The following is a 71,350-nucleotide window of genomic DNA, read 5'->3' as shown; positions in this document are numbered from 1 at the left end:
TCGTATTAATCCGGCACGTTGTTTTTCAGTAAGTACCAGCAGTCGACTGCTATGGAATTGCTCGCGTCTTGGTAACAGTTAAGTAATTTAACTAGCCATACCATAACCAACTTATTTAACAGTAATAACTGCAGTTCAATTTTTTTGACCTCTTGTTTACTGAATAAGTAAGTATCCATCCATGTGGAATTTCTTAAATTTAATTTTGGGGTACTAATTCGGTACATGTTGCTTACATCAGCTTTATGCCTTAAAAAATCACAAAACAGACCGTGGGGTTTCCAGCAGGGAGCATGACGTAAGCCAGTGCGCCCTTATGCCCGGTTCACATTAATCCAGTAAAATCGTGCCAGTAGCGATACATTGCGGGGTCACAATCCAAACGAGTTACACAAGATCGATCGAGTACCGCAGTGTCATGCTACTGGGACCATTTTACTGGAATAATCTGAACCGGGCATTAAGCCACTCCGCAGGGTGGCAACCGACTGTGGCCGCCTGCAGGGCACTACGAAACTCGAAACTCGAGGTTCGTATCATACCGTCCCTCTCCCTCACGTATTAAATCCTAGTATAAGTGTCAGAGGGACCGCACGACACGAACTTCGAGTTTAGAGTTTCGTAGTAGCCCTGCCGATATCACTTGCACAGACTCACAGCGTGAACGGAGAAGGATTTGGTGTACGATTTGGATTTGCTTACTTGAAAAGCGAGAGATTACTACTCGACCGCAACCGATTTCCGGACCCAACAGCCAAGTAACTGAACCTTTCTGAAAGGTAGGTAGGGGATTGAGGTTTAAGAAGGACGTTAAAGAAAGAGCAACGACAGGATGTGAACATTACAGCGATGACGAATTGGCAACCACTTTAGTACATTCACCAGCATTAATATCTGCCACAGCGGAGCGTGCAAAAATATCTGACATGTCCTTCCGGCCCTAGAAATAGAGTCGTATTAGATATTTACGCACGCTTGTTGTGTCAGATATTGGTGCTGGTGACTGTACCTACCTACTGTAATCTATTGGATGGTTATAGGTACACCGACAAACACACCAAATGAAACTGGTTATGGCTTTATGGCATACATTACACACCAATCCATTTTTAATTTTCTGCGTCCAAAGCTTAGCGTCGAATGAAAGTTCTGGAGAACTTCCTAATCCCACATCCGTATTACTATCACACGAAATCCAATGTATTTGTGAGTAGAACGCTACGAGAACAAAAGCGAAACGTAATAAAGGCTTCATTGTGTTGACGCTAGTCTGCCACTCTGAGTTTAACACCGACTGAAATGAGACCCGGCCTGATTGTGCTTTTATACACACTTGAATACGTAGGTAATGAAACTGGCAAAGATATAAATTTTCCTAACTTTGATTGAATTCCTGTCATCCAGCCCCGCGTGTGGCGATAGCATGTCATGTGGTTGCACCGAGTTGGTTCAAATATATTTAACTATCTAAGCGGCTTCAAGTTTACTAAGACGCTTTAATATTATGTTAGATTCACTCCTTACTATGTAATTATGTATGTATCCATTGAATTTTACAGCGCATTTGGTTGTATAACTTTAATGTTGTAATTTTTTTGTTGATAAATAAATAAATAATAAGTAAATATCTACTTATGTGTGTAAGCTACTCATGTTTGAGCTTGTTAGAATAGTCTTAGGGTGTATTTTTGACCAAAGGTAGGTTAATTACATGGTCTGAGGATAGAGCAGTAAAGTGGCTTCAATCAATACATGTACTCGTAACATCGTGTTTTTTTGTTTTTTAATTATTATTGCATGTAGATTTTTTTTTAGTGTCCTTTCTCGAAAATACAAACTGAGACATGGATGCACAGAATAACCAGAAAAAGAGACCTGCGCTGGGAATTGAACCCAGGTCCTCAGCAATCCGTGCTGCGTGCTATAACCCCTACACCACCGCTGGACAGGAATCTAGACACGATTTTTCCTGTGCATACATATCTCAGGTTGCTTTTTATCTACTACGCTACTTAAGCAGCAGCACTAGCGACATCTATGTTCCGCTCTCATCGAAAGACGTCACACTCTCTAAACCTTATTACTAAGACTCCGCTGTCTGTCTGTCTGTCTGTCTGTCCGTCTGTCTGTCACAGGGCTCTATCTCTTAAGGCTGAAAAGTTCTAAGCCTAAGGAACTTTGAGGTTGCATATGTGTTAGCGGTACTGGCCACTAAAAAGACCATTTAATAAAGAAATTTTTTAACAAAAAAGTAAAACCGATTCCAAAAAAATAACAAAAAATGGAACCGACTACCAAACCCTTAAAAATATTTTTCTAGGTACCTACTAGCTCGAAGTCGGTGCCTCAGCACGAGCCATCAGGAATGGAACAATATTCGTCTACCTCACCTACATACTATGGGTTTCAATCCATCCTGCTGGGTCGTGCTGAGTCACCGACTTTGAAGTAGTAGGTACCTAGAAAAATATTTTCAAAGGTTTTGTAGTCGGTTCCATTTTTTGTTATTTTTTTAATTTTTTGGAGTCTGTTTTACTTTTTTGTTAAAAATTTTCTTTTTTCTCACTTTTTAGTGATTTGTTGCCACGCTGACGACGATTCCATTAAGCCCAAACACGGCTTAGTTACGTTGATGGATAATATGAGTTCCGTTGCCTACCTTCCGGCTTCAGCATCAGATCAGTTTGAAAGAATCATTAACTTAAAGCTCCTTCTTAGTCGCTTATCTAGGTATATTAATCATTATGATCATAGACGAGCGAGCATTACTTAGCTTTGACGAGTTCCATTGGTCATCCACGGTCTTCGTCAGGTTCAGTTTACCAAATGATTTTTTCTGAATGTAAATGATTATCTTAATGCTAAAAATGCAAAATCGCCATAGGTGTGCCTATAAAATTTGAGGTTTGCCCTCGATTTCCCTAGGATCCCATCATTAGATTCGATTAATTGAAAATATTTTGAAAATCGGTCTACAATTGACTGAGTAATCGGTGAACATACCTACATAAAAAAATACAAACATTGGAACATAGAACCTTCTCCTTTTTTTGAAGTCGCTTAAAAAGTAAACAATTAAAAGAAATAAATGTCGCGTTTCTTTTATTACATCTCGAGATATCCGGCGATAAAGGTAATTACTTATGTCATATATATTTATATTAGTCATTATAAAGGTTATTATCATTATGTGTGTATCATTATCAACGCATATCACGAAAAAATTGACGGCTGAAAATTGCACAAAAGCGAGTTGACTTTCGAAGCGAATAGCAATTTACCAATTATATTTTTTTCTCTTGTTGCACAAATAACTATTGTTAAGTGTTGTTCGAACAAGGAAAGTTCAAATTGCACCTAAAATTACCTTGTGAGTGACAAGTAAACTAAACAAGAAACTGACTTAGATCGACTAAAGGCACTCGTGGCGTAGTATTCAACTGAATAATGGGCAGGTAAAATGATAAATCATGCAGGTGCCATTACGTTGGAAATCGACTGGAGCACGTAGGTATAGCAACGTGAAATGAATCTCTATGGAGACGTTTCAATACTACTTATATATACTATAATACTAGTTACGAAGCACTTAAGTAACTGGTTCATAGTTTCGTACAAGATTATGTTAATGAAGTTTATAAAGAATACTGGACAAAACGCTTAGGTACATATTTTTGATGTAACTATATTAATTACCTACACGAAGTTATTTGACTCTTTTATCTACAGATTGCTTTAAGTTTGTTACTCTAACTTTATTTCATGTACTCGTATAAATAATTATTGTCAAGTTAACAATCTGAGAAAATGGCACAGTGACAGACAGACGGGCAACAAAGTGAAACCTAAAAAAACTTGAATTGTTCAAACAGCCATCTTCGGAATCGGAACAGATTTTAAAGATTTTCCGTATTTTATGTGAGCGTCCAAAATGGCAGATTGCGATTTATATGTGTTCAGTGATAACCCCCAACTGAAAGCTCATCGCCGGGGCCACCCATTGCAACACATCTGTACTCTTAGTGTAAGTTTTCGGTTACAAAATACGTCTCGATCGCGTTCGCGTATAAAATCTCAATTTATATGGAAACACGAACAGCGCCCCTAGCGGAACGCTTGCGATGTTCGTGTTTCCATACAAATTGAGATTTTAACGCAAACGCGATCGAGACGTATTTTGTAACCGAAAACTTACACTAAGGGCACTGGTATTGTACTGAAGTTACAGACCTCCAAAACTTTGATGGATATAATTTGCATCATCATTTTTAGTACTACTTCAGAAACATTTAATAACGGTCAAACAGTTGCTAAACGATATATTTTATCAACCTACTCATTTTATATCCCCAAACAATATAATCCCTCACGAACTTTCCCTTTTTCCGCTAAAATATAGGATATTATTTCAAACCCTATTAAATACATCAGGTCACGATTACGGTCTCGGTCCCCTGTTCTGTAAAGTTAATATGACCTTACCTTCACGTGCACGTATATAATATAGATTATATCCTGCTGTATGTATATATACTTAATATAATATCCTGCTATGTTGATTTGTTGATTGACGTTTATAATTAGCTTCGGCAAACCAAACTGAAATGTACTAAATTCAGTTTGATTTGGCATGCAATAACGGAGCTTGTGGTATTGAATACGTATAAGTCTGGAAGATTTGTCGATTATTATATGCTTCGTAATATACCAACAGCCGTTGCCACAAACAAGTGCAATATGATCATGAATGATCATGATGATGAATCATTTAAGAGTTTGTTATGAGGGTTTCTCTTGAGGGTATAGGTGATAGTTCACATACCCTCAAGCTGGATATTTGAGGATTTTTTGCCTGTAGGTATTTAAAGATTCAATTAAATAAAATCAACACAAACTTAGCTTCTTGTTAGCTTTAATAAAACCTTAAAAGCTATTATAACATTAAGAAAGGATACTACGAGTACACACATTTTTTAAAGTTACAATACAATAGGTACAATAACTCTTTCCTGAACACCACGATCGAGTGAGCAGTACAAAAAACAGAGGTACATAGAGTAAAACTTTCAAAGTAATTGTTACGTAAGGTACCGTAAAAAAAATATCTTTCCTATGGGCTCGTCACACTCACGCCAAAGAATCGTTAATAAAGCATGTCGCGTGAATACCGCGCCGTCGTTCGTACTACTACCTATCTAAACTTTTTCTTTGTTAACGGCTCGATCATAAACTTTAGAGCTGAGGTTCCCAAAGTAGTCCCGGTAGACCCCAGGGGTCCACAGGAGACCGGTCGGGGGTCCACGTTGGCGTGAAAAGAAATAGGGGTCTTGGAAAAGTAGTAGAAGTGTAGCAGCAAAGCAAGCGGTCTAAAGAAAGTCGTTCACGAGAAAGAAAAAAGTTTGGGAACCTCTGCTTTAGGGTTAACTTCGATCCTTTTTGTGAAAGTAACAGGTAGAGAATGCGTTTAAAATTGTTTTATTTTTGGTTCTAAAAACATGTACCTATGTAGCTAAACCTGAGTGAATCACGCAAGAAAAATTAAGAAGCTGAAGTCTATTTCTAAATAGGTATATAAATCTACGTTTGTCAACAGGTATTCAAATTCTTCAACACGGAAGAACAGTACTGTAAAAATTTTGAATATTAGGTATGTTTAACTTGAAACTTTCGTTTTCTTGCATGAACAGCTTTATTAAATTTTACTTGTTAAACATTTTTAGTCGCGCGATATTTAATATCTGGCATTATTAACAGCGGAAACTTCTAGAGAACTCATAATAAGAGGGATATAAATGTTATATTGTATTATGATGTTGTTAATGCAGACGTCTTTTGTATTTTTACAGGTTTTATACTCCGGATACTCTGCAGTGGAATGTGATTCGCTATAACTTCAACAATAGCCCATTCTTGTGCTTGAATTGAATATTTTGAACTTTGTTACGAAATGAACAGAAAACTAAATATACTCGTATGACTTTTTAGCTCTTTAGGCACCCTGCGTTTCTAACCCGTGTTATATTTGTATTCCTCATAGTGTAAGTTATGTGCATGCAAAGAGGTACTTTATATCTTTGTGAGAAAGATGGCATGGTATTTATAAAAAGCACATCAAAAATAAGCTCAAATGATTTCTTTTACTTTAGTTTGAAATTATAAATTCCAAAAAAAACATATACCTAACACAATAATAATATTTACAATTGTAAAAGGTTATGGTATCCCATGATTTTCCTTTGAGGAATAGTAATAGGTACGTAACGTAACCCACGCGAATCAATGTGCGCTCAGTACAAAATACGTCTCGATCGCGTTCGCGTTAATAAAATCTCAGGTTGTATGGAAACACACGGACAGCCGGCTCTAGCGGAAAGTTTGCACAACAACTTTTGTGAGTGTAGGTTTGCTACGTAAACTATTTCGTCCGCGTATCGTAACGAAAACGGTGCCCTTAGTGTATGTTTTCGGTTACAAAATACGTCTCGATCGCGTTCGCGTTAAAATCTCAATTTGTATGGAAACACGAACATCGCAAACGTTCCGCTAGAGGCGCTGTTCGTGTTTGCATTGAAAACTTACACTAAGGGCACAGCTCACCCTCTGTTCTTAGCTTCTTGGTAAATCTCATGACCAGTGCCGATGACTTCAATACCTCCTAAGCCATGTTTCTAAAACTTTGAGTATTTACCTAGATAAAAAACAAAAAAAAAACGTAATAATAAACTATCCAAAAATTAAAGTAAAGTTTCTCGACACAATAAAACGATCCAACACAATGTCGAACAATGCACATCTTGGAAGCTGCAAATGTACAAAGCCCAAAGGAAATAACATTTTACACATTTTACTTAGGAAGCACACAATAACTTACAATGACTTTGCATCCCTTCCGAATAGCACTGCTGGTACCCTTGGGATGAACATAGGAGCCACAGAACATCGCTTTAAACGCTAAACACGACCATGATGAGGCCTAAGATTTTCATGTTGGCTATAAAAGTTATTTTTATCACTTGGGTAATATTGCCACAGATCCTCCTCTAAATGATGGCTTCCTAGTGTCACCAGAGGCTTATATATGAGAATAATAACGTGAATGTCGGGTGACAAATGAGGAAACTTTACGGTCACAGAGTATTGAATAGGCCAGATACCGTGAACGGACTTAACTTTTCATTGTGTTGTTTGTACACCTACCATAAATCAAATTCTCGCCATGGACTGGAAACTCCATGCATCAAAATCTTATAAACAACAAATCATCTCAGAACAACGGTCTCCCAATGAAAGCAGCGACATTTGTGAAATGTGATTTGTGTTGAACTAGTTTACATATATATTCGTGCAAAATTACAGCTTTCTAGTATTGATAGTCTCTGCGCAAAGCCGTGGACGGTCAGACAGACGGACATGGCGAAACTATAAGGGTTCCGTTTTTGCCATTTCGGCTACGGAACCCTAAAAAGGGAGGACAAAAGTTTCCGAAAGACAAAACTGTCTCAAAACACAGACATTCACTGCCCCGTAACGCATAATTGCCATAATTAATTTCAGTACCGCTACCATGAGTTTACAGTGACCGCTACTCGACAGCAACGGCGTAAATTATTTGTATGGAGAATTGCAGCGCCTCTACAAATAATTTACGCCGTCGCTATCGAGTACGGTCACTGTAAACTCATGGTAATGGTACTTGTAATGCAAAATATTCTTACGTAACTTTTGAGAAATACTCATTTATATGAAATATTGTGATGTTGTATTTAGGCGCTCACTGGATCGCAATATGATCTACTGTGCGTGCATAGTATTATACAGACGTTGAAACGCTTTTTCGTTTCAACTTTGAACTCGCCGTGGCTGTAGGACTTACGCTGCTTCAAAAGACGGGAACAAAGTTGCTCGTGCCTACTTATCGGGTTTTCCGTGGGTTTTCCAGTGATTACGAAGCTATTTATTTGATCGTTGCCACTGAATACGCTTGCGTAAATAGCATATTACGAATACATAGAAAAGCTTTCCCTATTAGTAGGATAAGTGATTCCAGGCCGATATTCAACCTAAGATATTTATTCTAAAACTAGCTTTCCGTCCGCGACTTCGCCCTATTTCAATTCATATATAAGCTTAAGCTTATATAATATATACTGTGACTTAGTTCACAAATCTAGCTAACTATAGATAGATATAACTATTACATTGCAATCTTTTGGTATCCCGTTACTGGATAACGTACAGATTCATAATAACGTAGTATCACTGAATTACCGAGTATCACCGGTAAGCCAAGGTTCGCCCTACTAGAAATTAGACATTATCATCAAAATAACAGTATTAATTACTGCTTAGAAGTGAGTAATTACTGGCTTGTTGCGTTATTAATCATTCAGCAGCAAGTATTAGCCGAAAACTCGCAACAAAACAACAAACAGAACCATTAATTTAGCAAAAGGACACCGTCGCGCGGTCCGATACGTACCTAAGCGTTGAATTAACAATTTTAATTATTTAAAATTTGTTTACTAACTTCTGATTCGAGGGTTTTGTAAATCTGTGATGTTTCCGAAGTCATCCTGATGATAATTTAGCCAATCTGTCGTAACCTCAAACCTCAAACAATGTAATATCGATTCAAAATACCTATAACTACATATATAGGTTACTTCGTCGTTGTTGTCGGTAACGTTTTACTGTTGACATAGTGATTTAAGTAACTAAAACACTTGAGTAAATCCCAAAATTCCCTCTTGGGTAAGGAAGGATCCTTACCTTATATACTTCATTTTTAAAACGAATCACTCTTTGGATGTTACAAGGTTAGTAAAATTAGGTTAAATTAAGATTACAATACAAACAACCCATTGATAACTGAACAATACGAATTGAATCGAAAATTTTAGTTCATTGAACGGACAGACAGGCAGACAGCGGAGTCTCAGTAATAAGGTTCCGTTGGCATGGCACCCTTTGGGTACGGAACCCTAAAAATACTTATTTCATTAGAGAAACACGGCCTGGAAGTGGTCGGTTCCACCAGGAGTGGACAGGCGATCTACGAACATGTCCGAAACAAACAATTGATTAATTAAATCAAAATCAGGAACAATGGAATCCACGCACGAATAGAACTACTTAATATTGTTATTAATGTGCATACCACTAACAACCCGCGCTGGCTACACACGGGTGCAATAAAGCAGTCAGCAACAAATCACTAGAACTAGGCAACAAACCAAACAAACCAAAATATATAGGTAATTATTACAGAATGTATATAAATAATTGTAATTACCTTTAATGAGCTCCCGATATTTCAATGAAGGATTTGGATGGGCGTTTTCAAAAATAGTGTAGGTACTTACCTTTTCTTTCAAAATGTATTTAATTTTTTATACTTTTATGTTATGAGTCTGTTATCTGACGCCCATACCGAGTGTATGAAAAAAACACCACAAAACTGACAGTTTTGTTAGCCAGGGACGTTTTTAGGGTTCCATAGCCAAAATGGCAAAAACGGAACCCTTATAGTTTCGCCATGTCTGTCTGTCTGTCCGTCCGCGGCTTTGCTCAGGGACTATCAATGCTAGAAAGCTGTAATTTTGCACGAATATATATGTAAACTATGCCGACAAAATGGTACAATAAAAAAATGCAAAAAAATGCTTAGAGTAATGGTTTTAAGAGACCTATCCAACAATACCCCACACTACAAGATTGGATGAGAAAAAAAAATCACCCCCACATTACGTCTATGCGAGGTACTTTTGTCGGCATAGTTTACATATATCATCATCATCATCCCAGTCTATATACGTCCCACTGTTGGGCACAGGCCTCCTCTCAGAACAAGAGGGCTTGGGCCTAAGTTCCCACGCGGGCCCAGTGCGGATTGGGAACTTCACACACACCATTGAATTGCTTCGCAGGTTTGTGCAGGTTTCCTCACGATGTTTTCCTTCACCGCAAAGCTCGTGGTAAATTTCAAATGTAACTCCGCACATGAATTTCGAAAAACTCAGAGGTGCGAGCCGGGGTTTGAACCCACGACCCTCTGCTTGAGAGGCGATAGGTCAAACCACTAGGCCACCACGGCTTCCATACATATTTACATATATATTCGTGCAAAAATACAGCTTTCTAGCATTGATAGTCCCTGAGCAAAGCCGCGGACGGACAGACAGACAGACAGGCAGACAAACATGGCGAAATTATAAGGGTTCCGTTTTTGCCATTTTGGCTCCGAAACCCTAAAAAAAGAAACAAAAATACAATTGACGAAACTTTGAGATGCTTGTGCAAAGGCGGACTTATCCCTTCAAGGGATCTCTACCAGTCAACCTTTGAGCGGATGAGAGGAGCCATCGATTAGGGATCAACAAAGAGTGAATTTAAGAATCAAAAATAGTGAAACTGTATTGTATTGTAATACAGAGCTTTAAACAATTTAATACATGAACTATTGTATTTCAACTTCAACTTCAACTTTTTGCTTAATGGCAACCGGTCGCTTTAGGTTAGCAACCATTACTGCCAATGACACCTGACAGCAGCAAAGTATATATGTGTCTGACCTGTTAAACTATTCTATTTTTCACCTATGATGAGTTCTATGACACTTGAAAATTTTCCGAATTACGCATAGGTACTATGTGCGCAAAATATATTTTTTTAATAATTTCTATTTTGAAGCAAAATAATCAAAAAAAATTAAAACTCTACTTTTAAAACATATATAGCAATATCAGTAAACGATAGAAAAATATCTATATTGTTAAATGAGTAAAACGAAATAGAGTAGTGACGTGACACAACATTATCGACTAAGATATTTTAAATTTTTAAACAGAACTTGCAAGATTTTTGTAAACGCGGCTATTCGGAACGCGGCCGCAGTCATCTTGTGGCCAAGTGCATGTCAGTATCACTGTCCAGTACTTTAAACGGAACTTGCAAGATTTTTTAAACGCGGCTATTCGGAACGCGGCCGCAGTCATCTTGTGGCCAAGTGCATGTCAGTATCACTGTCCAGTACTTTAAACAGAACTTGCAAGATTTTGTAAACTCGGCTATTCGGAACGCGGCCGCAGTCATCTTGTGGGCAAGTGCATGTCAGTATCACTGTCCAGTACGAGTGCGTCTGCCTTGTATACGAGTTGTTTCCGTTGCATTTTGTTTGCATTGTATTTTGTTATTGTTCATTTCTGTTAATTTATTGTTGTTGACTTTTGTTACTGTTTCTCGTTAAGTTTGTTGTTATTTTTTGGCAAAGTTCCGAAACGGTCTAAAAAGACTGTTTTGAACTCCCAGAGTCGGAAATTTGTAATTCGTTTGAGGGATTATTTCGCGAGAACGAGAAAACAGTGGCCTGGTGGCCGGAAAACTGAAAGAATATTTTTATTTAAAATATAATACATCTTTCCAAAAAATAGGCACTAATAACTCTTAGAAAAATCGATAGTTCACTCGATAAATAGCACATCTCTAAAACTATCAAACTCGAAACGTCACAGAACTCATCATAGGTGAAAAATAATATACATATACATACAAATTAATAAATAAACTACTATATATATATAACCAAGCTACATAAAACATGAGTATAATAACCATAGGAATGTTCTCAAATGTATATATTTTTTGTATTGGTACATATAATTTAGTAAATTCTGTAACACAGAAAAGGTTTCCGTCCGTTTCATTAGACCAGCGCGCCTCTTTCAATATGCTGAATAAAATTGAACGCCCATGTTGTACTTAATCAGATGATAATTTTCCATGAGTTAGCAAAGATAGAAAAATGTAAAAAAGCCAATTAGAACACAGCGGGTACAGTTCAGTGGAAATGGGATTGAAAATCCAATCAAACAATCGCACTGTTCTTTTGTTTCCCGCAGAAACATGCACCAAAATGCAAATGGGTACATCCGTTACAAAGATAATGCTAGCTAGTGCAGCGCAGTAAATAAAGAGGATAAAACGTGTTGGTATGCTGCAAATTGAATATTAATTCGACGAATGTTTGTAATGTACAGGTACTTTGTTAATAAAGGGTACCTAGCTACCTACTTAAGTAGGTATAAACGTAGAGTTAGCATAATAATGTCGATTCTTGGACTAATTAGTACCTACACTTTGGACTAATTAGTACCAGGGTGTGAGAGCATAAAACACTGGAAAACATTAAACAATTATACAAATAGAATGATTTTTATTTTTATTTGAAAGGCTAGAAAGCAGGAAAATTAAACATTCGTTCTTTCAGCAATGAAGATGCCGACGAAGAAGAAGAGTTAGAGCGTGTAGATGTAGAGTTAGAAGCTTAGCTCTACATGTGGTCTGATAACTATTTGATAATGCGAGCCATATGGTCTCGTCTTGGCAACATTTTACCTAATGTTTTTGGTGGGATTTCACTTCTTTTTATTGTAAGTTCCTTATGACAATATTTTTTATCCTAATTTAATAAAACCGGCCAAGTGCGAGTCGGACTCGCGCACGAAGGGTTCCGTGCCATTATCTATACAACATTAGACATTACCAAAAAAACGGCAAAAAAAACACGTTTGTGTCACGGGAGCCCCCTTAAATATTTATTTTATTTTAATTTAATTGTTTATTTTTTCATGTGAATACCTACAGCTAAATATTCTGTAAATATTTCAAGCGTCTACTATAACATGATCTGTGAAAATTTCAACTATCTAGCTATCATGGTTCATGAGATACAGCCTGGTGACAGACAGACAGACAGATCGGACTCGTGCACCGAGGGTTCCGTACAAATTTGTAGGAATTTATGAATATCCAGTGCGTGTTAGCAGAGCTCTTTTCCTAAAGCAAAATGTACGTAAATAATCATCATCATGTCAGCTCAAGGCTCTCCACTCAGACCGGTCTTGTGATTTCCGCATCCACCGCGATCCGCGCGATCTTAACCAGGTCGTCGCTCCATCTTGTTGGAGGCCTACCGACAGCTCGTCTCCCGGTCCGCGGATATTCGAGAAACTTCTGACCCATCGGCCATCAGTCCTGCGAGCAATGTGCCCCGCCCACTGCCACTTCAGTTTCGCAATTCTTCGAGCTATGTCGGTAACCTTAGTTTCTACTGCGGACGTAAATAATTTGGGATCATTTTAGATTGATAAGGTAAGGTACATAGACAGCCAACGAACTGAAAGAATTACTTTCCTCACCCGCGAAATGAAAAGCCACACATGAGGTTTAGGCACGAGAGATCCGTTACTTAAAACATCTAAATCCTAAACGATCCATTTTCTGCAATATTCAAATCCCATAATATCTATAATAACCAGTAGACACGTTTTCAATAATAACCAAATTCTAGAAGATCCGTTTCCTAAGATATCCAAATCAGAGACGATACATGCGTTTCCCACACCATCCAAATTAAAGTAGTATTATTTTTTGGGAAGTAACTAGATGTTATAGAATATGGATGTTGTGGTACATGGGTGTCTTAGGAACGAGATGTTTTAAATCCAACGGATATTATGATAGGTACCTACATAATTATCATATGTGGCCGCTTTTTTTTAAGTAATAATTACGTTTTGATAAAGTATTTAAAATATCATTTAATAATCATAATAATATTTCACATAGGCACAGAATAGATAATAGTACCTACATAGATAGGTAACTGAACATTAAGTCAAGACAATCACGCACGGCGTGCTTACCTACAGCAGTCACAGTTGTTCATTTAAACAGCTGAACATTCCATTCAGCTGTATCACTTCGCGGTAACTCGATGCGAAATTTAATGGCCGACCAAACTGCAGGGCTACTACGAGACTCGAAACTCGAAGTTCGTGTCGTGCGGTTCCTCTCGCTCTCATATTAAATAGTATAAGTGTCAGAGGGATCGCAAGACACGAACTTCGAGTTTCGTAGTGGCCCTGATGATTGTAACCCGGCCAAATAGACTCGCTGTTTGCACAGACGACCATGCGCACAGCGAGGGCTATACGATGATGCAATACCGGTCGCCGATGACAGAATATAATACTGCAAAATTGTAAAAACCGACGTTCGGTGTTTTTTCTCTCTCGATCTCACCATATTTTGTATACTTCTTCACCTTTACAAATTTGGCAGCCAGCTTCCTATTTAAAACACCTCACCGTTCTATGGAAACAGTCAGGACATTGTCGCTCAATATTTTATGCAGTGTCGAGTCATTACACGTCTTAACAAACGAATTATATGGTTCAGAATGCAAACTGCAAACAAACGCGCACGTGGAAAAAGCGTGTTACTGGGTCATTCGAAACAAACTAGATCAGGTCGTTTGTTTCTCTCTAGTGGTGTTGTGCGAAAGGAACGCAATAAAAAGTCGACGTCAGATTTCGATTACACGTAGAAAAGAAGTTATACACAAGTGTGTTCATCAGAGTGCCAGCTGGAAAACAAAATATTAACTCACCATGTTAGTTGACGTAGACGTCCCGCCACCGGTGGCCGGTATTTCGACGCTGTAATAGATTAGCTGAAATCTCGTGTTATCCCAGGTAGGACTACCATTATTTCATTTCTGTATTAAATAAATTTTTAAATAAATAACATTATTGTGAGAAATGTTTTTACTGGACATATTTTATGTCAGATACCTAACCTTGAGTCGTGTCAAATTGGTCAGCGTAAGCTCTTGGAATTATAATTAAATTAACTCTTTTTTTTATGGAAATCAAAACGCCAATTCCAATTGAGAAAAACTTATGCCCATGAATAAAATAATATATTTACATTTTCAGAAAATCAACATGTGCGGGATTTGGGCAGTATTTGGGGCCGTAGATGGCGTAAACCTGACTTGCATCAAGTGCTTTGCAACCATCACACACCGTGGACCGGACGCGTGGCGCGTGGAACAGGATGCGCGCGAGCCCGGTGCACTGCTCGGGTTCCGTCGTCTCGCCATCGTCGACGGCCTCCACGGGATGCAGCCGATGCGTCTCCACCGGTACCCCCGCACCACGCTCATCTGCAACGGCGAAATCTTCAACTGGAAGCTACTCCAGAATCAATACGACTTCCCCTACGAAACCAACTGCGACGTCGAAGCTGTCATTCACTCATACCACAACTTCGGCATCGCGGAGACTGTGAGAAAACTTGACGCCGAATGTGTCTTCTGCCTAGTCGATGGTGAGCAAAAGAAAATTTACATTGCAAGGGACCCGTACGGTGTTCGCCCGCTGTTCAGATTATATGACGAGGAGAATGGCTTTCTAGGAGTTTGCTCAGAAGCTAAAGGACTTATAGGACTTAAACAGAATGCCAGTGAAAAGGCAACCCTAGAACCTTTCCCCCCAGGGCACTTCCAAATTTGGAGCATGCTTAGTGATGGAAAAGTAAAACTGGATCATACGGAACAATACTTTAAGCCCGGAATGTCTTTAGCTTTTAAACCCTACGTTCCTGAGACGGACTTGTTAAAAATGAATGTTTACGAAAAGACGGCGCATTTATTAGAAGCTGCATGCCGTAAGAGATTGATGTCGGATAGAAGGGTTGGGTGCTTTCTTAGTGGTGGTCTTGATTCGTCGCTAGTCACTGCTTTAGTAGTCAGACTTGCAAAGGAGCACAAACTGCCTTACAACATACAAACATTTGCTATTGGCATGGGAGATTCTCCCGATTTGGTCGCAGCTCGCATTGTAGCCGAGCACTTAGGCACTGAACATCATGAGGTACAATTTGATGAAAACGACGTCAGAGAAGCTTTAGACAAGGTTATTTACCATTTGGAAACATTTGACATTACCACAATTCGGGCTAGTATACCCATGTATCTTTTGTCAAAGTATATTAAGGAGAAGACTGACACGACAGTAGTGTTCAGTGGTGAAGGTGCTGATGAAGTAGCTCAGGGTTACATTTACTTCAGGGACGCTCCGTCGGCGGAGGCTGGCCATGAAGAAAGTTTGCGTTTACTATCCGACATATACTTGTATGATGGCTTGAGAGCAGATCGCACTACCAGTGCATTCAGCTTGGAACTTAGAGTACCCTTCTTAGATATCGAATTCACCCATCATTACTTAGGAACAGACTCAAAATTGCGTCAACCCCAAGATGGAGTGGAGAAGCATTTGTTGAGAAGTAGTTTGGCAAAGAGTGGTTTATTGCCAGATTCAATACTCTGGAGGCATAAAGAAGCATTTTCGGACGGAGTTGCCTCTGTAAAGAAATCGCTATTTACAACGATAGCAGAAATTATAGAGGATCGATATAAAGATGAACCCACAAAGTATAAAGGTGTCCAACCTACTACGGTAGAGTCAAAATACTATCGACACGTATTCGAGAAGTCGTTCCCTGGTCAAGACAATTTTACTCCTTATTATTGGATGCCAAAGTGGGTTCAAGTTTCCGACCCTTCTGCTCGATTTATAAAACATTACGCAGCTAAATAAATAAAATGATTGTTTGAAGAAATTTCAAATTATTTATATGCAATGCAAATAAAAATGATGCCGAAATTTTACTAAGTGCTTATTTATTGTTGATATTGGTAGATAAATCTTTATATAACATCGCGTAGGTAGGTACAACCTATAAGTGTGTTACTAACTCAAGGTAACCCAACAGTATCTCTATAGGTTAAACTTAAAGGGTTCGTATCAATTCGTCTAAAAAGCAGCTCGTCAGTCTCCGTTCAGGAGTATGAACCAAAAGCGGAGCTCCTATTCCGCGTGGCTGAAGTGCTTCGCGCCTTAACGCAACTCTAACCTAACCTAACCTATGCTTTTTAAAGTCTCCAACACGAACAGGTTAGGACAAAGTTGCTTTTTAGACCAGCTGCTTTAAAGACGATGTGCTACTAAATCAACTTAAAAGAGGCTCTTTTCTACTGCGTGTACCTAAGCGCGCGTGTACCTATAGAAAAACTTGTGAGATTCATGTTAAAATTTGTTCACGACGAATCTAGTCTTGAATGTCTAAATTTCTATACGAAAAACATACTACACGCAATTTAAGAATTCATTTCCTTAAGTTTTTTACCTACAATGTAAAGCCTATAAAACCGTTGGTATAATACTAACATAGGCAGCATAGATAACACATAACACATTTTTAAGAAGCTTTAAAACCCTATTATAGGAGGTCTAATAGATTCAATAAACTTCTCAAGGCACGTACAGTTTGGTTTAATGAGTGGTGGTCGATATGGCGGCAAAAGCAGCTCCTCTTGACAAATACCCGAAAACGTTACTCTAGTTCGATTTGTTCTACGGCATGACGATGGCGGAGCCTCCACTGAAGATTCGCTAGAGGTCAAGTCTTTGTATGCCCTCGATACAAGGTTACTGATTGTTGAAGTGGATTTTTCCACAATTTTCACTTCACTTCCTATCGACTTGTGGCAAGTGATCATTGTGATCGTTTCAGATCCTTCATCTTTTACAATCCTTGTGACTCCTGTGTGGAGGGTATGCAATGCAACGGCGGTGCATTTGGGACATACTTGTTCTGTGCTTGGCTGGGAGGTAGCACGCTGCACGTACACTTCGCTCAAAACACTACTAGGAGTAACTTGGATGAATCTGTCCGAAAATATTTTTCTACGATTACTTTGGATTCCTCTGTGGGTCTTGACTAGTATAGTGTCCTGTATTCCTTGGAGTGGTTTGAATCGTTGGCAGGTGTAGCATTTGCACTTAAGATTTGCAAGTTGGAATTTTAGATCCCGTAGCTCATCTGGCTCTAAATCCCAGCCCCAATTGCTCTTCTTTGGCCGCAACTTGACTGGCTTGAACATCATTGTTGGCATCGTGGTACGTCACAGGTATTTCTGACTACAAATATTACCCGACTACGATGTAGGTGCAGTTTGATTTATGATGAAAACATTGGATATTTGAATACTTGGGTATTGGATACTAGGGTTTGATAGTATCGTAGCCGGATAAATTTTCATCAGTTAGCTCAGCTTAAACATTTTGTAAGTCCATAATTTTGAGCCATATTGAAAGTGAAAAATGGGAAATTTATGAAATAATTGTGATTGTACAGAAAAACTGCATCTTTCAGTTTGACTTTCTCTATAGGTACTAAAACTCTTTGAGTTTGACAGATGTCTAAAATTTGTAAAGAAATCCTGTAAAAAAAACTATGAAAAAAACGAAAAACCTTTGTATATTTACCTACCTATATACCTATGAGAATGTTTGTTCTGCTATAAGGTTCAAAAAAATTATCAAATACACATTCAAAAAATACACTTTAACTTCGTATTGGACTTCTTTGTCTAAGCCTTCGTACGTTTTTCTCGCTTTCTTTAAACCAAGTTTGAAGCTGTGTTTGAAGCACATGTCAAACCACTCCAAGATGTTGAGACCGAGTACCTAATAATAATGAAATACACTTGCAATAAATGAGCAACAATGCAACCTATCACATACAATTAACTATTAACAACCATTTAAGATACTCAAAACACAAGTGGGCATACAAAATGACCAGCATCCATCAAATACGAAAGCACGATTGTTTGAATAAGAAGCTAGTAAGTATTATGTACCTATCTTTTCTGAAGTAAACTGCACCTTCTGTATTGTCATAGTTAGCACCAGTGCAGGACTTCGTTCACCTTCAATTTTATTTTAGCCATGCTGCACTTGCAAGCCTTGCCCTTGCACGGATTGTCCAGATGTATCGAAAAAGTCGACCATGCCAAAGAGTTGCGATCTTGCTATCAAAGCTTCACTATGCTCAGCCAGAAAGATACCGGCATCTTGTTCTAAAACATGCACTACAACTTTACCTCAAGAGCCCAGTCGGAAACCAAGTATATTGAATGTTCTGAATGATGATCGGGACTGCAACTGTGGACTCGTTGCGCGCGCTGTTCGCACTGATTGTTACCGATTTTTAGGCATGAGGGACATACACGACGCAAAAAGGAACAAGCAACCTCCTTGCAAAGATTAAAACTACGACATAATTAATTTTCATTTGATTTTATTAAACATAGGTTCGATACATTCGTACATATTATGACAAATGAATTGAAACGTAAAATCCACACTGCTGTTTATAATGGCATGTATTGGATCCGATTGATCAAAAACGTTCGTCGTCATAGAATTAAAATTAAAATATGCTTATTTTTAAGTATGTTGCTGTTTTTATCAGTGATTTTTTACTCTATTTACCAATACAAAAGCACAGACGGGGACTCGAACTTTTTTTTCATAGTAACTCTGAACTACCTAATGTTATTCAAATTGTTCGTTCTACTTTCTCAGGGTCCTCCTTAGCAGCTAGTTCATCTCGGGCTTTCCTGAATTTTTCACAGACATAGTTCCAGTATTTGCTTCTAATTTTGTCATATTTAGTAGCAAGATCTTCACAAAGTGAGACACCTCTGGTGGGGTTGTGAAATACACCGATTTCCTCTTTCTTGATGGCTTCATCACAGATGTCTAAGATGAAAGCGAGTAGGAACGGAGATCGGCATTGATTTTTGTACAGTTCTTCGCAAAATCCTGTAACTACACAATTACCGCTGAGTCCTCTTTTGTCGTGGAGTAACAAACCTCTCAAATAATTCCAGGCACTTTCATTATTTTTCACAAATTTGATTTTTTCCATAGTGTAGCAGATCTCTTTCTGTATGTTCATGTCGGACCAGCCGAGATGATTGTTCATTACAAAGTAGCGCTGATTCCAAGCCGAATTGTTGCGAACATCGAGATTAATAAGGTTGTCCACGAAATCCATTTCATGTTCGTACAGTCTGTAAACAAGGGTAGATCAAAATATTTACTTTACTAGGTACTAATTAACTTCAATGGACAGAAATATTAGGATTAGGAAAAACAAAAACAACAAGATTAATTTAGTTTAAAGTATGTAGAAGTTCATTATGAGTTTAATAATTTCTTGTTAATGGAAGTGTAATGAGGGTTTCTCAGAGAGGCTAGTTGGCGCTAGTATCTTGAAGTCCGACTAACAACTTGCACTTTCTACAAACGAACAAATCGCAAGCAATTCCGTAACGTCAAACGGGTCTCTCGGTAATAAAGCCTTCTGGCGATAATCGCTGTCAACACACGCACCTTGACTAAATGACTCATTGCATTATCTAATGCAAACCCACCTTTACGCAACGGCAATATGCATGTCACATATATGTTGAGTTTGTTGAATAAATAAGTCAATCTGTACCTACGAGTCCTTGCCTGCTACACCAGCACTGCTTGGACATTTTTATCTAAGTCAATTTTAGAAACATAAACTAGGTATATAACTAATATTATAATGCGAAAGTTTGCGAGTGCATGCGTGCGTGTTTTTTAAATCCTAAACGCTAAAACGGCTGGTCGGACTTGGACGCGATATGGTGTGTAGGTACCGCCTTCGGACACATTAGCGAAACATTTATAATTTGAACAAATATGGAAAATGGCTCATTAAAAACTGTACAAATTTGCACTGGCAATGCATTTGTACAAATATGGAAATTGTACGAATGTGTCCGAAGGCCCCAACCGCTAGAGACATGAGATTTTGCACAGGTGTTCGTCATACAGCGTAAATGAAGATCATGATTTAATTCTTGGGGATTTCAAAAGGAATTTTGTAAAATCCAAGAAACTCAATTTGACTGCCAGATATAACAGTTTAGGCGAGCAAATGCCAGCCAGTATATTGTACCACACTTTGCATTCGATATTGTGACATTGACTCACTATTTCAACTCGTACTATTTATAATTCTAGAGTAATAAAATTCTAAATGGATGAATACGGTAGTTGACACCATAAAACAATAACCCCAAGATGCGTATCTAGTAAAAAAAAAAGACTTTATTTTAGCCCTTAAAACCACTGATTTTTTTATTTTTTTTATTCGACTGGATGGCAAACGAGCAAGTGGGTCTTCTGATGGTAAGAGATCACCACCGCCCATAAACATCTGCAGATGCGTTGCCAACCTAGAGGCCTAAGATGGGATACCTCAAGTGCCAGTAATTTCACCGGTTGTCTTACTCTCCACGCCGAAACAGAAAGGTGTAAGCACTGCTGTTTCAATTAATTGCAAAATTAGACTTTTATTTCCTTTAATAGTCGAATAAAAATAGGTTCAGGCAAGAAATACGAACAGTACATTTTTAATTATATAATTATTTGCTCTGTGGTCAAACTGAATACTACTCTGTCATATTACCTAAGCCTATCTATTGGTTATTTGATATAAGGCCACAGAGTCTAAAATTAACAACTTACCCGAATGTCTTTATGGCCCATTGCCTGTGTTGCCAGGCATGATAATTCTTGGGATCTAGTATGAGGGCATCTGCAGTCAGATCCAGTTCCTCAGAGGGATCTTGCAGCCATTCTACAAGTACTCTTCTGTGGTGCCATACCTGGAATTTGCAGAAACATACAATACAATACAATATACTTCTCTTTATTACAACACACCTAATAGTATAGCAATAAAGAAAACAGGTAGATAGAGAAAATTTCGGCCAAGCGCGAATCGGACTCGCGCACTGAGGGTAGTGCCACCAGAGTTGAAATCATGCGTGATTTTGGCTGGAAAGAATAAAAAATAAAAGGTAAGCAACTGGCTGTGTGCACGACATCAGCGCCACCTAGCGTCCGCAACTTTATTGGCTCTGGGCTCTGACGTTTTGAAAGAACCCCGCACAAAATGATAGGCTGATATTTTGTGAAAATAAAGCTTCTAATGCTCCGATTAACTGTGTGAAGTTGAAACTTTAATTAATGACTAGTTTTTTAAATATGAATATTTTTATGTTCAATATTTTTTACTCACATATAATTCTTATTAGTCAACGTACACTAGCAACCTGGCTTATTATTATTTCCGCGGCAATATCGGGATAAAAAACATCATTTGAAGGTTCAAACTATCTTCACATCGAATTTCGTCCAGTTCCGTCCTCCTAACGTGAGCATGGATAATTAACAAACTCGTTAGTATGTAGGTACTATTACGATGCTAAACTGTACTAGTTATAAATAATTGATATCTGATTGGTTTTACAAGGCTACCCTAATGATGGATACTTCACATTCTCTTTGTATCAAGCAAAACCTAAAAACCATAAGATTGCTGTAACATGACCCCATGTACCTGCCAAGGGTTCTTGCTCCACTATTACACGTGCAATAATACGGTATTTGACTATTTTGTATATGTTTTATAAATTAAAACTACACAATGCCTGTTATTGAATAGAAAAACAATTTTTAAGCAACCTTTACAAATAACAAAGTTATGAGGGTTTGAAATTCAAGATTAGACAGAGAAAGACATACTGGCATGTGACGTCACACGCCAGTACCGCCATACTTGCTGCATAGAGAAAAGCGTTTGAGAAAGAGACAGGTATATAGATTTTTCAAAAAATCACTTTAAATCCAATTTTCAACCGATTTATATTTTCTCTTCGCTAAACACTATCTGTTTATCTATATTTTCATAATAATATTAAGATATGGCAAAATCAGGAGTTGTCAAATACCGTATAGTCTAAGATTCGATCTTAACCTCTCCCTCTCCCGTTATTATTTTCTTCATCAAATGCAATCCACACAATTTTATTTTAATTACCCTTATTTTAATGAATCCTGGCTCATTATCGTACCCCCACCTAGTACTTTGAACCCAGCGAATAGGCATATATAGCGAATAGGTATATGAATTGTTTAGTAGGTGCTTTTAAACATGTTTAAATTGAGAGCCTGATAAAAGAATTATTTTTTTAAATACATTTATATTAATCAATCTAACTTACTTGGTAATTCTTGGGTGAATGTGTAATAACTGATTCAACATACTCCAATTCTGGTTGTAAATCTGTCCCCAAAGCTTTGAGTATGTCTCTTCTGCAAAGACAAAATGATAATTGCAAAAAGACCCACAGCGCCCTACCCTAAAGTCGCTACTGATTACAACAGCTATTTTAAAATACTAAGGGGCTATTTCACCATCAATTGATTAGTTTTATTGACGGATAAATATGATGCCATCTCTGTCTATTCAAACAAAACAAACAGAGACGGCATCACATTTATCCGTCCAAATAAATTTAATCAATGGATGGTGAAACAGGGGGTAAATGTCTAATTCTTACATGTAAAGCACTAGACAGCATACAATTCAACAATTTACTTATTAAATTGTATTTTTAAACAACTTCAGTGATATTATAATGTTTTAAACTTTCGTGATTTTCACTCATAGCCAAAATACCACCAGTGGGACTTATGACTGACTTGACACCCCACAATTCAGTCTACTTGTGACCACGGCCACTGCAATGTTGCCGAAACGTTGAGGTAAATAGTACTTGTGTGTTAGCATGATAAGTCACATTGGTGGTATTCAGTGATATTAACTACGTTTAATATATATAACTGATTTGGAAAAAATGTGGATGTTCATAAATTCATTTTTATGTTTCAATAGCTTATTTTTCGGTCAGTCACTCTGTTTGTGGCCTTGTACTACAAAGTTCTAAATTGAACTTTGTATCATGCCATCTCACTCACACCAATAGTATTTAATAAGAGACTGAAAGGGACAGTAAAATATTAACTTCAAATATCAGAGTAGGCCGCCAACATGGTCCCACTTTTAAAACATTGCCAACATGCATTTGTCTGTTACAGACCTATATTGCCAAACAGTGTAGTTTGCAGGATTGAGCTCAACAGCATCTTTTGTCAATTGCAAAGCTCTCTCTGATTTCTCATTGCTCTTGAGGACTGCTCTGAAGTAACCATAAACATCTTCAACTGAAAGTTTATAATGTCAGATTAAATTATATAATTAGTTCAAGGCAAGATCATAATGTACATAAATAATAAAAACTATTACTTTCACCATGTACAGACTAAGTGTAGCAACAAAATTGTTTTATTATTTACTCATCAAAGAATTACTTATGTAAATAATGATACATACATTTCTCAGAATGGGCAATAACCACAACGGGTTTAGGGCCATCATTTTCTGGCACAGGAGTCACGTCAATCCATTCCGGCCGCTGTTTGTAGGGCACCCAGGCCACATCGTTGTCCACGAACTCACTGTCAGACATATTCACTCAACTAAATCACTACAACTAGCCCAGCACTGCTTTTAACAATTACCCTTATCAATGAAAGTAAACGTAGTTCTTGAACGTGATCAAACAACACGAGCAATTTATGCAGCGGCAGACTCCCGAGTTAAGCTACCGGAATCTTTATTTATATACGGTTTTAACACAGATAATTTTATTTGAACAACTACTAGGCAATGAAAGTGGAATTAAACTGAAAAGTTGTCTGCCGACTGAAGTACTGAGTACTGAACAAAATCTATTGAAATTAAATGTAATGTCAATCTGTCAGTACATGTCAAGGCACGGCCACATGAAAGTCGCTCGACGCTCGTTTCAGCGTCAAATCTGGTCACGTGACATTGTGATAAAGCTGAATATGTTGAATGCAGCCACGACTGCTATACTAAATGAGATTTAAGAAATCAGCTTTCAAGACAAAGATCATTCCTGCAAGCAGCCATCTTGACGCTGCCGCTCGACGCGGCGACTTGATGCTATTTTTTTGTCGTGGGAAATTCAAAATCATATTCCAGATGGGGTCACGTGACCAGATTTAACGCTGCAAACAAGCGACTGCATGTGGCCGCACCTTTGATGCGATGCGATTACTTCATCTCTGTCAGTCATGACATTTACAAAATGTTGCTACTACGAAAATAAATCAAATGTTTGTTTAAAATCCTCTGAGGTTTGACTCAAGTTTGCCTTCATTTTCATTATGCGAAGCGAACATGCAGCACCCGCTTAACTACTAACCAGGTATTTATAAAATTTTCTTAGAAAGAAAATGACGCTACTCTCCTTTTATTAATTTCGTACTACCCGGTGGGCCCTGTAACAGGAGAAAAAAATTAAAACACAGGTTCTGCTACGCTACCCAAATGGAACTACTTTAGTTCTGGAACTTTCAAAAATTATGTTATTTTATCATTGTTTATCTATTCCAAACAAATTAAATGGTATTTTCAATATACGGCATCCAATAGCCTAAATTACATCGCCGGTCACGTAAAAAAATGCCGGATTTTGCAATACATTGCTTGTCCAATTAAACTTTAAACCCTAATAAAAACCATAATACAAGTTATTTTCAAAAGTTGTAGAACTAAATTAGCTCAAGATTAAGACTGGAAGTTGTGGTTTAATTTTTTGCTCCTGTTACAGCAAAGCTACTACGAAACTCGTACCGTCCCTCTCGCTCTCGTATTAAATAGTATAAATGTCAGAGGGACCGCACGACACGAACTTCGAGTTTCGGGTTTCGTAGTAGCCCTGCTGGACCCACCTTGTATAGCGATATTCAATATACTTCTAGATGAGCTTCTTTCCGGGTTCTTCTCAACAGAAATTTTCCCGAACTTTTTTTTTTGATATTCAACAGTGCTTGTTTTAATTAAAATTAAACTGATAAAGTAATTGGTAATGGTTTATTAAATAATAATTCTCATATTATAGCTACAAGGTAACAAATTAAGAGGAATCTTTGAGTTTTCTTACAGCTAAAAGAAATCACGCAAAACAGTACATAACATAATTCGGCAATGGGTTAACCCAATGTTCTATCTACCAAGCGTAAGCTAGGCCGAGTCCATTGGTATAAGTCATATGGGACACGGCCGGGGCAGCTGAGTATGCTACGCCGAGAAGTCCACCTGTAGCCACCTGTAAAAAGTAGTTTTTAAACGTAAATAAAAACAAAACTTTCATATAGAATAATAATACATTTCACTCGGAATATCGGTGGATGGATGTGTAGTACACAGTAGATACACAGCGGTAAAATTATTAGCACCAGAATATACCTATCTTACAACTAAATTACCTACTTGACCCTTTTGACGAGAACATACGTAACGAACAAAGTTACGTAACGAAGTTAATGTACCTAACCTACCTACCTATTTGACGACCGGATACCCAAGTGGTTAGAGAGCTTGACTATAAAACTTGAGGTCCCGGTTCGATTCCCGGACGAGACAGATATTTATAAGTATGACTAATACGAATGTTTGTTCTCGAGTCTTGGACGTTCCGAAAGATAAATGTATCCGAAGAATGAACTTACTTTAGCAACGGGAGCACCGTAAGGAGAGACACCGACGTGGGATACTAAAGGTGCAGCCACACCGTGGTAGGCTGGGGCTAGCGGTGCCGCCAGACCATGGTACGCTGGCGCGAACCCACCGATAGCCACGCCGGGGTTGCTCACGCGCACGTCGGACTTACGCACGCTCGAGAACGGAGTGTCTATTGCCTTGGAATATGTCGATATCTGAAATGGAGAGGCGATAAATTAGCAGAAAAAATGTTATAACAGTTTTTTTATTAATAGTTTAAATGGAAGTCCATTATTAGGTACACTTTAATTTAAAATAGCAAATAACACCAAAGTAATGTCATCCAGATGCAGAGAAACAAATCAGAATTATTTTCTGTTTTACCAACTAATTCGTAGATAGCTAAGTAGGACATCATTTAAAGATACTAAGTAAGGAGCGAAACCTTGTCTGTAAAGTAGTAAATTGTACACTTATTGATGGTATCGACATTTTATAATAGATACAAAATGTCAATACCTACTGTATAATAATATGTACTGGCTCCTAATATTAGATACCTACAGGCCTTGATACTTTAATTGCTACGGAACTACTGCCGCACCTAATTTGAAATATTCCTCTTCCTTTCCATTCTCCTCCAACACCACATCTCAAAGGCTTCTAGCCTTTCTCTGCCCCTTTGAGTCATTGTCTCATTTTCCACGTCTCACTTCCATGTAATCAATGCTCCAGATGTATACTTTCATAAGACGTTTTTTTAGCATTTGTGGATATTTTGGCTTTAAGTTTATGTCTGCTGCAAGGAAAAGTAGAAGGAAGACGAAGTAGAGGCGAAGATCAAGATTTGCCTATTTTAACCAGGTGAAGGAAAGGGTGGGTGTCTTGTCGTATCAGGAAGTCAAACAGTTGGCCAAAGACCGTGCAGAGTGGCGATTACTTCACCGAAAAGAGCATAGGTACCTCTTAAATTTAATAAGAAGAAGAGGACCCTCTTAATATTCATACAATACCATGGATTGGAGTGCTGAGGCAATAAATAACAGACTTTACAGGAGGATATAGTTATTCTAGGGTTTCTAGACACACTAGCCGTACGAAACCAGCAAGCCATCAGGCACATCGAGGGCACTCATGCCAGAAGTACTTACCTCTTAACTCAGCTGGTCGACGCAACCTTAGATTTTTTTAGCGCTGTGAGGAAATAGCACTGGCCCGCGTGGGAACTACGGCCTAAGCCCTCTCATTCTGAGAGGAGGCCTGTGCCCGTGTTACGTATATAGGCTGGGATGATGGTGAGAAAATAGCGTTCTGTGCAGTATAGTTCTTGTTTGAGTTTCACGCGCTATAATCTTAGTCGCACGCCGGAACTAACAAGCTGCCGGTCGGGTAGGTATCTAAGAAGTACCATTTAACTTACCTGGCCGAGGTTGAAAGGCGACCTGAGGATGTTGGAGTGTTGTGAGGCAATAGCGGGTTGTGCAGGATAGTTGTTGTAGGGGTTCCAGGCGCCATAGCCGTACGCAGGAGCCAGCAAGCCACCAGCCTGGCACACTGAGGCCACACACGCCAGGAGTACTACCTGGAGACAATATGGACGCAAAAAGCTCAAAGTTAAAGTTGTCTAGTACAGTCGAGGTCAAAGATATCTTTATACTACTTTAGTAACTTGTCAATGTATGCCATCTCACAATTTTAAATGGGTACAAAAGTTCAAACATGAAGAACCTAACAGCGTCAAGGTGCGAAGTGTAAAGATATCTTTGATCTCAACTGTATCTACATTAGATAGTTAATAATATAAGGTTTGAAAAATTCGCAACCATTACATTAAGCTTAAACACGGCTGTAGGGCCATAGTTACATTGTTTTATAACAGAGTTCCGGTGCCCACCTTCCGGCTTCAGCATCAGATCAGTTCGAAAGAATCATTTACTAAAGCAATCGTTGATCGGAGACTAAAGCTTCTTCTTGTCGCTTATCTAGGTACATAATCGAGATCACTTTAGCCGCGCGAGCATTATTTAGCTTTGACGAGTTCCTTTAGCCATCTGCAGTCTTCATCATCAGGTTCAGTTCACCAAATGATATTTTCTGAATATAAATGCTTGATTTAGTATTTAAAAATGCAAAATCGCTAAAGGTGTATTTATAGAATTTGAGGGTAGGTAGCCCTCGATTTCCCTAGGATCCCATTATCAGATCCAGATTCGACTTGGTAACAAAGGAACCAACTCGGAAATATGCTCTTTAGAACTAAAAAATAATGAACATATAAGTAGGTACATATATAGAAAAACATAGTCGAACACAGAACTTTCTCCTTTTTTGATGTCGGTTAAATGTTAATAAACAGTGACCCCAGAGAGACCGCTTATAGAAGCTTGATGGGCCGCAAGCGGCCCACGGGCCGTAGCTTGAATATTAGCTGGTCTAATCTAGTATCATACACATAACAACCTTAACCAACCGCCCTATTTTTACTGAAAAATTTAATGCCTTACAATAAATTCAAATACTCACTTTTAAGAACATTTTTCTTTTTCACGTCGGACCCTTCAAAGCTCGGGTGCGATTGTGTAGTGTCAAACAAGCGACGAAAGCTTTTATAGTTCGCATGGGACAACACAGTGTTAGTGTGTAGGGCTGTGTATGTTTTATCGTGTCTTTAAAATACGAGCCTTCGTTGTGTGTGATTGTGATCGAGCTCTGCAAAAAGTACAGGCCCTGGGGTGTGGCAGTCTGACAAGGACGGTTGCAGAAACAGCTCTATCATTAAGTTTTTTTTAGTTTTTGAGGTAAAGCATGCTAATTAAAGTGAAATAGGGATCAACATGCATCCTAGCTTATCCTAGCAAGGATGATCAATTTGTGCATTAATTGTATCTGACTGTGTGTATGTCACTCAGCTTCTAAAATGACCCCACATTGCGTATCTTTTGCGTAGAAAAGGGTCTCTGCAAACACTGGATCGGTATTCATACCAACATAATTAATAAGTAGGTTTGATAAAATCATTTTTCAATTTAGGGTCCCGTTTCCCAAATATTAAGTTTTAAAGTACAATTTTTCGTTGAGTCCAGTGACCACAAAATTTTTACTATTGGCATGAAAAAAATTAAAACAATCAAGATAATAGTAGGTACTCGTATAGGTACACAGGGTTTCCCAAGACCATGCCGCATGGAGGGATAGTATCTAATATTGTATATGTTGTATATACTTAGATTAGACAATTTTACGGAAAGATTTTAAAAACAATTTTAACTGCTCATATATTTTTGAATAATCGCCTTTCTGAACCAGGAATCGAACCCGCTAATTGGTAAAAAGTATCCGTAATTTCCGGCACCGATCAAAAGGCTCAATCAAAAGGATTACTTTTTCCAAGTAACATAGCATTTTAAATGAAAGGAAGACCATGAAATTTCTCATTTACAATTTCAGGAAAATTAGCTTTTTCTTTGACTTTGCTGTGCTTCTAAGTACCTACTGATTTTATCATTTTTAGTATTACCAATAAGTAAGCACTTGACAAATTAGTACATATTAATTTCTACCTGCTTGAGCCTTATGATCGGTGTCGTAAAATTACGGGCGTTTATATTTTTACCATTTGGCAGGTTCGATTCCCGGTCCAGACAGGCGATTATTCAAAAGTCTTTGAATGCAATTAAAATTATTTTTAAAATCAAAATGCAGTCTCCTTTCAGTAAAATTATCTATCTACAATATTTAAGATACTTTCCCTCCATGTGGCATGGTCTTGGGACACCCTGTATAATAACGACAATAAAATAACGAATTTAAAAGAAAAACTATCGTAGCTTTGAAGGCTTTACTCACTGCTTTACTGTTTAATTTATCGTGTAAAAGTATGTATGTTGAAACTTATATTTATTTATTGTAGGTACATGCTTGCCGCGTGCCTGCCGCCGATTGAAATAAAACCTTTCCTTTTTAAAGATGAAAATACCTTTATTCTATCTTTTTATAGCGTATTCAATGTATGTCCTAGTTCTAGATTTGTAAGTACCTATATACTTACATGTAGGTACGTAACTCTACGAGATACAATTACGTATGATATTTATTTGTGCACTTATCAACTGTTAACATATTTTACAGGTATAACCACAGCGAAATTACCATATCCAATATGCCATTAAGTACCCACATATGGTACTATTAAAAGCTCATATACTTGTACTTTAAGTAGGTAAGTCACTAGAGCACCAAAACAAAATAATAAGCTATAATAAGCCAGATACGTAGGCACCTACATACAGTAGGTAGGTAGCTCCGGCAAAGGTTGGCCTTACGGGTATTTCGTTAACGAATCAGACATTTTCGATTTTTGCCTTTTCCAAGGGAACTATTAAACAGTGGACGTCTTACGGCTGAGATGACGATGATGATAATGATAACTAAATTCTATCTTTTGTTCTGTTTTGCCTGCTTCGCTTAATTGGCATTAGGTACATGAGAACGAATAACAGACTTATAAGTAGGTACTCAATTTATTTTAACATTTGAAAGTTAACGGTAAAATTTACACACGTTTTTAAATAAAACACGAAACCATTTAAAATTGTGTTAACTTCTATGATAAAAACAAAATAAATAGCGCTAATAAATGTATTTTTAGTCCATTTGTGTTCGGTATACCGAGAAACGTGCTATGTTACAATTTGACCGTTAATTCAAATCTAAATTAATCGGAGTATACATAGGTACAGAATAATATTCAATATTATGTCACAACATTAAATGTGGCCGCCGTAATGTGTGTAAGCCGTGTGGCAGAGTGGTTTGACCTATGGTCTCTCAAGCAGAGGTTCGTGGGTTCAAACCTCGGCTCGGCGCACCTCTGAGTTTTTTCGAAATTCATGTGCGGAATTATATTTGAAATTTACCACGAGCTTTACGGTGAAGGAAAACATCGTGAGAAACCTGCACAAACCTGCGAAGCAATTCAATGGTAAGTGTGAAGTTCCCAATCCGCACTGGGCCCGTGTGGGAACTACTGCCCAAGCCCTCTCATTCTGAGGGGAGGCCTGTGCCCTGCAGTGGGACATATATAGGCTGGGATGATGATGATGATGATTAAATGTGAAATTGATTCCGAAAAGGGTCTACCCCTGTTCTCGAGTCAGTTTCATCGACTGTATTATTTTTAATTTAAGTTAACTTTAAGGGAATATTCATCAAGTCAAATAGGTTTTTTATCCAAGATAGGTACTAGTGGCCCAACTTACTAACCTACTGTTTAAAAGATAATCAAGTATTAAAAAAAAATTATGCACGGTACTTTAAACAGCGTAAGGTAAAGGTTTTTATTTATGCCTTATTTTAAGTCCGTAACTAGAGAATTCTACAATTTAACTTTTTACAAAGAAAAAGAAAATCATTATAGGTACCAGGTAGTTTCTACCAATGAACTGAGGCGTCTATCGAAGTTAACGGAAATGAAGAAAAACGCGGTGTATAATATAGTGGTCAGTCCCGGACTCGGATTATGGACCGTATTAGGAGCTCCGCAGTCACTGAATAAATTGGATAGTCATTACCTACATATGTATACTAAGTAAGTAGAATGGAGCCTGAGATTTTCATTAAGTAGACAGGTAGGTACTTCTACTTACAATTAGTTAGGGGTACTTTACGAAGCACATTTTTTTCAATAATTTATTAAATCAGGCGTTACTTTGCAGACGTCTATATCAATGAACTATAAACAAATACTTTGCTCACCCGCGACCTTACGTTAGCTCTACGTCAATATTTTCGATCGATTTTGAGACCTCTCGTTATTCAACGGCTATTTTATACTTAATACTATTTTATTAATGTATCAATTTACAGCATTAGAAAGAAAGAAATCATTATTTTATTCGTGACAAATTACAAAATAACAAAAATAAATTAAATTTTAAAGTAGTTGTATTTATGTCACGAAACTCTACCTTGATTTGTAGCGTCCCCACACATCACATCACAAAGCAATTATTTACTCTAGCCGTTACCCGCGACTCCGTTCGCGTAGAATTCGGTTATCGCTATTCCGCGGGAACTATGCAATTTTCCGGGATAAAAACTATCCTATGTCCTTCTTCGGGACTCAAACTGCCTGTATACCGGATTTCATCTAAATCGGTTCAGCGGTTTAGACGTGATTGAGTAACAAACGTCCAAACATCTTCACAAACTTTTGCATTTATAATATAGTTATGTATGTGGGATACTATAAGTAGCTCTCTACCTGAAATACTTACTTAGTTATTGAAGGGAGAACCTCAAGATCCGTAACGAAGTTACGAAGTAGAGCAAGTTCGCCAAGTTATAATCGTTAGGCACATTAATCGGCTATCAGCTATTTATATGTGCAACTTTAACCGTGGGCTGTTAGCGATTTATTCTGTCCTAGTTTTACCTTGTTTTATTTTTATGACTCTGATAGGTATATGATTTCTTTACTAGTTTAGAAACTGAAATAAATCTATGTAATGTTCATAAGGGTACGGGCAATTTTTGTAAGTTTATTCATTTCGGGAATTTCGAACATATATAAGGCTTTGACGACTTTTTCGGGGGCTTGGACTTATTTTTAAGAAAACGCGTATTTTCGAGTTTAAGCCAGAGAGAACTCGGTTGCCCAGGTCGCCGAATGAAAAAAAAAGTGTGCCAGAAGTTATTGCGTTAAATGTAAAAGTTGTAAAATATTTTGTGCTATATAAAAATTAACGCATTATTCCAACGAATTATTACGAGTTATGAAGCTGTATGAGCATGAGAGTTACCTGCCTATGTCATAGAATAAATAATAATAAACCAGTACGACAGGACATTCCGATAAACAAAGTTATACCTTTACACAGTATTCCAGAAAGTTTCGTTCACTTAGAATGAAATTTTATTCGCGTTTGTTTGTTACTTAGTCTTAGTGAACAGCTAGAATCGAAATGAGCGACTTAACATACATTATTAACCCATTATTAGCTTCTACACAATGCAAACACGGCAATTAGATATTACGTGATTGCCCATTTCATGTTTTTCACCGGGGCACGTGTTAAATTGGCAGTAAGGGCGCGGGCGCTTGTCTCACCAGTTATTATTGCATTATTGCTAGACTCTAGTTCGAGTATGTGACCTAAACCCGTCACCGCATTAGCCAACATGTATGCCAACTCAATAAAATGACACGCAGCTGTTACATGTACCTGCACACGGCGGGAACCTATTTCTATCTAGTTAGTCTCTAAAATTGCCTGACCTTTAGATACACGTAGAATCTAGTACAATATTAACGCTATGTCTTTGTTGAATTGATTTCTGTTGGTGTACTAGATCTACGACTAAATGACACTCATTTATGCCGCGTTCATTGGATATGTAGAGCGAATAAACTAACCAGAACATTTTCTAGTCGTTTAATTACCTCCGTGTTGATGTCTCCATGGTATCTACGTAAGTGCATCGCCAGTGCAGCTTGGCTTACAACCCATGCCATACCTTGGACACATCGCGTGGAAAATAGTGCAATTTATTAAAAATGAATCATGCCAGATGTCGAATTTTAGTTCTGATTTCCATAGTCATAATCAGCGGTGGAGAAAAATGGTATCCCGCAACATTTATTGAGAACCGATCTCATTCGGGTCCTGACCCATTGATAATATTTCGGACAAATTACATTTCAGATGCAGAAGATCGGTATATGCCGTTATCTGCTTTGGGTCGAAGGAAAGAAAATGAATGGCAAGGTTTGAGACGTACAAACAACGACAATGTAAACACGTATTTATTTAACTCTTACAGTGCCAATCATAAGGACGGGAAACGAACTTACGATACTAATAAAATCACACCCTTTAATGCAACAAGCAGTTCCAATATTAATGTGACTGACACAGTTATAAGACATAAGCCTGCGTACAACTGCAGTTTCCAAAATAATACTCAGCTTAGAAGGAAAATTATTCGGAGACGATGTCCAGCCTCAATACCAAGGCAGAAGAAGCAACTGAGTGCCAAAGAAACAAAGACGAGGTTTCTAGAAATTTTCGAAGTGGTGGAGTTCGATCATGTTCCATGTACTTCCAGTAGTGGTTTGGAAGGCACGTGTCTCCATGAGTCTGACTGCCAAGGTATTGGTGGTGCTACCATGGGCACTTGTGCCGATGGATACGGAGCTTGCTGCGTGAGTAAGTATTCTGCCTTGCTTAGCTGAATAATTTTGTAGGTATTGTGTATTAGTGATCTCGTGTGTTAAAAATCATTTTGATGGCCCAGCAATGTATACGCGTCGTAGTAAAACAAGCGCGTTTTTATTCTAAGTCAATAATACTAGTTCTTGTTGTTGTTTCTTTAAAAAAATATGGCTCTGTCCATCGGAGGACAATTTTGCCAGTGTCTAGTAGTTTTTGCCGTTGTACGGTAAAAAAATCTAGAAAACGAAATATGTGAGGTGATGGTGGATGAACGATGACAGCGCCGCGAGAAAATAATTCTAGTTGATTTGTAACTCTACACTTATAAATTGTGTTTGTCAGTTGCGCTTTGACGTTCTTAGAAAAAGTTTAAACTGACAGCAAAATGCCCAGTATTCAATTGTCTAAATAGGTACTGCAGTATGCAACCTCGCTAAAACATTTAATTGTTGCATGTTGCATTTCTAACTTTTAGACTGGGCACTATAAAAAACCGGCCAAGAGCGTGTCGGACACGCCCAAAATAGGGTTCCGTAGCCATTACGAAAAAAATTAAGTAATATTTTTCTAAGGATTTCGTATTTTATACGGAATCTTCCAAGTTTAGGTATATTTTATACCTTAGGCTGCTATTTTTAAGAGTAAACTAACTACTAAAATTCTCAAGCAAACTTAGCCGTTATAGTTTTCCTTGAAAGTTTGATATACTTACTACCATCCTGATTTTTTCAAATTTTTCCACCCACCGGTTTAGATTTTAGAGGGGGGGGGGACGCTCGATTTTAATGAAAATTTGCACTTTAAAGTTGAATATTTTGCAAACAAATCACTGAATTTAGCAACCCCCTAATGATTTTAAAAGACCTATCCAACGATACCCCACACTACAAGGTTGGATGAGAAAAAAAAATCACCCCCACTTTACGTCCATGGGAGGAACACTAAAAAATAGTTTTTTGAAATTTTTATTGTAAGTATCATTTTGTCGGCATAGTTCACATACATATTCGTGCAAAATTACAGCTTTCTAGCATTGATAGTCCCTGAGAAAAGCCGCGGACGGACGGACGGACAGACAGACAGACAGACATGGCGAAACTATAAGGGTTCCGTTTTTGCCATTTTGGCTCCGGATCCCTAAAAAAGACATGATCATGGGTACATTAAACAATTTGTGAGCAATATATCTAATAGGATCAACCATGAATCATTAAAACAAATCACAAAGTATAGAGTGACAAGGTATACGACTGCGACTGTATATAATATTGCCTGCTCTACATAATAATATGTTGCCTGTGTATTGTATAGGTACCTTATATAGCGTGAATTCTTTAAAAAATACTTAAACCTGGCGCGATATTTCACTATGCATTAGTTACAACTTTTTTCAGTTCAATACTCTTGTGACGACACTTCTGCAGCGGCTGCGGGATGGTTCACCAACCCAGGGTTTCCTGAACCAAGCTCAGAGCGATTATCCTGTGCTGTCTCTATCAGTAAACAGTCCGAAGATGTGAAGCAGATTCGATTGGATTTTCTTAATTTTGAAGTAGGTATTCTAAATCTTGCAAGTTAATTTTGACCCATGAACTATACTAGTTAGGTAGTACCTACCTGTAAACAACAATTTTGCTATTTCGATTTCGAACAAGCGGGTGCATCAAGGTAAGGGGGAAGTTGAAAAAATTAGACAACCTGACGCCGGTAGTCAAAATTAGTATGAAAGTTTCCGTTGAAACACGTACACATTTTTGTGGAATTATCGTGTCACGATTCTTTTCTCAGTCAGTCGTGTTATATGGTTCTTCACCCGTAACTGATCATAGCTTCATTGAGATGGCCCTCTGCATAAACGTCTGATAATTAATCAATCAATTAATTTTGTCCCATATCCACTCTGATTTCTGTCTATGAAATAGAATTCATCTTCATGTTTTTAGTTATTGCCACCAACAGCAGGAACGTGCGAGCAAGATAGATTTGTAGTATCGGGACAGAACGTGAATAGCCTCATCCCCATTTTGTGTGGAGTGAACACCGGCCTTCATGGTAAGTTGCAGGTGTCCATGAGCGACGGTAATCGGTTACCATCAGGCGATCCGTTTGCTCGTTTACCCCCTATTCCATAAAAAAGTCGGTACCTAGATCGGTTTCAGACTAGTGTGCGCGTAGGTATTCGGTCGCTTTTGGCATACGTTTGGTTTACACGCGCGTGTACTCGTAGGTACGGGCTCATTCCTGCGTGTTCAACGCTCGAAGAAAACAGCAGGGCTACTACGAAATTCTAAAATCGAAGTTCGTATCGTACCGTCCCGCCGACACTTATTATTGTTTAATACTAGAGTGAGAGTGACGGTACGATACGAACTTCGATTTTCGAATTTCGTAGGTAGTTAGCCCTCCAGAACGGCACCCCCGGACAGAGGCGTACCTACCTACACGCGGTTCCAAAAATGAGATTATACGCGTAAATAAAACTCTAGTCTGAAACCGCATTAAGTCATAACATTCATTTAACTAAGGGACCCCATACATCCCTGTATTTCTTTTATTATTATTTTTTGTATTTTTTTTTCTTTAATTGTATAATATAGTTTTTAAGTATTTTATTTGTAATTATATATTTATGAAAAAATGACTCTGCCAAGTTTCTTGCGGCGCATTCTTCTTGGCAATGATGGTCTTTCCGAAAGCGCTGGTAGTTTAAAAAAATGACGTGGAAAAGTGCCCATTGCGGCCTATTTACTGAATAAATCATTTGAATTTGAATTAAAAAAAAAAATAGTCACCGTGAGAGTGTGTCACACTCAATTTTTTTTTTTTTTTTTTTTAATTAAATTATTGATTCCTTAAATTGTTTCAGTGTACGTCGAGGTTGGAGATGTGGATGGACCTATAAGTTTGTCTATTCAAACAGCTTCAGCGAATAATCGTCTGTTTGCTATTAAGGTAAAACTACAATCTACACTACATTTCGTTATTATTATTTGTAATTATTTTGTATTTATTATATGAGATTATTTTCCTGTTTTTTATGTACAGCGCATTGGTATATACTGTAATGCTGTAAATTTTCATTGGTTTATAAATAATATACTTACATAAATAAATAATATACTTATGATTATTTAGGTATAAGGTTGTAGGTAGGTAGGTACTGTTTTCTTGTGATTAACGAAAAGTGGTGTTTTGTTACACTTCTGTTAGTAGGTACATAAGTACCTACCAATCTGTAGTCTTGAGTTGTATTTTGTTTTTACTCACCTACAATTAGGTAGTTAGGTAGTAATAAAATTGATTGATCGAGTCTATCCAATATTCTATAGGTATTTCATAGATTTCCGCTTCCTTAGGTGACTCAACTACAGGCCGCGGATGACCTAGCGGCACCCACAGGGTGTCTTCAATACTTCAAAGGTTCACACGGTTACCTTCAGTCATTCAACTACCGCGATGTTTCTGATACGTCAATAGCTAAAGCGCCATCATATTTGGTAAGAAACCTCTCATTTCTGTACTAAGTAGGTACTTTTAATGCGCCATGGTGCGAAGGTCCTCAAATTTAGTTAGTGCCTACTGATTCCAATGTAGGTATTGCTATGGTGCCTAGAGTCCCTACAGCTACTATCATGTGCAGCTCGCTATAGCTTAGCAGTAATCTGCTGGGACCTTCTTGGCCTAAGATATAGAATATACTAATATTATAACAAGCTTTACAACACGATAACATTGAGTTTCATTTCATTGCCGTAGCAATAAATAAAATGCTAGGTATAAAAATAAATGTAAAGGCGTTACAGCTTTCGCTTACTTAGTGAAAGGCCTGTATCCTGGTAACGCTATTCTATATTGCAAAAAACATTTAATAAATCCTTATTTACGAGCATGAGGTTTATTAAAACCGACTTTCTGCATGTATAGGCGCAAATGCTACGAATATATTTTTACAGTAGGTATATCTTCTGCCCAGTTTCGTAAAATAACGAAATGAAGTGCTTTATTTAAATAAATTGATCGCTTTTTTTTCAGAATAACCTTAACTACGCCATGTGTATAGAACGAGCTCAAGACTCTTGTAGCATCACTTATACGAATGCGGGCCTCATGCAGATATTGAATTACGACTCAGGTGGGTTAGGTCAGAGGAGGCGGTGCAAGGCGTGGGCGACGTGGCCTAGCCCACGGCCTCGCGATCTGATAGTCAATTGAAATTCCGGGATTTTACAAAATTCCCCCGGGAATTCCAAAAATTGACATCGTGGTCTTCGTTGAGGTTGCGTTAAAAACAACTGTCCACGATTTCAAGAATCTAAACCCAGCGGTTGAAATTACAAGATTTTATCCCTATCCCGTGGGAATATCGGGATAAAAGTAGCCTATGTGTTATTTCAGATGTCCAGCTACCTACATACCAAATTTCATAAAAATCCGTCCAGCCGTAACAAACAGACAGACACACACAAACTATCGCATTTATAATATAAGTAGGAAGTAGGATGATAAAAACTCATACATAAATATACATACCTACCTACAAATAAAAATATGGAACCGTGTTGTGTGCTCACTTTAGCTTTGAGAATGAACCCTTATGAATATGAAACGCGTTAGCGTCTATTATTTTGTTTGTGGTAGTAAAGTCTGTGTAACTGATGTGTCGGTGCAGGTTTGTGGATGGTATGAAAACACATGGGTCGCACAGACGTGGTTGTCTTGCTCCTGTGGTAGCGGAGTAGCAATTTAGAGGCAGAAGGTTATGTATAGTTTAAAAAGTAACGCCTAAATTAAACTTTTTACTGAAAAAAATACTTACATAGTCGAGTAGATTTGAAGGCAGATGGTTAATGTGTGTTTTCTCTGCAGATGGTTTACCGGTGATTCCCCCGGAGCAAGCAGGCGTGGAGATCTTCAACTGCCCGAGTGACTGGCTGCTTATAGCCGCTGCTAGGCTCTGCGGCGACCGTCTCAACGATGGCTCAGTTATACAAGACTTTGCGCTCGATGCTCCTGTTACAGGTAGGACATACTTACATATGTATGTGCATCTATTACTACTAGCTGTTGCTTGCTACTTCATTTGCGTTACCCTGGAACTGCTTTGCCGAAATAAAAAGTAACTAGAATCTACTTAGGTACTACTTAGTGAAAGTTTTAGAATCAGTTCACCTTCCCAGAAATTAGGTACCATGCTCATATTATACGCAAGATGAAACAAACTTTACCCCTAGGTATATTAGCGAAACTGATACAGTCTGCTAAAATCTTGGATGATTAGCCCAGCACGATAACTGCAGTACCTACCTAAGCTTAATTAGCTTACCAATTTTCAAGTGGCGTAAGTCCATTCGATCTCTACCTACCTACGTGTGTAAGACGCGATAGGTACTCTCTTTTATAGGTAGTTATATTACCTTATTATTATTTAGGACCTGGGCGACCGAGCTTTGCTCGGGTTAAACCTCGGTAACCAGCGTTTTCCCAGAGATAAGATTTGTCATCCCCGAAAACCCCTACATACCAAATTTTCATCGAAATGGTTGGAGCCGTTTCCGAGATCCCCGTAATATATATATACAAGAATTGCTCGTTTAGAGAATTAGACTAGAGTCGCCATCATAAACATTGGAGCTGCCCAGGTGCTCATAATTCGATCGCATTGTCAAACATTTGAGTATCTAAACATTCTAAAAGCCACTATTAAAAACCTTAGCCGGTTTAGGCTGGAAACACAACCAGAGATGTGCGAGGTAGCTGAGCGGTGCGAGAATGTGTAGAGATTATGTATTTGTCATTAATCAATAGAAACCCTTAATTTAGGTACCTCAGTCGCTTAGCACAGCTCTGGTGGAAACAGCTCAGCGGAGTAATAGTTGACGAGATCGCGCGGCTTGGTCCGCGTTTACAATACTGAATACTTTTTTTTTTTAATTTATTCTCAAAAAAAAAAGTACATAATTTTAGTTACATCAGTTTCGCCAAACTATGACGTTTATTGGCGAATATTGCGCTCACTTAGAACAATTGTACCCTACTTAATTAAAACTAAACTACTTAATGTTATGCTTACCGCCCACGACCGAATGCGAAATGTAGAAGAAATGTAGGGTGCGGGCGCGACGATGTTGCAGGCCTTCCCTAAGCCCGGCTTACCCACAGACAGTTAGAACAGATCCCATACAATATTTACAACACAACAACAGCTTCTTGAGTAGCTTTTTACCTTTTGATTTGCAGAGTCAGAACATAACATGGTGACTTCTCACTTAAAATGAAATGGAGGCTCTCCTTGGTTTCAGATAACTCTGCAGGCCCAATCGTAGTGTGGTTCCGATCAGACGAGGGTTACGTCGGTCGTGGATTTAAATTACATTATCAACAGAATGTATGCATTTCTTAGAAATAAAATAACAAATAGAAATAAGAATATATATTTTATTTAATAGTATCCGTTCAGGAGTCTAAAGCCGTACTATTCCTACTAGCCGTAGTATCTATGAGTATGAGCGAGACGATCAGGGCGGTGGCTCCAGTTGAATCGTTTGAATCGAGCGGAGCGGAGGGGCATCGGCGGCATCTCATTTGGATTTCCAGTCACTAAATTGCGGCTGTGACGTCACAGAAGGTGTTAAAAAGTCGGCACGCTTAGTTTCAATACAAATCGTGATACTTGCGATATCTATGGTGAAAGTAAAATGCTAGAATGACATGTAAACCAAAAACAATTTTATTTGAGTGACATTAACAAAATTATAAAACTGGAACTGGAGTAAAGTAATTCAGATTACTTAAGTACTTGATTACCGTGGAATCAAGATTACAGTAGTGGTTTACAATACCGATTCCAAAGGAATGGATTACAAATGTAATCATAGTTCAGTATTACAGTTATTTTAATTATCCAAGTAATCGATTACTGAGGAATCAGGATTACTGGAATGTAATTGTGTAATTAATTCCAAAATTATATTATGATATTGTTTTTTTTGTTGTGTAGTCTTATTTTCTGTGGCAATAAATGAGTTTATTATTATTAAAAATAACAACTTTTTAATTTATTTGTAATCTGTGTCCCAAGACCCAATGTTAGTAATGATTACTGGTAGATTAAATGAAAAAAATATATATTGTGTTATTTTTATTTTACTTTTTTTCGATATTTAATTGCAGCCGCACTTCCCCCTGCAGGGGCTGCAGGCTGTCATAACAGTCTTTTAACTTTGTGCCCTAGACTAATAGCGGCAAATATTGCTTCATCAATAAAATAACAATAATAATCAATGGCATGCATATCACTAAAGTTTTCATTTCATTGTTACAAAAATAAAATTGGCAAAGATTTAATGTTCATACAAATTCAGAAAGATATTTTGTAGGAAAACATGAATTGAAAACTCATTTGTTTTTTATGCTTTCTTTTTTCTCCTTCAAATTATCCCACACTATTTTGTGAAAAGAAATGAGGACACCGACCATAATAGTTCGCAGTAATCCCATGCAGGATATCTGTACCAGCACTTGGCTTAAACTGTCTATGGAGCCGCAGTTCAAGAGAGACATCATCATACCACTCAATCCAAACACAGAATACTTTCTTCCAGTCTGAAAAAAAAGTAAAGTTGTAAGGTCAAAGAAATTGGGTAACAATAAAACATTAGCTTGATAAAATTAATCTCTAATGAACTAATTAACAATAAACCAACAAAGATTTAAAACTCATAGGTTGGTATTGCTTTGAATAATAATGACAAGAGGTTTATTGTTGTATTAAAAATCTCAAAAGCATAATTCATGAATATCGCCTAAGGAACAACGCCACCTGACCTGTCGGAATTCTATAGTATTCTATTCTATAACAAAAAACTTATTATTGGCTAAGGTTGCGAAGTAAAATTACTCATTTCTGCTTTAGATAGTGACTAGCAAGAAAAAATCTTACCATGGCATCATGAATCATTGTTTTGGCAACACTTTCTGGTGATTGGAGACCACCGCCGCTAGATATTAGTTTGGTTTCTTTGGGTTTTGTCAGGTCTTCATTTTTTAAGCCTGGTGTGTCAGTGTCGGGTGGAAAGGCTAACGTCAGTCTTACACCAGTGCCAATTAACTCCATAAATAAGGATTCAGCCAAACCACGGACAGCCCACTTTCCCCCACTGTATGCACTGTAGCCATAAATGCCTGTAAAATGATAATTTTTACTCACAGCTATCTATAATATTAACATTACAATATTATAATAAATAAAATATAAATAAAATAAATATCATGGGAAACTTGACACTAATTGACCTAGTCCCAAACAAAGCAAAGGTTGTATTATGGATACTCGGCAACGGATAAATATACTTATATAGACAAATACATATTAAACATCCAAGACCGAGAACAAACATTTGTATTATTCATACATATATCTGCCCTGGTCGGGAATCGAACCTGGGACCTCAAGCTTCGTAGTAAGGTTCTATAACCAGTTCGCCATCTGCTTGTCAATAATAAAATACAACTCTTTATTGAAATTAATTTTAATGTGCTTGTTTTTAAAAGCTTTCCTTTAGCTTGCCCTGTTTGTTTATTTATTTATTTATTTCCTTGTTTAGGTCAAATCTTGGAAGCAAAATTTGACCCACTCCCAGTAGTCTGATCGACTTGAAATTTGGCATACTTCTGTAAATTTGGTGACAATACAATAATCTGGCAGTGACATCTTGGTGGTCCTGCCAGGATTGTCTCCGCAGGAGGGAACTCCTCAATGGTAAATAGTACCAACTTGAAATTTGGTATGGATATTTTAGATGACATTGATACATAATGATAGTTTAGATTAGATGACAATGCAAGTACAGTCAGCAAAGCTTCTATATATGGAATGATATGTGTTCCTGCGATGCGTCATCGTCATCACAGTTTCGTATGGGAGCCGTTATCCCACTCAAGCAGAAAGATAGATTGAAGAAATATTGAAATATTTGTTACTTGCCCAGTAATGCTGCTTCTGAAGATACAAACACTACAATTCCCTCCCCTCTAATCTTCATTCCGGGTAATACATATTTAGTAGAATAGGCGGTCCCAAAGTAGTTCAAATCAATCATCTGCTTTATATCCTCATGTTTCATTTGCTCAAACTGACCACATATACACATGCCAGCACAGTTGACCAGCATGAAAATAGGTGCCACCGTTGCTTCCAAATCTGATAAGCATTTAGCTATGGAGTTGTAATCAGTCGTCAAATCTAAAGAAGCGAATTGTATCTTCTGGTCCTTATTTAAGCGATATTTAATTATTTCATCGAGTGCAGAGCTTAGTTTAGAGACATCCCGACCAATGATTGTGACGTGGGCTCCCAGCCTGGCTGCTTCTTCGGCGGCGGCTTTTCCGATACCGCTAGAACCGCCGGTTACGACTACATGTTTATCTTTTAAATCAGTGTATACAGTCTGCTTCTCGGACGAGTAATACACAGCAAATGCGAGGGCAAGTATAATGGCTAAAATGACCACACCAAGAATAATAAACATGATTTGAATATACCACTCACTTCCACTAAAAAAGTTTAGTTTCTATATATATACATATATTTTTATTTTTAGGTTTTTTTTTTCAACTGTTGCTCAGGGCACAGAATAAGTAATAGTACAACTCAGGGGGAGAAAAGTTACCTGAACTGAATTTGACAGTTGAAGTTTTCAATTCAGCTGCACCATCTATTTAATGTGGCAGAACATTTTTTGGTACTAAGAGTGCTTTGTATTTAAACGCACATAAAAAAAGTGTATTTTTATCCAAAAAAAACCGAATTCACATCAGAATTACTGATTGCACAGCATAACACTACTCAAAATATTACTTAGTAAACTGCAACTTATATTCATGTAGTACCGCTATTTATCCTAAAGTCCATTATCCTAACGAGAGTCTATTAGAAGCCCGACGCCGGAATTGCAAAAAAAAATATTTTGTGTCGAAACACTTCACAGCTCGGCAAAAGAATGATGCTAAGAAAGAAAATAACTGAATAAAATAATGGTTACCCGCCACAAAACCACACCCCTACTACAAAATTCGAAAATATCGATATAAATGCAAATCTTTTATCCGTCATAATGCTCTACTCCTTATCATCGAAATTCGAAATTCTCCATAGGAGCTAAAGATAAATTTTTTAAAAGAAATCGAAGCTCGTAAACATACTGACAACATTATAGTTGAAACCAACACAATGTATACGATTATGGGTGTATACTGGGGGCGGCAGACGTGAACTTGCCTTCGAAATCCAAAATCTTAATGGTTACTTGACCTGAAATGTATATTTCAGAACTAAATTATTGTTATTATTATTTTAAAATTTATGACGGTGGAAGCATTCTACACTTACACTGAACGTAGATATAGTTAGATATATTTAGTGTTTAGTAACTAAGGGACCCCATACATCCCTGTATATTATTATTATTTTTTGTATTTTTTTTCTTAATTGTATAATATAGTTTTTAAGTATTTCATTTGTAATTATATATTATGAAAAAATGACTTTCTGCCAAGTTTCTTGCAGCGCATTCTTAATTGAGGTCTTTCCGAAAGCATATGGTAGAAATAAAAAATACACTTGTAACGATCATCGATTGGCTATTTACTGAATAAATCATTTTAATTATGAACCGCTTGTAATGCAATTCCATCAATCACAAAAATTCAATCAATCTTAATGAAAGTAAAAAACAAGATTGAACATGTAATGCTGCACAAATTTTATTTAGAAATTGATAATCATTTAAAAATACAAAGAATTCTCTATGCACCGTATAAATAGTTTTAATTTTTAAGAAGGCTGTCCAAAATAACAGACCAGAACACTGCACTGTTGGCATATCATGGATATGTAGGATCAATCCTTTGGTATCATCTTCTGGGAAAATTCTACCAATAATCAATTAGTTTTTCTTGCACAAAAAAGTATCGAGCTATTCGTGGTCTTAAGAACTCTGATACCTGCAAGCTCATTTTAAAGAACTGACATTTTTCGCCAGCCAGCCTTTACATTTACGAAGTTGCAGTCAGTGTCAGTCAAATTAAATGTTACAACGGCAAAGTAACCATAACTCCAAATTTGGCATTCGGTTGTCCTGACAGGCAAAACATTCTTGTTAATAAAGGCCTTAATCTTTTAAATTTTATAATTTGAAGGCAAGGCTTAAATGAGCTATTTTAATTTTAAAAATTTTGATTTCAAGGCTGAACTGAATCATTTTATAGTTTTGATGATTGTTAAAAAATGATTAAAAATTACCTATTTGTTTTATAGACTGAATAAATATTTAATAATATGTAATAATAGAATGATAATTAATAATATTTGTAATAATATATAATAATACTAACATATTTAGTGTAATTTCTTTCATTTTAGTGTATTTGTTTTGTATTAGATATTGTATTAGATTTAAGTTTTAATTTGTAAAATTTAGGTAGATAGATCAGAGAACTTTTCTTATTATATTGTACGACTCAATGTATTTACCTGTGTATCACAAATAAATAAATAAATATAAATAAATAAGCTTCTACACTTACACTGACGTAGATATAGTTTAGATATAGTTAGTGTTTAGTATTGTAACTAAGGGACCCCATACATCCCAGTATATTTATTATTATTATTTTTTGTATTTTTTTTCTTTAATTGTATAATATAGTTTTTAAGTATTTCATTTGTAATTATATTATTATGAAAAAATGACTTTCTGCCAAGTTTCTTGCGGCGCATTCTTCTTGATGGTCTTTCCGAAAGCGCTGGTAGTTTAAAAAATGACGTGTAAAAATGCCCATTGCGGCCTATTTACTGAATAAATCATTTTAATTATGTACCGCTTGTAAGCAAGGGCATAAAACACAAAATGACGATTCCGTAATGACCGTAAGAAACAAGAACGATCTAATGCTGCACAAATATTTATTTAGCTACGGAACCAAATAAAAATACAAAGAGATGGTGTATTCATAGTGGATGCACATCGCATATTGCCATCCGTCGATTTGTCCTTGTTCCCGTCCGCCGGACGAGGTTTTATTTGTAGTCCGGGTTTAAAAATATTTTTATTTTTAAACCAATGCAATTAGAATTTTTCGAGGAATTAATTTCCAGCGAGCTGTAAATCATTTTAATAACTTCATTAGATCCTAAATGCGTGTAATCCGAGTTTGCCCCCTTTCCAGGAGGTGCATAACTTTTGGAACCAAATAACCGCGAAAATTTTGCTCTTTTCTCAGTTTTTCTTTCTAGCACAAAAACAGTACGTACGCCGGAAAAGTTTTCCTATTTAATATTAAAGAACGTTACATTTTTCGTTGATTAAGCATTTAAAAGTTCAAATTCGGTTCAGTAGTACAGCCGAAATTAAAGGTTACAAACAAAGTTGGCCCCCGACGACAAATTTGGTCATTCTTTCTGGTGGTGTTCTGACAGGCCCTAAGAACATTCTTTGCTTAATATGAATCCTTAATCTTTTTTTATTTTCGACTAATTTAGTAAATTATTAAATGAGAAATTTTCAAGTTTTCTAAACTTTGATTTCGGCTGTACCACTGAATCGATTTTGAAGTTTTAGCTGATGAGTTAAAAAATGACGTGTAAAAATGACCATTGCGGCATATTTACTGAATAAACGATTTAAAATATGAAGCGAACAAAAGTGACCCACGACGACAGATTTGGTCCTTTTTTCTGGTAGGTTCTAACAGCATTCAAGTAATTTCATTCATTTTCGAGTAATTTAGCAAAATGTAATAAAACCCAGGGTATCATTTAAAGTGTCATTTTCGGTAAACTATTCAAGTTAGAGTACACAAACAAAATCATCATTATTAAAAATAAAATAGACTATATTATATAGTTAAAAGTTTTTCAAACTACCAGTGCTTTCGGAAATAATATCATTGCCAACAAGAATGGGCCGCCGCCGCAAGAAACTTGGCAGTATTTTTTTTTTACCCCCGACGCAAAAAGAGGGGTATTATAAGTTTGACCGCTATGTGTGTCTGTGTGTCTTTGTGTCTGTATGTCTGTGTGTCTGTCTGTGGCACCGTAGCTCTTAAACGGGTGGACCGATTTGAATGCGGTTTTTTTATTTAAAAGGTGGTTTTCTAGCGATGGATTTAAGACATGTTTTATCAAAATCGGTTCAGCCGTTTCAAGATCATCAGCTCTTTTGTTCGCTGCGGTAGGAATCCAAGACGCATAATGGGTATTTACTTTACTTTCAAACATATTTGGGACCTTAAATTTGAAACACCCATGTATGCTATATGCAAGATTATGGAATGCTCGGCCTGATGCTGCAGCCAGGATTTCCAGCATACTAGTACACTATAAAAAATAATAGCACATATGTCGTGTTTGGATTCGTTTTGATCAGTAATTGATTATACATAAAATGCAGTGGTGGCAACACGACGAGCTGATGCTGCAGCCAGGATATCCAGCACACCAGTATACTCTTGAAAAAATAATAGCAGATATGTCGTGTTTGATTCCTATTAATCAGTATTTGATTCTACATACAATGCAATGGTGGCGACACGTTACGATGAGCTGATGCTGTAGCCAGGATATCCAACACACTAGTACACTTTAAAAATAATAATATATCAGTTTAAAAAACATGAAATGACTTAAATTAAAAATTAAAAAAAAACCCCGACACCAAAAAACGCCAGCAAAAATAAAAAAACGCCCGAAATAAAACGCCGACAAAAAAAAGCCGCCAAAAAAGACAACTAAACAGTAAATAAAATAAAGTCAAATCAACATCGAATTGGCTTTTAATAATTTATTTTCTTAAGTCAGTACGACGTAATAAATCACTTTTTCCTTTTTTTAAACATGCCATAAACAAGTATAGAGATTACTACATTCGTCCCTTCCCATCCCTAACACGTTACATCTCCTCAATGAGTCGACGAGGGGGTCGCACTGTCCGGTGGCTTTGTCGTCGTGTAGCCGGGGTGATCATAACAGCACGTGGTGCCCCCTGGGTGTTCTCTTGTGGTGATGCTACTGGACTTGGGTGTTGGCTGCATGGAGAAGAGGTTTCAGGTGGTGGAGAAACTTCCACACTTGAGGGAATGCTTAGTGGCGTTGGTGTTTGAATAGGAGTCGGATTGGGTGTTCGAAAGGGTGGTGACGACAGTGTTCCTGGAGACTATCTGTCAATGATGCTTGATGTGAGTTTTCTAGTGGTGGGTTCGCAGGTAGTGATTCCGATGGCAATCTAGGACGGATATGATCAGCGTGCCGGCGAATATTACCACCTCTTGGAGTTGAAATGATGTAAGCTCGATGTTTCCGTTCGGTTACGACTCCTGGTTGCCAGGTTTTCTGCAATCGTGTTCTATGATAAATTGCGTCACCGGGCGTATACTCTGAATTTTTATTTGTGGTTTCATTTATAGTGGCCTGTACGTGTTGGTAATGGTACTGCCAAGTTCTTCGTTTGTTTGGTCGTATGTTCGATAACAAACAATTTAGCTATCGTCCAAACATGATTTCAGCTGGTGATTCGCCAGTAGTGGTATGTGGTGTGATCCGGTAAGTGAAAAGAAATTCTTGTAGACGCTGTTGCTGGGAGCCTGATGAAGATGAGTATCTGGTTTTGAATGTGCGTACGAGTCTCTCCGCTAAGCCATTAGTTCTTGGTGATAAGGTGATGACCTGATATGTAATATTCCTTGACGTTGACAGTACATTTTGAATTCTGTTGACGTGAATTGTGGTCCGTTGTCAGATACGATCATTAGTGGTAGACCAAATGTGCAAAATATGTCGTCCAAGACGGAGCACAAGTTTAAAGTGGTAATGCTTCTCATTGGTCTCACTTAAATCCACTTGGACAACGCGTCACTTAAAACCAGCCAATAGGTGCCTTCGTAAGGACCTGCGAAGTCGATGTGTATTCTTTCCCACACTTGATCTGGAATTGACCACGAGTAAAGGAAGTTCTGGATTGTGTGGTCTATGTTGTTGACATCTAGTACATCTCTTGACGTAATTGTCTATATCTTCGTCAATTGATGGCCACCAAACATAGAAACGAGCAAATGCTTTCATTGCTGATATGCCTGGGTGACCTCTATGAAGGTAAGTCAAAAACTTTTTGCTGTAGGTTTGTTGGTATAATCATTCTTCCTTGCCACATAATGATTTTATTTTCTATAGAGAGTTCGTTGCGTTTTCTGAAGAAATGTTTTATGTCGTTAGTATATCCAAGTTCTCTCCATCCAGTTTTTATGTACTTTAAAACGTCCTTAGTGTCTTATCTTGAGCAGTTTTCTCTCTCAAGATGTCTTCAGAAAGATGTAAATCAGCCATCTAGTTCCTAAAAGGTGTGATTCAATTCTGTGTACTACTCGTTCTGTTTTCGATGGCCGAGTCTCACAGTTGGGCAGTCTTGATAAGCAATCAGCTAGTACATTATTTTCTCCCTTTTGATAACATATTTCGTAATTGTAACTGCCTATTATTAGTGCCCACCTCACAAGTCTGTTATTAGCAAGTTTAGGAAGGTTACGTTGTGAGCCTAATATATGTATCAGAGGTTTGTGTTCAGTCACCAAGGTAAATTTTGTGCCACGTAAGTACTGGTCAAACTTCTTTATTCCAAAAAGAATCGCTAGAGCTTCTCGATCTATAACAGAATACTTTGTTTCTGCAGAACGTAATTTCCTCGATGCGAAAGCTATAGGCTGTTCATTGATTCCATTTTTGTTATATAACACGGCTCCTACTCCCTTCTCTGAAGCATCACAAGCAAGGAAAATGGGGCGGTTTTCATCAAATGCTGTTAAGGGTTTTGATGCGGCTATACATTTCTTTGTTTTTTCAAAAATGTGTCTTTCACGCTCTGTCCATCGCCATGGATGTCTTCCGCTCGTCAGTTCATGTAGGTCCGCACAAAGTCCATGTAAGTGAGGTATGAAGCGTTCATAGAAATTGACAAAGCCAAGAAATGATCGTAATTCCTTTGAATTAGTTGGTTCAGTTGCTTTGGATATAGCTTCAATTTTTTTTGTAGTGGGGCGTATGCCGTCTTTGTTTATTTTGTGTCCGAGGTATTCTATTTCTTTTTTCAGGAAGGAGCACTTTTTCAAATTAACCTTGAGTCCTGCTTTCAACAAGCGTTCAAAAATTATACTAAGAGTACGCAAATGTCCGTCCATATCTTTGCCTGTCACTGCAATGTCATCAAAATATACTGCTGTGTTGGGTATATCTCTTAGCAGTTTGTCGAGATAGTGTTGGAATATGGACGGAGCTGTGGAGATTCCGAAAGGCATTCTGTTGTATTGAAAATACCCTTTATGCGTTGACAGGGTAAGATATTTCTTTGACTCCGGTGCTATTTCAAACTGCAAGTAAGCGTCTTTGAGATCAATTTTCGAAAAAAGTTGGCCATGCGCCAGATTCTGTCGTAGTTGATCAAATAGTGGGACTGGGTGTAGATGTTTTACAAGAACAGGATTTAGTGTACTTCTGTAGTCTCCGCAAATTCTAATATTACCGTTTGGTTTTACGACGTTGACTGTGGGCGTGGCCCACTCCACAGGCGTCAAGTTCGGATCGACTTCTTTAATAATCCCTTCAGAAACAAGGCGATCTATTTCTTTTTCAATATTTCGTTTCATTCCAAATTTGATAGGCCGTGCCGGTAGATGGACAGGCTCTGCTCCTGGTTTGACATGGATATTAACTTGGTAGTCGTTTACTTTGCCGAGTTTGCCGTCGAAAAGTTGTTCATATTTTTTTATGATATGTTGAAGCGTTGTATGGTTTACCTTTTTGATAGAGTATACAGGTTTTGGAAATTCCATCCCAAAAATCTCACTCCATTGTAACCCAAAAAGCATCGGGTCAGCGTTTTTCATTACTACTACAGGTACAATTTTCTGTTTGTTATCAACTTCTACTGTCACTTCTGATAAGCCCTTTGATTTTAGTTTGTAGTTGCAATATGCTTTTAACTTTGGTGCTTTAGTTAAAGTTGGAGCTCCTATTTGTCGCCAAAATTTTGTGCTTATGATTGAATATGCAGAGCCAGGGTCCCAGTCCATAGTGCAGCGTTTTCCGTTGATTAGTACATCGATTCTTTTACAGTCCTTGTTATGCGCCTGTGCAATACTGCATACTAATTCATCGCCCGAGTTGCTGTATTCCGAGGTACTTAAACTATTATTGCCTGTAGTGTCTGTTACACGCTGTAGCCTGTGTCGTGATTTTTGTGGCTTATCTTTCACAAGATATGCTCGACCAGTTTTAATGCAACAGCTTTCGTAGTGTCCAGCAGTGCCGCATTCTTCGCACGTATGTGTCTTGGCTGGGCAGTTGGAGAAGTTATGCTTATCATATTTTCCACAGCGAAGGCATTGGTTGGAACGTATTTTGCGTGGACTTCGGTAGGTTTCATTTCGTAGACTGTTATTTTGTTTGGGTTTGTTCTTTTGTATTCTTTTAATGTTCGCTGGTGGTGTGTCATGTTCGGCTTGTTCACGGGACTGAGCAACGGCGAAGAGCTGTGCGAATGTGACTTCTGTGGTTTCGCCATTGTACGTTTGTTTCAAATCTGGCCACTTTTGTATTAAATCCGTTTCTAATTCTGTATGATTTAGCCCAGTTGCGAATCTGTCGCGGAGTTGTCGTTCTAATAAATAGTCGTCATAATCACAGTCTTCACTCAAGCTCTTTAGTCGGTTGGCGTAGTGTTCCATCGATTCGTTCTCATCTCTAACACAATTCCAAAACTCTGTGAGAGCTCTATATCGTGTTCTCTTGACGCGGTATAAGTCTAGTAATTTTGTGCGTATATCGCTATATGTGCTCGTGTCGAAATTTGGTGTGAGTGCTGTTTTTACTTCCCGGAAGATGTCGGGAGTAATGCTGTTCAAAAGGAAATCCTTTTTAAGGGCGTCATTATTGGTTACACCATGTATTGTACATTTGGCTTTGAAAAAATCCATATAATCGCTTACTTGATAGTTGGCGGGGTTGTATTTTTCCATTGAAAATGTCTTAATTATAGCCATCCTGCTGGGTGGCTGTTGTGAGGTACCAGCGCTCGTCACGCTGCCATCTGTTGGTGTCATAGTAGCCGTCGCCTGTGTCGGTGTTTGGGCGAGAGCTATTTTTAATATTTGTAACATTTGCTCCTGTTGTGCCTGTTGAGCGCTCAGGAATTTCGCGAATTGTTCGGCGTCCATCCTCGTCGCCAATAAAATAAAGTAAAATCAATATCGAATTGGCTTTTAATAATTTGTTTTCTTAAGTCAGTACGACGTAATAAATCACTTTTTCCTTTTTTTTAAACATGCCATAAACAAGTATAGAGATTACAACAGTAAAAAATAATTAAGCACTATCTAGCTGTTGCCCGCGACTTCATCTGCGAAGAATTCGTTTATCCCTATCCCGCGGGGACTATGGTGATTCTCGGAAAATTAGCCTAAGTTAATTTAGTATAAGTACCTAGTAATATTTTTTTTATCTAAGCGTCGTCGGTGTCGGGGGACCGCTAAGGTTTATACTTTAAAAAATACGACATATGTACTTTAGTTCCCAGTTAACCTTTACCATAATAATAAAAATTATAAAAAGAACACCATAATACTGACCGCATTACCCCTTTGGACCGCAAGTGAGACCCGCTGGGATAAATACGTGCCAGCTCTTGGGTCCCCAGAGGGTGTCGACCAACCGGGAAGAAAAGGTCTTTATGAAACACTTTATGTCAGCTGACCTTAAAGTTTCAACAGCAAGCGCCGCAAACTCGTAATCTTTTAGTAAAGAGGAGTACTTGCGGCGCTTGAGGAGTTGGGCCTGATCAGCCACAGCCCCGGCTTGTGAGCTAGTTGCCTGGATGTGGGACAGAGCGAAAGTATCAATGCATGTAGCGTCCCACACCAGGGCCCTACAGAGCTTACACGGCACCAGGGTGACCCCGTCTGGACGCTTGCCATCGTCCCTTGCCATACCAGCTGGCTCTAAAGCCGAAGGCACTGACGCGGTGGCAAGCGACCGACGTACTATGTCATTTATGATGCCATGACGGTACATGGTAGATACGGCCGGCGCTTCTACCACATGAAAGACCATGTCGTTCCAGTTGATCGACGTTTTCGCCACACGCGCAGATGTGAGGAATGCATATTCTGGCCCCAAGTCTCAGGGAAATTACTATCCGCAAAGTATTTGGTTCAGAATAATGCCAATATTCCTCGATGGCAAAGCGTTCAGCCAATGGCCTGCCTCGGGCGCAGTAACAGCTAACAGACGGGCGCGTTCAGAATTGTCCGGAAAGTTATCGAGGAGGGAAGCGTGAGTCGCATTAAGGCGAGTGGTGTCCCAGGCTCGCTGGATCTGTTTAACCGTGGGATGGGAGTGTCCGCTTTAGGGCACGATTCACAGCAACGTTCATTGAATTATTTAATAATAATTTTACAATACTTAAATCTATCATTACCCATACATTTTTAAATCAGCCAGTTTTCAAATTTTACTCTTACATAAAACTTCTTGATATGGCAAATTTTTAGCAGCGCAAATCTAAGTTACTGAATTACTGATGGCCGCTTTCTGTTTACGGAAAGGTGCAATGTTTTTTTTTATATTTAAAGTGCTTATAATTATAACTATTATTTGTCTGCTTTTGATTCACCAAACACGGTCATTTATATATATTCTCCTTGGGATTATCCGCGATATAACACGTTTGTTTATCTGCGCACGTGCACATCTGCTCTAATGACTACTATCCCAAATAAAAGATGGCTCTACTGTGGTCATACCGTCAAGCGATTTGAGTGACAATAGTAACCGCAGAGAAGCCACTTTTTTCCCGAACCCCTTACTCTATGCTGCGCTACTTGACTAACATCTTTTTTTATCAGAGCATCACTACCATGTTGCTATCACTTCGTGTTTCGTGATAAGGTAGTAAAGTGTGAATACTTACATATTTTTTTCTGTTTATTTTATACTTAGACCTTTTTTAGAATTTTGTATGACTTATTTTTCTTGTGTAAATAATAATAAAAAAAACAATTTCTATAATTTAAATGTAGTGTTTCTTTCTCTTTCTGTCTGAATTAAACTGGAAATACACAGTTCGAATCCTGACACTGAGCACGTGACTACCTACATTTATTTGAATTTCAGCCAAGTAGCTAGCTGGCAAACCAATTTTGTCGGTAGAATCGAATCCAGCGGTTTTTTTTTCAATTCCGTGTGGCTGCGTCGGTATTTCGTAAGATGACTATTTTCCCACACGAGTATGTCATTGAAAAAAAAAAAAAGTTAAAAAATAGGATGGTATTAAGCAAAGTAGGCGCCGTGTGTACATTATTCTATTCATAAACCTAATATTTTACTATTCGCCTTGCAATCGCAAGAAAATGATCTGGCTACATTTATGAATTTTACGGCATGTCTGTCTGTTCAAGACTTTATAGTATGAAATGTCAAACCTAAGTGTCATACGTACTTATTCTATTCGTCATTCTTTCCTTTCAAGCCAATTTCAAGCTAAAAAAAAAGTCAAAGCAAATCGAGTTGTCTTTCCTCCAATAGGAAATTTAATTAGTTTTTCCGATTAAACAGTTATAAAATTGTTTTTGGCTAGTTATTATAGGGTGATAAGTGCGCAGGGTACTCTTTGTTTTTTTTTCTGTTAGAAAATGAACTCCGAGACTAATAGATTGGCCACATTTTCTAACTGGCCCCCGGAAGCTCCTGTGAATCCTATTCGGATAGCTAAGGCTGGATTCTTTTACACTGGGCAAGGGACGGAGGTGGAGTGTTTTAGTTGCGGTGGTAAGATATCGCAGTGGAACTACGGTGATCAAGCGATGTTGAGGCACCAGAGGATGCAGCCGAATTGCCGTTTCGTGGTGAATCCTGAACTGGCGGATAATGAACCACTAGACTTGGACCGAGTTTTGCCACAGCAGACCGCAACAGCGGTTCTGAATGCGGTCGATGTTTCGACATCTCCTTTAGGACCTACACCTACTGATGAAGACGAAATGTATAGGAGTGATGCACTGAGGTTGCTGTCGTTTATTAATTGGCGGGTATGTTGTATACAGATAAAAAAACGCTCTTAACAAACTTTCAATGCCCTTAATATTTAACTATATCCCTCAGTTTCGGTTATCACCATAAACCGTTAGGTTAATCCGCATCTTTCCAGCATAGGCGTATATAGAGTGGGCCCACCCAAGTATGGTCTGTTTGGCCTCTGATTCGAAATTCTATAATACTGATATCTTCATACAAAAATCCAGGCCAGCCCAAGGTATAATGGGTCTGTTGAAAATGCCACAGTTTAGGAGATATTTTGATTTTTGTAGATGTTGATGTTTAAATTTTATTTGATTCTAAGCAAGCTCAAGGCTTATGGAAAGTAGAATATTGATTGCTGCGTTAATTTTCTTTCGATAATTAATACTGGCCGTTTTGCTGTCAATTATGTAATTTTCTTCTAAAAATGTCAAAGCGCAACTGACAAATACATATTATGAGTGTAGAGTTAGAAATGAAGTAGAATTACCTGCTTAATGAAACACATGAATATCTTTTAAAATAATGAAGATATCCAAAAATAAATGCAATCAAGTAACTTAAAATTAAAAAATATTTTTGGGGTGTCTGACGTTTTCAGTTATTTAATGAACACCTTGTATAAGATTGCTCCTTCAAAGGTGTTGGATACAATATTATTAACCTTTCTCATCTTTAAGATAAGAAGGGTATTAAATCATATCAGCCCACATAAAATGTTGAATTAGTATTATTCAAGTATGAGGCAAATGCATAGTTTTTTTTTTCTTCCCACATATACCTAAAAGGTTGAGTCATCTTCTGTGTATTATTTTACCAGTTAGTAAAGCACTGCTGTTATAGTTACAATTTTTCTTAGTAAAGTAAGTCGTTTGTATTTTGTACTAGCTGTTGCCCACGGTTGTAGGTTGAAAAGTTCAGCTACCACTAAGAAATTATATGTAAAATCCAACATTTCTGAAAATTTCACTAAAATGCTCATAACTCTGAAACAAATGAAAATCGCTGGACATACATGGGGGTCGATTAGGTAGCTCCTGAGGTCCCCTACCTTTGGTCTTCGTTTGATCCACCCCCCCATATAGACCTTGTAGAGGAGAATACAGGAAAACACTATTTACACTATTGAGTCACAAAATCTTAATATTCATTAATTTTATTTATCACACAAGGAGTTCCCCGAAAATAATAATTATAATGAATTCATGTTACAAGGTGCCAAGCCTGGGAATGGCCATTGAATGAAGTATGATAAAAATAAGTTTTTCGTAAACATTGTTTTTTTTTAACATGATTATTTCACGCAAAATAGGCGCACTTAGACGTCGAGTTGCGGAAAACAGCCTGCTAATTCCTATACCTAACACAAGATTATAATTTATAATACAACAACAATGACACTGTTTATTGTAAGTACACCAAAGTAGTAAGTAATACAGAAAATAGAGGCCTTATATTGTCTAACATACTCTGAATGACAATCCTTTTCACCACTTCTTTCTGTCACATGGTATAAGACGAGGGCAGAAAGAGAAGGTAAATGCAATTGCAACCATCAGCGCATTAGACACTACGGCCTCAGGTTCTAACGTATGAAGATTATTTTCTGACTGTATTTTGTTTTTACTTTATTTCCATTGTAATATTGTGTTCCACACCTAAAAAAACTGTAAAATAAAATGAATAACATAAAAATTATTGAAAATTATCATAATATCTGTTTAAAAATAAGAAAAACTTAAGTCCATATAAAAAGCTTCAGTATCATTTTTACACATACTGCTAATTTATTTTACAGTCCATCAGTTCTAACTGCATCTATATTTAGAAGTTGTGTGTAGTAAATGATCCCTGGTTATATTCATTCAAGGATTTATACAATACAATACAATGACTCTTTATTGTACAGTCAAGTGTAAAAATATGAACTTATTCAAAGTTTCAAAAATATGTACCACAGACTCTTATTCCGACGCAATAAGGCTGTAGTAACATATTTTTGAGTGGTTTGAATAGATACCTATTTTTGCATTTGACTGTACGTACACCAGAAATGAAAATCCAGAAATGCGTGCGTGCGTGCGTGCGTGCGTGCGTGCGTGCGTGCGTGCGTGCGTGCGTGCGTGCGTGCGTGCGTGCGTGTGTGTGTGTGTGTGTGTGTGTGTGTGTGTGTGTTTGTTTGTTTGTTACTCCTTCACGCCAAAACTGCTGGAAGGATTTGGATGGATGTCAATGAAGACCACTATTATAATTTTTTTGATAAAGATTGTGTTATTGTTTATTCATATCTTTCAGGATGACTCGGTATCCATTGCATCCCTAGTGAATGCTGGTTTCTATCATGCTGGAGAAAGCCGTCTTCGATGTGCCTGGTGCGGCGGTGAGCTGTCTCCATTCAGACAATTGAGCATCTTAGAATCACCAATAGACATCCATCGAAGGTTAGAAGTTGACATTTAATTTCTATACATATTTCATTATCATCGTATCAGCCATAGGATGTCCACTGTTGGACATAGGCCTCCCCCACATACCTCCAGTTGCTTCAGTTGTTGGAAGCGGTCTGCATCCACCGTAACCCCGCGGCTTTAACCAGGTCATCCGTCCATTTCGTTGGTGGACGTCCTATGGTGCGTTCAAGTGCAAGCAATCAATTTCGTTATCATATGATAGTAACTTTTTTGATACAGGGGACTACCCATTTACTCAACTCACAGGATAAATAGATGTAGCAACCTACTACTGACTCATACTTACATCGCGATTAGTCCAGTACCTAGTAACAATGGCTTACTTTTATAATCGAGTTCGGTGTACTGTACACCAACGCCAACCTACGCCAACGTATTGATTCGGTGAAAAAATAGTTAGAAACAATATCATAGTAAGCAGAAATTGTTTCATATTGAATTGGAAAGATCCTATGTGTGGAAAAATTATCTGATGGGTTCGTAACATCGCGATAGTCAGATGATGCGATCTTGTCCATTCAATTTAGATAGTTAGATTGTTTTTTTATGTCTGTTCGTCGTTGCCTTCGCCAGCTGCAGTGAACCGACTCAATGATTGTTCTTATTTGATCGTATAATGACTGTCTGAATTCGGTAAACTTTGATTCCCATTTGAATTTGAATATTTTTTTACTGTTTAAAGACAAAGTTACTGTGAAGTAGTTTTTTTTGCTTGTCACTGAGCGCGTTTTTTTTTAAACGAAACTTCACATTTTAACACTTTTTTTGTGTCAAGTTAGCATCTAATTACTTTACGGTACCAAGTTCTTTTTCTGCAGAGCCTTCCCTCGATGTGAGTTCGTACAACGGCTACAAAACACGGGAAGGGCCGCCAACGTAGCGCCCGCAGTATCTCAACCTCAAACCCCACAAGTTGAATCTCCACATAATCCAATGTCGTGAGTATTTATGTTGTTTAATAAGACTTCTGTACAGTCGCTAACACTTTTTACTGGCCGTTGTGTATCTTGTTATGTTATGTGATAACAGTTCACAAATAATTTGTTACTCCTTATCCCTGCGAGATACTAGTTTCATTTTAGTTCCCTTTGCATCAATGATACACAGCCTTAAGATTATGCTTTATTAAACCCTTTTTAGGAATACCTAGTGGATAATATGAGTACCTGGGCGAAAACTCTTTAAAAGCGTTTTCCCAGAGAGAAGACCAAGCTAGATCGATTTGTCATCTCCGAAAACCCGGGTATGGCTCACAAGCGTTTTGCCCGTTCCAGTGTGTTATGTATGAGTTATGAATATTGCTGAATACAAACGACCCGTTTCTACTAATATAAGGATGAATACTTCACTTAATAGAGAAACTACTTGTATCAGAAGTTGACGCCAAATAGTTATCGTATGCATCAATATTCATAACACACTGGAACGGGCGGGCAAAACGCTCGTGAACCATACCCCCTACATACCAAATTTCATCGAAATCGTTGGAGCCGCTTCTGAGATCCCCGATCTATATATATATAGGTTTATATATACGAGAGATATCGACCCATAAATCTACACAAAAATTAGACCTTTCTCCGTTTGCAATAATATGATAGAAAATCAATTTAATTTGTTACAAATATGATTATATGTTAAATTAATCCTTCATAGGTAAATAATAACTAAAACTATGATGAATTTTTTAGATAGCCTGAAAAACGCTTAAACATTCTTATTTCGCTATTTCAAAATGGTTCTTGTGTTTCTACTGCAAAGCCTCGTAGTCTATTTAAGAGTTGCCTTGACTCGTTCTAGTGAAGGCGCGACGCACAACGCGCTTCTACTGTCAAGCGGGGGCATCCAGGGCTGCCAAACCCTAGGGGTGGTGCCGGTGACCGGGCGCGGGGTCCAGCACCCCTCGCTGGCCAGTCTCGCAGGCCGCTTGGCCACGTTCGCGGAGTGGCCCGCGGGCCGCCCGCAAGCGCCTCAAGCTTTGGCTGAGGCGGGGTTCTTCTTTACTGGACAGGATGATCAGGTAACCGCTTACAGAACTTTCAGCGCAAAATACAGGACAGGACAGGACAGGTGCGGGTCAGGAATGCGACGAGCCTATTTACGTGGCTGTACTTATATGAACAACATGACATCAGCGCGCGGGCAAGCGCGGATCCACCGTTGTGGGCACGATGGGCATGCCCACAACCCTAATAGACTTGTAACACTTTCACGGTCTATTGTGACCGATAGGCCAATGTCCTGATGTACGGAAAAAAGGAAATAATCAAATTCAAAAGTCGTTATGAGTCATGATTGTTGACGAGCGAGCTCGCACTCCGACTCGCACTTGACCGATTTTCGGGTGGCTGTGACCACAACTTTTTTGAGGGCTGGATCCGCGCCTGGGCGCGGGGCGGGTTATGCACGAGTGCCGCGGTGTGATCTTGTTCATATACAGCCACGTAAATAGGGCAGTCGCACTCTCGACCCGACCCGTTCCCGACCCGCTGCCATCCTGTGTGTGTTTGGCGCTATAGCCTAGCGCTTTAACTGTCATTTTGAGGATGACTTAAAACTTTGAAGGGGCTAGAAGAGGAAATTTTTTACGCCTACCTGAGATTTCAGAAGTATAAAGGATTTTAGGGCTTGGCGACATTAATTGTTCGTTTGACAGTGTCTACTTTACTTACACGAACAATACAGAATAGGCGTTGTAAGATTTTTGTGGTAAAACCAAAGATGCTAATTTTGGACACGAAAAAAGCCACCGGATTCCAGACGACAAAAATGTCTGTTTCTGAATTTCAACTGCTTCTCACCAGTCTCAGAGCTATATCGAGAATTCATCAATCGCAGTCTGTATCCCGTAGAAAATATGTCTAGAGGTATTAATTTTTAGGTTGTTATTGACGTTTGTTGCAGGTGTGCTGTTTCTACTGCGACGGCGGGCTCGGCAAATGGGAGGCGGGCGACGAGCCGTGGGCCGAGCACGCGCGCTGGTTCCCCGAGTGCGGGTTCGTGCAACTTGTGAAAGGCGCGGACTTTGTGGCGCAGCACCGGAGCGCGCCGCCGAACCCTACCGTAAGCCTACACTAATTTAACTAATTAACTACAAAGGCAAATAAACTATGGTATTTTGTGTGGTGTTCGTGATGTGCATAATATAATGTTCTATTTTGTATTTCTTGCAGTTGCCTACCGAGAGATCTATCAGCGCGAGACAGCAAAATCCACGCATTCACTTCCCTGTCTTAGAAAGTCAGGTAAAAAAAAAACTTACTCATTAAAATCTTTCTTAGGGTTCCATACCTCACGAGGAACCCTTATAGGATCACTTCGTTGTCTGTCTGTCCGTCCGTCGGTCATAGCCACTTTGCTCCGGAAATACTGGAACAATTGACCAAATGTAGGTTCAAATTTGGTACACATTATGTAAATTGGTGACCCAAAATTGAAGTATAACGTTAATAAATCCATTTCAAACATAAAGGCTAATTTTGGAAGGTAAATTATTATTTATTTTTTTGCGAAATTTTTCGCGCGTCTGCTCTTCTGCTTAAATATTTCTGCGTCTGAATAACCTCGTTTTAACTATACTTATATTATAATATATAAGTATAACTCAACTATTATATAGAACTAGCTTTTGCCCGCGACCTCGTCGGTTCGTCCGCGTGAAATTCGGTTATCGCGCGCTGTTCCCTCAAGAACTGGCATTTTTTCGTGATAAAAAGTAGCCTATGTCACTCTTTCTTTGTGTGGAATTAGATTTGAAATTTACCACGAGCTTTGCGGTGAAGGAAAACTCGTGAGGAAACCTGCACAAACCTGCGAAGCGATTCAATGGTGCGTGCGAAGTTCCCAATCCGCACTGGGCCCTCGTGGGAACTATGGCCCAAGCCCTCTTATTCTGAGAGTAGGCCTGTGCCCAGCAGTGGGACGTATATAGGCTGGGATGATGATGATAATGATGATGTCACTCTTTGTCCCATAAACTATATATCTCTATGCCAAAAATCACGTCGATCCGTTGCTCCGTTGCGGCGTGAAAGAAGGACAAACATACAAACACACTTTCACTTAATGATCAATTAATTTCAGGTCGAAGAGCATATGGAAGGTAACCCGGCGTTGGTCGCGTTAGGGGCGGGTTTAGACGCGGCGCGAGTCCGGCGCGCAATCAGGAGGCGGTTGCAGACAACTGGTAAGAAAAACATTGAAATTGCTCAGCTATTATAGCTTTATTATTATTATAATAATAGGTCACTAGCTTTTACCCGCGGCCTTAGTTGTACTGTACAATAGCTATTATGTTATTGGCTCTGTGCATGACATCAGCGCCACCTAGCGTCCGCAACTTTTCTAACTCTGTTGCTCTGACGTTTTGAAATTTCATCGCGACAATGTGACCAAAATCAAACCTATAACCATCCTATAACGTATAAATTTATAATACAAAATTACTGTGATACCGTGATTTGGGTGGACAAAAGGTTGTGAATTCATTTTGGTCATTAAAATTAAATGAGGTACTTAAGTAAAATTTATTCAAAAAATGTGTTTTATTTTCGTTATGTCCGGGTTTGTTTACTTCATGTTTAGTTGTACTTTTACTGTAAAACGAAAAGATAAAGCTATCTTATTGGTTTCTTTGAATAATAGTAAAATTATATAATTGTTCTTATATCGCTAGTTAATAAATGAAATATCGTTTTCAGATCAAAATGAGTATCATTTTGAAGACCGATTTTGTGAGTAGGTATCACTCAATATAAAATTTCAACCACAAACCGTTTCATAAGGAAAATTGTTGCTGGACATGTCCGAGATGTAAAGGAATTAAGAACAAAACAGGGACAGTGTTCAATAATTCAAGCTCGCATCATAACACAAACATCTATAACCTAAATTAGGTATTTAAAGTCTATACAAATTGCTTTGTTAATGACAGATTCATATGAGTATGACAGATGACAGAGCCAGAACTATTTCTACTTTCGGCCACCGTGAGCGCTGCGATAGATTTCATTACCCCCACCTAGTACTTCGCACCCTCCCAATAGTCGACACGTTACGCACTAGCCTATTGTGGTCTACGGGAAAATTATTCAATGACACTTGTTTCAGGTGTGGCGTACACGTCCTCAGAAGCGTTGATCGACGCAGTACTGAACGAACAGCTGAATGAGGAGAGTTGGGGCATGGCGCCCAACCAACGTTTCGCGAGAGACATACTCGCCGAAGCGCTACAAGAGTTTAATCCTGCCACTGGGTAAGTTAATAGAATTAAATTATGTTTCCAACTCAACAAGAAAAAATAGCGGTTTATTTACATAAGATTAGATAATTTATTAAATCAGTTTAAATTTTTACCCGACCACGGCAAAGCCAAAAGGAAGAGTAATGATTTAGCAGTCCTATGTAGATACGCATGTTCCATCGTAGCGTCTAGACTAGGTACTCATACAAATTACTTCTTACTGTCGACTTACCTTATCATACAATAAAATTGGCAGTGTGAATTGTGCGTTTACTTATGAACTATGTAATTATGGGAAATTTAGTCACTTTGTTGGTCTATTTCGAACTGATTCCGCAAAATCAGTCCTTATTCGTTGCCTACGTTATAAAATATAATTGGAGTTACCAATACAGAATTTCTGCCTTGTAAATTCAGTCAGTCAGTTTTTGCTGTGCGTCGATGAGTAAGGAAATTTGTTAGGACTTTCTTTATGTCCTGCATTACGTAAGGATGATATTTTTTTCCTTTCAGTGTAATCACATTATCAGAACGCGACCAAAGTCAATCAGAAGCTTCATCCCGATCTCGGACGCCTAACGAAGTCGGCCAACAGTCAAGTCTGCCTGAAATGACAGAAACAGCACACGCCGACATCTGTCAAATTGACAGCGCCAGTGACAGTTCAAACGTCAGAGAGCAGAGAGAAAGCAGTCCTGTTAAAAGACCACTGTCGTTAGAGGAGGAGAATAGACAGTTGAAGGAAGCTAGGCTGTGCAAAGTGTGTATGGATAGTGAAGTGAGTATTTTGTTACAAGCTCAAGGGCCGGTTTTACCACTCTCTGTTAAGTTCTTGTTATTTTATCCTCCTACGGCCCAGCGTATAGCTATACATAATTATATAGGACTTATGGCAATATGACATTAAACTCACTCAACATAAGTGACTTAAAAGTTAAAGTTCATTGAACAAAATTTGAAGTGGGCCGCAGGAGGTTAGTGACAGATATACCTATGTAATGCCGTTATGCCGTCTTTTTTTAACCAAAGGAAATAAACAGATATTATTTTAGAAGCCGCTTCTAGTGCTTTACTATCATAAGTTTAAAACAGAAAAAAAGAGGTAGGAAAAGAAGAGGGTGGGTTTTTTAAATCCTACCGTTACCAGAATCGTTATTTCCTAGTAGCCAAATTTCCATTGGCATTTTTTCTCAAACGCTTTTTTTCCCAACATAATTTTTTACTGAAGCTTATTTTCACAATCGCGTTTTTCCCCAATTTTAATTGACACGGAAACATAGGTAGGTTTAGGTTATGTTAAGTTTACATCGGCCCGAAAGGCCAAAAGCACACAGAAATAGCGTGGAGCTCACACGGACGCGGAGCTCCGTCGACACTGTTTTAGTGTCGATTAAAATAAAAAAAACGCGATTGTGAAAATTAGCTTCAGTAAAAACCATAGAGGGAAAAAAATCATTTGAAATAACGATTCTGGTAAATTAATCTAACCAGCCTTGCACACTACAATAACCTAGTTAGTTCTCGGTTTACGCAGTTCAGGGTCGGCTTTCCTTTCAAGGTCACATTGAGAAGGAACCACGGACTGGCTCGAAACATGTCGGGCATGCCTCGACTATTAATACGTCAGTGACCCGAATACAGATGTAGTGAATAACAACATGTGTATTAAGTAAATAGAGTACTTTATTTGAAGGGTCCACGGAAAGAACATGTCAGTCTCCTTTTTTTAAAATTTTAGAGCTCTTAAAATATAGAGCTTGCGAAGTACTATGAGTTACCATTGAATATGAATATCTGAAAATAATATAAAATATTTTTGTTTCACTGAAGGTGAAATTACATTTTTTTATTTTTCAAGAAATGGTAACCATAGTAATTGTTCGTGATGAGATGACTAACTTTCAAACCGCTATGACTCAAAAAGTTGCTTAGGTGACTAGACATGTTTGTTGTTTCCGTGGACCCTTCATTTATTTACGAGCTTGAAAATCTATCACACTGAGACGGTATAGCCTCTACGCAAAAAATGTACTTAGTATAAACAAAAATCAAATAAAAATCTACCTCGATGCGACCTTCCCCTACGGTTTCCTGATGTCAAGTACGAACGTTTCCTAGAAAATAGGATGGAATTATTCACTACATATGTATTTATTGATGGCTGTGTATCATGATAGTTTTAATTTAAAGGTGTCTGTGGTATTCCTGCCGTGCGGACACCTGGTGTCTTGCGCTCGCTGCGGCGCGGCGCTGTCGTCGTGCCCGCTGTGCCGCTCCGACGTGCGCGCGCTCGTGCGCGCTTACCTCGCGTGACGGCCCCGCAGGTCAGTACTAACCATCATCATCATCATCATCACAGCCTAATGCTGGGCAGGGCACAGACTTCTCATGCCGCATTTACACTCGCTTACAAGTCGCGAGACGAGGCGCGATGCGAGGTACGAGGTGAGAGTGTGATCAGACGCGCGCGCCTCGCCTCGCCCCTCGCAGCGCTCGCATCCGGAGCGGTTTTTGGGCACGAGTCAAAGGACCTCGCGACGAACGCGAGCTTAGTGTTTACATTCGCGCTCTCGCTTCATTCGAGTTTGAACCTTGTGCTGCGCAGGTTGTAAGCTCAAAGACAACTGAACTCGCCACGGGAGTATAAACAGGAAGCTCGTTTACCATCGATCACGCGAGCCGCGGGCTGAGATACGAGACGAGGCGCGAGGCGAGAGTGTAAATCCCGCATCAGAATGAGAGGGCTTGGGCCGTAGTTCCCACGCAAGCCCTTTGTGGATTGGGAACTTAACACACCATTGAATTGCTTCGCTGGTATGTGCAGGTTTCCTAAGGTGTTTTCCTTCACGGTAAAGCACGTGGTGAATTTCAAATGTTATTTCGAAAAACTCAAGAGGCGGGAACCCGGGTTTGATTTGAATCCAGTATTCTCTGCTTGAGAAGCCATAGCTCAGAACACTAGGCCACCACGACTTTTTTCACTAATGTCTAACCAAAACATTTTTTCACAAATGTTTCATTTGGCCGAATGCATTTTATTCTGAAACTGTAAATGTTTCAGGATTTTTATAAACATAACCTAACCCAACCTATAGAATTCTACACAATCGTCTTGAAATTAATCATAAATAGAATCATAGCTATGTAAAAAAATAATTGGGAAATGAAAGGATATCGTTCGTAATGAATGAGATTGCGGGCGCACTAGCGTTCTGGTCGGCGGTTTTTCGACAAAGTGCACGCGTCGATTATGCGGCTTGCACCATCCTGCTCTGGCAAGAAACCCTTAGTTACCCTTAGCTGAAAACATTAGTGTGCGTTCTACAAGTCGTTACAGATAGGTCATAGATAAACCACTTTAGTAGTGTCTAGTGCTGCTTCGATAATCGAATATCGATTGTCTATGTCAAGCTATCGATAATATCTTGGAACGAGGAAATACTGTTGACTCATGATTAGAGCCCGTTATCGGAGGTGCAATTTGGTAGCTTGACAGTTTTAGGGATGGATAAAAAATATTTTTAAATACTAGGTAACGTACTTAGTAACGTACTCGTAACGAAACATTTCTAAAAATGAATAGAGCTAAGATATATTGGGTTTAATTAAAGTTATTTTTATTTAGTAAAATTAAAAATGTTAATACGTCATGTTCATTTTGTCTTAGACTGTCATTATGGTAAAGAAAAATTATCGGCATTTAGTTAGTATTTTAAAATATTTTTTACCCATCCTGTCATGACTGTCATGCTACTTGATGCTACCAAATTGCACCTCCGTCCGATAACGGGGTCTACTGATGTAGGGTTGCCATACGTCAGGATTGGTCCAGACATGTCCGGATTTTTGACATTTATTACACCGTTTTTTATTAGTGAAATGATAAATTAAGTATTAACTAATCAACAAAATTAATAATACTTCTTTGAAAGCAGTTTAACATAGGATAAATTACAGGTAACAAGATCTCAATAATAAATAGCGAGCAGCTAGCGTAGTACTGCGTAATCTTTGTTACAAGAAATGTCAGGACTTTTAGGGTGATGTCAGGATTTTTAATTTTTTCATATGGCAATCCTAACTGATGATGAATTGATGAATGCTTTATTACTTGTACTCGTCAGTTGTTAATGTAATAAGTTTATGGTTAAATATAATATTTATCTACGTAAGTTTATTTCTTCGTTGTCTAGCACTCATTCTACAAGCTTTGCTTAGTTTGGGGCTGGGCCAATTGGTGTAAATTGAACCAGAACATTATTATTTATTGATAAAGCTTTGTTTTATTCATGGCACTGAACCGCCTGCTTTACGAAGGTTAAATTCGTTTACAGATGTTGCCGCTACCTTCAACTACCATCACAACCACTAAGGCCGTTGACCATATAATGCAACTATTCCGTAGTCCGTAACATATACATTTCCCTACACCTTTAAGTATAAGTATGTAATGTAAGTATAGTACATGTACGGACCGAAGACTGAATATCTCAGCGTAAATTTTCATACCTACTATCAGGCTGTTTCTATATGCTGAATGTTATATGCATCGACCATGCTAAGAGCCTGTCTCACCACTATGGTAAGTTCCTAATGTTTTATGTAACAAATATGTGATGCATACTCTGTCTATTTGCTTTAATGACGGTATTCTGGCTGGTGGAATATCGCTAGATGACGTTAATATCGTGAGGTCCGTTTGACGTTACAGTCTTGTCAAACAGACCTCACAATATTAGTGCCAAGTAGTCTTTCACAGAAATTATCATCAGGCCGGCCGCAGAACTGCCGATTCTGTTATAATTCTTTTCTATTCTGTAAGACAATTCAGTCATACTGCTGACCGGGTATTCTTCCTAACCTGGGTCGGTAGGTCGTTACGTTACGAGATAAATTTCGTATTGCATTCTAGCCTTCCAATTTGAAATCTCTTTTGTTCTATTCTAGGTAGAACTAAAACTATAATAGATTCTATTTGTCACATAGAGTTGTGACACAGGGCCTAAGTATAGAAATTGCTTCCTGGGATTTCTATCTTCAGTCCTTGGACGATACTGTACTGTAAGTGTGTGTGTGTATCTTTAATCATAATACAAATTTTTAATCAATTTGGTGTCTTAGTATGTGTGGGTCAAATCTTGCTAGTCGCATTTCACCCACTTCCAGTGGACACAACGGCTTAAAATGAAGGTTTCTTGACAGGCGAAATGTTGCTAGATGGAGGGAGTATGACGTCTGTGTGACGTAACAGTCTTGCTTGCGATTGATTCATTTAGTTGTTGAACCAATCACAAACGTAACGCAAATTTATGTCAAAGTTGACAAACCGACCTCACGATCAAACATAGCCTTAGGGAAGGCATTTTGCGGGCACGTCAGTTGATAAGTAACGTTTACAAAAAATACATTTTAATGTACGAGTATCGGTACTAAGTATTTATAAATTACCTAGTACTACATATTACCCGTTATGTCGAAATAATGTACTTAATATCAAAATTAAATCAATCTTAAATTGCCTACATAATGCGTAAAAATGTACTGGCAAAAATTAAGAAAAAATATTACCTAATTATAATATTCCCACAATGTGCCTATGTAATGTATAAAATATTTATATAATATTCAATATTACTTGTTTTATTTAAAATATATTGGCTTTAGTACATTCGGCTACGTAGGAACCTGTACCTATCGTACAGTACCTATTAATAAGTAAAGAGTTGAATACTAAGTATAAATACTTTCTACTGACAACTCGATTTTTTTTTGTAAACGTTACCAACTGACGAACCCGCAAAATGCCTGCTCTAGTGCTATGTTTGCTCACGATACTAGCGCCAACTAGTCACGGAAACGCTCATCAGCTATGCATATTAAGATTTAAAGACGAAAGAAATATAATAAACAAAATGTAAAATGATCAAAAAAAAATTTTTTTTTAATCTAAAACTTACCTATTCTGTTTAAAGTTATTAAACTGATCTTATTTTTACCAGTCTTGAGATCCAAACAAAATTCTGATTATTTGACCATTTATTACGTACATTAAAACAGAATAATGCTACAAGTCTAACACCCGATTCCAAATTTGTTTCTTTGGATTGATGTATTTCACTTAACACTGTTTAGGTGGAAGGAATTTAAATTTTCGATTATAATTTGGTTTACATCTTCAGACATGGATAAAGGTAACTTAAATTTGATCGGTAATATTTATCTATACTCAACGCCGTATTTAGATTCCAAAAAAGTTACCAAAGATGGCCGAACGTCACTGTCACAAGTGTCATTATCATTATGACGTTCCAGATGTAACCAACTCATGCACATTAATAAAAAATAGTCTTATAATATATTTTTTTTATTTACACCTTACGGGTACCGGCAATAGAAAACATAACAGGAAACAAAAAGTTAAGAATGAAAATTACCACGAGTATAGAAAGCATTCGATCAATCCAAACGTCAGGCCATACTACGAAGTGCAAAATTTGAACTTCGTAACTTGCCAACCCGCTGACGCTTATACGTCATTTATTTTAACTTTTGATACTTAACGGTAAAATTTGCACACTTTATTAAATGAAACAACGGAACTATTTAAAATTGTGTGAACTTCTATAATAAAAACATAAAAAATACGCTACTAAATGTGCATGTAGGTATTTTTAGTACATTTGTGTTCGAAATATCGAAAAACGTGTGTAATTTGACCGTTAATTCAAACCTTAAATTAAACGGAGTATAAGTTGTTTAATAAGAGAGTCAGAGAGACAATAAGATACGAACTTCGACTTTCGAATTTCTTGGTAGCCCCCCAGATGCCGAATGAAGTGACAATTGGAGATGTCATGGTGACCCTGTGGCCGCCATGTTTACCATAGTTTTCCATACGTGATTTGTTGTCAATATTTTTATGTGCATATCAAAAATATTTATAAATAGTATACCTAGTGCCATCCACGAAGACGCGTGATTTTGTCAAAATTAGCCATTAATGACATTGTAATAAGAACCACGGCACGCGTCATCGTGAATGTCTCTGACTCTACCTATACCTATGTACGCAAATTATGAGATTAATAGTATCCGAATGTTGTTTAAACCTGAATTATTACCTACCACTGTAATATAAACTTTTCTTTTCTTTTCTTATTTTTTATTTTCATAGCTTTTCTTCTACAAAGCAGTTTCAACCAAATATCTATTCTGTTGGTGAAAGTAATATTTACTTTAAATTATTTATTTATGCAGTTGCATTTAATTTTAGCTTTACAATTACATATAAATAAATTACTTATGTACATTATTTTGAAAAGTTAAAACTTACCGATGCAAAACTTTTTCATTTTATTGGCAACACATGAGTAGTTTTTTCGGAATCTATATACGGCGTTGAGTATAGTTAAACTTTTTTTGCTGAGCTAACGCTTATACCTAGTGCCATCCACGAACACGCGTGATTTTGACAAAATTAGACATTAATGACATTGTAATAAGAACCACGGCACGCGTCATCGTGAATGACTCTACCTATACCATACTTACTAATTATCTTGAATACCGAACTTCTTGATCTGATAGCACTTTTACAAAACTTTAATCCTTAACATAATAGTAAAACGGTATGCTACGAAAAGAAAACCTACCTAAACGACAACCGTGTTAGCACAAAAGCTCACTCGTCGAACGTGTGTTCAACACATAAGTTCATAAACACATTCACCAACATTTTTTTTTTAAATGCAGGCGTTTAATTTTTTGTGGTAACACGTTAAATGACTGTCTACCTACTTACCAACTAACTTAAAACTTAGGTAAACTTAGGTTTACTGCCGAAGCGTGGTTTAATTAGAAGTTAAAGTAAATATACGCTGGCATGCAAGTAAGCAGTGGGTTTTTAAAATGTGTAAATCAATTTAGACCAAGATAAGCGCTTTGCCAGTACCAATTACCCTAATTGTTATTTATTTAAACAACAGTAATACACGCATAATTATATTTATCGCGACATACATTTTGCTTAATTAAGACATTGAACAATTTAGCTTTTCAATTTTAACCCGATTTTGCCCAGTGAGCCTGTAGCCAAAGATACCTGATTGTTTTTTGTTCATAAATTATAAAAAGGCGC

The 71,350-nt window shown here is 37.9% G+C and overlaps 7 protein-coding genes across 8 annotated transcripts in view; 3 read left to right on the top strand and 4 right to left on the bottom strand.

The window, feature by feature from the left end:
* Positions 1-14,186: 14,186 nt before the first annotated feature.
* Positions 14,187-16,513, top strand: AsnS (asparagine synthetase). The gene is made up of 2 exons (XM_074098983.1): positions 14,187-14,534; positions 14,778-16,513. The coding sequence occupies exon 2, from the start codon at positions 14,787-14,789 to the stop codon at positions 16,440-16,442; it is 1,656 nt and encodes a 551-aa protein (XP_073955084.1). The 5' UTR covers positions 14,187-14,534; positions 14,778-14,786; the 3' UTR covers positions 16,443-16,513.
* Positions 16,514-17,001: 488 nt separating this feature from the next.
* LOC141436126 (uncharacterized) lies at positions 17,002-18,065 on the bottom strand. The gene has a single exon (XM_074098984.1). It carries the CDS (start codon positions 17,798-17,800, stop codon positions 17,114-17,116), a length of 687 nt encoding a protein of 228 aa, XP_073955085.1. The 5' UTR covers positions 17,801-18,065; the 3' UTR covers positions 17,002-17,113.
* Positions 18,066-18,973: 908 nt separating this feature from the next.
* Fnta (farnesyl transferase alpha) lies at positions 18,974-24,429 on the bottom strand. Its single transcript, XM_074099078.1, has 5 exons — positions 23,974-24,429; positions 23,681-23,804; positions 22,802-22,892; positions 21,261-21,400; positions 18,974-19,768 (listed from the first exon to the last, which is right to left on the bottom strand). The coding sequence occupies exons 1-5, from the start codon at positions 24,107-24,109 to the stop codon at positions 19,252-19,254; spliced, it is 1,008 nt and encodes a 335-aa protein (XP_073955179.1). The 5' UTR covers positions 24,110-24,429; the 3' UTR covers positions 18,974-19,251.
* A 412-nt stretch (positions 24,430-24,841) lies between these two features.
* LOC141436167 (uncharacterized) lies at positions 24,842-41,714 on the top strand. Of its 2 annotated transcripts, XM_074099049.1 has the most exons (9): positions 24,842-24,874; positions 33,876-34,379; positions 35,780-35,937; positions 36,329-36,437; positions 37,252-37,337; positions 37,742-37,882; positions 38,418-38,517; positions 39,252-39,404; positions 40,685-41,714. In XM_074099049.1, the coding sequence occupies exons 2-9, from the start codon at positions 33,893-33,895 to the stop codon at positions 40,783-40,785; spliced, it is 1,335 nt and encodes a 444-aa protein (XP_073955150.1). In that variant the 5' UTR covers positions 24,842-24,874; positions 33,876-33,892; the 3' UTR covers positions 40,786-41,714. The 2 variants fall into 2 exon arrangements, with proteins under 2 accessions (XP_073955150.1, XP_073955149.1); XM_074099048.1 differs by lacking the exon at positions 24,842-24,874 and having other exon boundaries at positions 33,685-34,379.
* On the bottom strand, positions 25,529-28,783 carry LOC141436170 (cuticle protein 76-like). The gene is made up of 4 exons (XM_074099051.1): positions 28,696-28,783; positions 27,593-27,754; positions 26,181-26,387; positions 25,529-25,777 (listed from the first exon to the last, which is right to left on the bottom strand). The coding sequence occupies exons 1-4, from the start codon at positions 28,705-28,707 to the stop codon at positions 25,679-25,681; spliced, it is 480 nt and encodes a 159-aa protein (XP_073955152.1). The 5' UTR covers positions 28,708-28,783; the 3' UTR covers positions 25,529-25,678.
* On the bottom strand, positions 41,511-44,014 carry Kdsr (3-ketodihydrosphingosine reductase). The gene is made up of 3 exons (XM_074099050.1): positions 43,369-44,014; positions 42,325-42,566; positions 41,511-41,987 (listed from the first exon to the last, which is right to left on the bottom strand). Exons 1-3 carry the CDS (start codon positions 43,910-43,912, stop codon positions 41,781-41,783), a joined length of 993 nt encoding a protein of 330 aa, XP_073955151.1. The 5' UTR covers positions 43,913-44,014; the 3' UTR covers positions 41,511-41,780.
* Positions 44,015-54,893: 10,879 nt separating this feature from the next.
* The window catches only part of LOC141436172 (death-associated inhibitor of apoptosis 2-like), a 20,002-nt gene continuing 3,545 nt past the window's right edge, over positions 54,894-71,350 (top strand). The window contains exons 1-11 of the mRNA XM_074099053.1: positions 54,894-55,511; positions 57,796-57,941; positions 58,790-58,909; positions 59,772-59,991; positions 60,876-61,034; positions 61,145-61,216; positions 62,055-62,157; positions 63,081-63,225; positions 63,727-63,991; positions 65,404-65,537; positions 67,548-71,350. The exon at positions 67,548-71,350 is cut by the window's right edge and continues 3,545 nt beyond it. Of these exons, the coding sequence (XP_073955154.1) occupies positions 55,116-55,511; positions 57,796-57,941; positions 58,790-58,909; positions 59,772-59,991; positions 60,876-61,034; positions 61,145-61,216; positions 62,055-62,157; positions 63,081-63,225; positions 63,727-63,991; positions 65,404-65,526 (1,749 nt within the window). The 5' untranslated portion in view covers positions 54,894-55,115 and the 3' untranslated portion in view covers positions 65,527-65,537; positions 67,548-71,350. The remainder of the gene's footprint in view (positions 55,512-57,795; positions 57,942-58,789; positions 58,910-59,771; positions 59,992-60,875; positions 61,035-61,144; positions 61,217-62,054; positions 62,158-63,080; positions 63,226-63,726; positions 63,992-65,403; positions 65,538-67,547) is intronic.

The sequence above is a fragment of the Choristoneura fumiferana genome, chromosome 16 (genome assembly GCF_025370935.1).
Source record: "Choristoneura fumiferana chromosome 16, NRCan_CFum_1, whole genome shotgun sequence".
In the NCBI taxonomy this organism is placed as follows: domain Eukaryota; kingdom Metazoa; phylum Arthropoda; class Insecta; order Lepidoptera; family Tortricidae; genus Choristoneura; species Choristoneura fumiferana.
The sequence above is the reverse complement of the archived record's forward strand: the minus strand, read 5'-3'. Positions and strand labels throughout refer to the sequence as shown.

Excerpts from the sequence above, each read along its gene's own strand:
- AsnS (XM_074098983.1), top strand. The coding sequence starts at position 14,787 with ATGTGCGGGATTTGGGCAGTATTTGGGGCCGTAGATGGCGTAAACCTG.
- LOC141436126 (XM_074098984.1), bottom strand. The coding sequence starts at position 17,800 with ATGCCAACAATGATGTTCAAGCCAGTCAAGTTGCGGCCAAAGAAGAGC.
- Fnta (XM_074099078.1), bottom strand. The coding sequence starts at position 24,109 with ATGTCTGACAGTGAGTTCGTGGACAACGATGTGGCCTGGGTGCCCTAC. Across the intron at positions 23,805-23,973 it reads TATTGCCCATTCTGAGAAAT|TTGAAGATGTTTATGGTTAC; the intron begins GTATGTATCATT and ends ATAAACTTTCAG. Across the intron at positions 21,401-22,801 it reads ATTCACCCAAGAATTACCAA|GTATGGCACCACAGAAGAGT; the intron begins GTAAGTTAGATT and ends TGCAAATTCCAG.
- LOC141436170 (XM_074099051.1), bottom strand. Across the intron at positions 26,388-27,592 it reads CGCCTTTCAACCTCGGCCAG|ATATCGACATATTCCAAGGC; the intron begins GTAAGTTAAATG and ends TCTCCATTTCAG. Across the intron at positions 25,778-26,180 it reads ACGGTGCTCCCGTTGCTAAA|GTGGCTACAGGTGGACTTCT; the intron begins GTAAGTTCATTC and ends TACTTTTTACAG.
- LOC141436167 (XM_074099048.1), top strand. The coding sequence starts at position 33,728 with ATGAATCATGCCAGATGTCGAATTTTAGTTCTGATTTCCATAGTCATA. Across the intron at positions 34,380-35,779 it reads ATACGGAGCTTGCTGCGTGA|TTCAATACTCTTGTGACGAC; the intron begins GTAAGTATTCTG and ends AACTTTTTTCAG. Across the intron at positions 39,405-40,684 it reads GCTCGATGCTCCTGTTACAG|ATAACTCTGCAGGCCCAATC; the intron begins GTAGGACATACT and ends CCTTGGTTTCAG.
- Kdsr (XM_074099050.1), bottom strand. The coding sequence starts at position 43,912 with ATGTTTATTATTCTTGGTGTGGTCATTTTAGCCATTATACTTGCCCTC. Across the intron at positions 42,567-43,368 it reads TTCAGAAGCAGCATTACTGG|GCATTTATGGCTACAGTGCA; the intron begins GCAAGTAACAAA and ends ATCATTTTACAG. Across the intron at positions 41,988-42,324 it reads CAATGATTCATGATGCCATG|ACTGGAAGAAAGTATTCTGT; the intron begins GTAAGATTTTTT and ends CTTTTTTTTCAG.